Raw genomic sequence first — 71,458 nt, 5'->3', positions numbered from 1 at the left:
GGGCCCCCTCCTCACAGGGCGGCGCGGCCAGGGCAGGGCCCGCGCCGGCCTGTGAGGGGGGCCCATGGAGGCCCTCCTCGGCTCCCCCTTCTGCTCCCTTCGTCATGCTGGAAAAATAGGATTTTTCGTATAATTCCCGTCAATTGTTGATCTTCCGAAATATTGCATTCGACGGTGCTTTTTCCAGCGGAATCACGGCTCCGGTGCGCGATCCTCCAATAATCATGAAACATGCAAAATAGATGAAATAACATAAGTATCATCTCCAAATATGAAATATATCAATGAATAACGAGCAAATTATGATATAAAATAGTGATGCAAATTGGACGTATCAACTCCCCCAAGCTTAGACTTCGCTTGTCCCCAAGCGAAGCCGAACTCGGTAAACGGGACCACATGTTTATGGAGTGAAGAGTCGATAAATCAAATACGGACAAGAAGCATCATATTCATTCACACAAGACATTCTAGTAAACAACTTCCTCATATAACTCAACTTGAAACAAGTATAAGGTAATCACAAATAAAGGTGCATAAGAAATCATAATTGGTGATGGCAAACTTTGTTCTTGGTCAGACAACAGTTAACAGATTATACTTATCTATTGAGCAGCGCTCTCATGTTAAAGTTTATATGGCTCATCTTACATACTCAATCATAATGATCATTGATAACTTTCAAAGCTATATTCATTCAAATAAAACTTGTACTAAACAAGGAAGAATAAAAGACATGATGAAGTAAATCACAATATAATAGTTTGATCACAACAACTCAAATGCTTGCTTGAGATGGAGGGGAATAGGTTTACTGACTCAACATAAAGTAAAAGACAGGCCCTTCGCAGAGGGAAGCAGGGATTAAATCATATAAACCTAATAAAAGTAATATTTTAAGAGGTGTTTGTTGTTGTCAACGAATGGTAGCGGGTACTCTAACCCCCTTGCCAAACAGACCTCCAAAGAGCGGCTCCCATGAAGGACGTTATCTCTACCAGCAAGGTAGATCATCCCTCTTCTCTTTTGTTTACACATGTACTTTAGTTTATTTAAGGATAACACTCCCCCCAACCTTTGCTTACACAAGCCATGGCTAACCGAATTCTCGGGTGCCTTCCAACAATCTCATACCATGGAGGAGTGTCTATTGCAAAATTAAGTTGCTTACTGATGAATCAGAGCAAAACATGTGAAGAGAATTATTAATGAAAGTTGATTAATTGGGGCTGGGAACCCCGTTGCCGGCTCTTTTTGCAAAATTATAGGATAAGTGGATGAAGCCACTAGTCCATTAGTGGAGGCTGCCTAACAAGACTGAAAGATAAAACACCACATACTTCCTCATGAGCTATAAAACATTGACACAAATAAGAAGTAGTAAATTTTGAATTGTTTAAAGGTAGCACATGAAGTATTTACTTGGAATGGCAGGGAAATACCATGTAGTAGGTAGCTATGGTGGACACAAATGGCATAGGTTTGGGTTGAGGTTTGGATGCACGAGAAGCATTCCCTCTCAGTACAGGTCTTTGGCTAGCAAGGTTAATTAGCAAGCACAAAAGTTGAGGGAAACAAACGAATATAAATGTGATAGAAACAATCATGCATCTTTCTTGTAAGCACAAACAATTTTAACTTCAGAATAATAAGCTATGAGCTAACAAGAAAGGAAGACAATGAAACAACTATATGTATTTCTCTTTTCTACTTAAACCTCAAGGTGTTGTTGCTATTGACCAATGCTAAGTTTGCCAAAACTAAATAGATTTACTCAATGCTCCCAAAGTGGTACCAATACTAAAATCAAGATCAATCATATAATAGAGATTGCAAACTAAAATAAGGTGTGCAATATGTAAATGATAAGACTTCTCATTAATATTTCATAACGATAACTCACACCAAGGGATACATGGACAATCAACTAAAGGAGAGATACTTCCATACTGCAACCCATCTTATATGATAACTTCCCTACTCATGATATGACACTACTTGATAGTAAAAAGTAAAAAGGTAGTGATGATGTGATACCGCGGCACTCCCCAAGCTTGGAACAAACCAAGGGGATGCCAATACCGATGATGAATTACTCCTTTGGCGATGGTGGTGATGAATTCCTCCCGCGCTTCTTACAGATCTCCTTCAGCTTCAGTTTCTCAGCTTGGCAATTCTGCACTAAGACTCGAAGAGATTCATTGTTATCTGAAGTTGGCGGTGGCGACCTTGCGATGGATATCGAGTAATATTCCAGCATTCTACGAGTCGGTAATTCTCCTCCTGGAGTATCTCCACTTCTCTTCTTAGAGCCCGGTATTGACCACAAAACTCATCGGTAGTCCGTAGAGCTTCTTCCGGACACGGGGAAAGAGTCGAGGCCAAGAGCGAGGTGGTAAGGGTCCCTGCAAGTTATGAGAGAAAGAACGTCGAGTGTCAACAGATCACACCAAGATTTCCTTACTCCCAACAGCTTGTTGCTCTTGTTTTGACGACACCCTTTTCACTTCTTCCTTCGAAAGCTCTTTGCCCTTGTTGTTGAAGGCCATGGTGCTCCTAGATTGAAAATAGATCCTGGCAGAAACAACTCGAAACAAAACACGTCGAGAAAACGATATACGGACCTCCAGGGGTCCGGGGGATTATATAGCAAAAAATTTCACAACAAACGGAAAGTACCAGGTCGAACCAGAGTCGGAGAGGGGCGACGAGGCGGCCAGCTCATAGGGCGGCGCGGCCAGGCTGGGCCCCGCGCCGGCCTATGGGGGGCACGCCCTCGTGCATCTCCTCCACTCCGTTTCGATCTCGTAATTTTTCATATTTTCCAAAAACAGCAAAAACATTGTTCGGAAAGTAAATCGCGAACTTTTTATTACTTGTACTGTTACTTATTCAAAGTCGAGTTCTGGCGGACTTTCAATTTGACCTTTGATGAAAGCCTCCGGTGTTTCCACTCGAATAACATCAACATCAACATTATAAGAATCACCTGAGATATAATGCTTGAGTCTTTGTCCATTCACCACTTGCGTGGCATTGCCTTGGAGAGAACTAATTTTAATTGCTCCCGAACGATACACCTCCTCAACAACATATGGTCCTTCCCATTTCGAGAGTAATTTCCCCGCAAAGAATGCGAGACGAGACCGATACAATAGGACTTTATCCCCAATATTAAACTCTCTTTTGATAATCCTTCTATCGTGCCATTTCTTAACTTTCTCTTTAAAGAGTTTAGAATTTTCATAAGCTTCACTTCTCCATTCATCTAAAGAACTTAATTGCAGCAACCTCTTATTACCGGCTAGTTTAGGATCTTTATTTAATTCTCTAACAGCCCAATAAGCATTGTGCTCTAGTTCTAAAGGTAAATGACAAGCTTTTCCATAAACCATTTTATAAGGTGACATTCCCATGGGGATTTTATAAGCAGTTCTATAAGCCCATAGTGCTTCCTTCAATTTACTAGCCCAATTCTTTCTAGTTTTATTAACAGTCTTTTGCAAGATAGATTTAATTTCTCTATTTTATAGTTCTACTTGCCCACTAGTTTGAGGATGATAAGCGGAAGCAATTCTATGATTAATACCATATTTAGCAAGAGTTTTTCTAAAACCACCATGAATAAAATGAGAACCTCCATCTGTCATAATATATCTAGGCACTCCAAATCTAGGAAAAATAATGTCTAAAAGCATTCTTAAAGAGGTCTCACCATCAGCACTTTTTGTAGGTATGGCTTCCACCCATTTAGTAACATAATCAACAGCAACAAGTATATGAGTGTTACCTTCCGAAGAGGGAAAAGGTCCCATGAAGTCAAATCCCCAACAATCAAACGGTTCAATAACAAGAGTAAAATTCATAGGCATTTCATTGCGTCTGGAGATATTACCAACCCTTTGACATTCATCACAAGATAAAATAAACTTCCTTGCATCTTTGAAGAGAGTTGGCCAATAAAAACCTGATTGTAGAACCTTTTGCACGGTTCTATCTCCGGCGTGATGTCCTCCATAAGCACTACCATGACATTTACTCAATATCTCTTGTTGCTCATATTCGGGAACACATCTTCGCAGAATACCATCCACTCCTTCTTTATATAAGTGTGGGTCATCCCAAAAATAATGCCTCAAGTCATAAAAGAATTTCCTCCTTTCCTGAGCTGAAAAGGTTGGAGGCAAGTACTTGGAAACAATAAAGTTGGCATAATCAGCATACCAAGGACTGTCTCGCGAGCTCACCTTTATTACAGCCAATTGTTCATTTGGAAAACTATCATTAACAGGAACAGGATCATAAGCAATATTTTCCAATCTAGACAAATTATCAGCAACGGGATTATCAGCACCTTTCCTATCTACAATATGTAAATCAAATTCTTGCAAAAGAAGTACCCATCTAATAAGCCTTGGCTTAGCATCTTTCTTTGTCATAAGGTATCTAATTGCAGCATGATCAGTATGAATCGTAACTTTTGAATCAACAATATAAGATCCCAATTTATCACAAGCAAAGACTACAACTAACAATTCTTTTTCAGTAGTAGCATAATTTCTTTGAGAAACATCAAGAGTTTTACTAGCATAATAAATAACATTCAGTTTTTTATCTACCCGCTGTCCAAGAACAGCGCCTACAGCAAAATCACTAGCATCACACATAATTTCAAATGGTAAGTTCCAATCAGGAGGTTCAACTATAGGGGCAGTTGTTAAGGCTCTCTTTAGAGTTTCAAAAGCTTCCTTACAATCATCATCAAAAACAAAAGGTACATCTTTTTGAAGAAGATTAGTAAGAGGCTTTGAAATCTTAGAGAAGTCTTTAATAAACCTCCTATAAAACCCTGCATGACCAAGAACACTACGAATACCTTTAACATCCCTAGGATAGGGCATCTTCTCAATGGCTTCAACTTTAGCTCTATCAACTTCAATACCTCTCTCGGAAATTTTATGTCCCAATACAATTCCTTCATTAACCATAAAGTGGCATTTCTCCCAATTAAGAACTAGGTTAGTTTCTTCACATCTCTGCAAAACTTTATCAAGGTTCCGCAAGCAACTATCAAAAGAATTCCCATAGACAGAAAAATCATCCATGAATACCTCTGCAATACTCTCACAAAAGCCATGAAAAATAGCAGACATGCATCTTTGAAAAGTAGCAGGAGCATTACATAAACCAAAAGGCATACGCCTATAAGCATAAGTTCCATAGGGACAAGTGAAAGTGGTTTTCTCTTGATCTTTAGTTTTAACAACAATTTGTGAAAACCCAGAATAACCGTCAAGAAAGCAAAAATGAGTATTTTTAGATAACCTTTCTAACATTTGATCAATAAATGGTAAAGGGTAATGATCTTTCTTAGTAACCTTATTAACTTTTCGATAATCAATGCACATTCTATACCCTACAACTACTCTTTGAGGGATGAGCTCATCATTATCATTAGGCACAACAGTCATTCCTCCTTTCTTAGGAACACAATGCACAGGACTAACCCATCTACTATCAGCAATAGGATATATAATTTCAGCTTCAAGGAGTCTTAATACCTCATTTCTTACCACATCCTTCATCTTAGGAATTAGACGACGCTGAGGTTCAACAACGAGCTTCGCATCATCTTCCATATTAATGGCGTGTTGGCAAATAGAGGGAGAAATCCCCTTCAAGTCATCAAGAGTGTAGCCAATAGCACCTCGGTGTTTCTTCAATATTTCCAATAACCTTTCTTCTTCAAACTCGAAAGCTTAGAACTAATAATAACATGATATATTTTCTTATCATCAATATGAGCATATTTAAGATTATCGGGCAATGGTTTTAAATCAAAGACAGGATCTTCCTTTGGTGGTGGTGTTGTACCCGGATCTTCCACTAGGTAAATCATGCTTAAGAATAGGTTGACGAAGGAAAATTTCATCAAGCTCATCTCTTTCTTCCCTAAAAACTTCACTCTCACTATTCTCCAAATGTTGCTGCAAAGGATTACTAGGAGCAAGAGCAATAGATGCACACTTGTTCAACCTTAAAATCACTATTAGGCGAATCAATTTTATAAGGGGTTTTGGTAAATTTAGAGAAGTTAAACTCATAAGATTCACCAGCAAATTTAGTCAAAATTTTCTCTTTCTTGCAATCTATAATAGCTCCACAAGTATTTAGAAAAGGTCTACCAAAAATGATAGGACAATATTTACTAGCGACGAGAACCAAGTACCAAAAAGTCGGCGGGATATTTAATCTTACCACATAGAACTTCCACATCTCGAACAATACCAATTGGAGAGATAGTTTCTCTATTAGCCAGCCGAATAACCACATCAATATCTTCAAGTTCACAAGAACCAATTTCGTGCATAATCTCCGTGTAAAGCTCATAAGGAATAGCACTAATACTTGCACCAATATCACATAAACCATAATAACAATGATCACCAATTCTAACAGATAGCATAGGAACACTAGCTTGCTTGGACTTATTAGGATGCGAAACAATATTAGAGGCATCTTCACAGAAAATAATATGACCATCCTCTACATTTTCAGTCACAAGATCTTTAACAATTGCAACAGCAGGTTCAACTTTTATTTGTTCTTCAGGTTCTATAGGTTCCTTTTCACTTTTATGAACCGCACTATTTATAACGAGTACTCCTTCATTTTAGCAGGGAAAGGAGTTTTTTCAATATAAGCTTCGGGAATAACATGATCAACGGTTTCAACTACAACACATTTATTTATAGATGAATCAATTTTATCTTTATACGGTTCATGATACTTATCAAAGTTCTTCTTAGGCAATTCATAATGAGAAGCAAAAGCTTTATAAAGATTTGCAGCAACTTGAGAATCAAGACCATAAGTAGCACTCATGTTACGAAATTTATCAGTATCCATAAAAGCTTCAATGCATTTATAATCATAATTTATACCTGATTCTCTATCCTTGTCGTTCTCCCATCCTTCAGTATTTTCTTGGATCCGATTAAGAAGATCCCTTTTAAACTCTTCCTTGTTGCGTGTAAATGATCCAGAACAAGAAGTATCCAGCAAGGTCTTGTCTTGAAAAGAAAGTCTTGCATAGAAATTATCAATAATAATATTACCAGGAAGCTCATGAATGGGGCATTTGAGCATTAAAGACTTCAACCTCCCCCACGCTTGGGCAATACTTTCTCCTTCATGAGGCCAAAAATTATATATGCGATTCCGATCTTTGTGAATCTCACTTGGAGGATAGAACTTACAATAAAACCGGGGCACAATATCATTCCATTCAAGAGAATCCCCATTATCCAGTAATTTATACCAATGCGCCGCTTTACCAGACAACGATACAGAGAATAGTTTCTTCCTCACTTCATCCATAGCAATACCTGCACACTTGAATAAACCGCATAATTCATGTAAGAACAGTAAATGATCTCCGGGGTGGACGGTTTCATCCCCTGTATAACGGTTACCCACTACACGTTCAATAATCTTCATAGGTATTTTGTATGGTATTTCTTCCTTACCGGCGCCTCATCCACTACCTTTGCGGTAGTAGTAGATTTCCCAAATAAACACTCAAAAGAAGATCTCTCCATAATGAGTTATAGCAGCGAGGCAAAAATAAAATCAGCACAAACGAGTAGAAATTTCCCTTACCAATTCCACTTACCAATAGCGCTTCACTCCCAGGCAACGGCGCCGGAAAATAGTCTTGATGACCCACAAGTATAGGGGGTGTATCGTAGTATCTTCGATAAGTAAGAATGTCGATCCCAACGAGGAGCGAGAAGGTGTTGACAAGCGGTTTCGATGAAGGATTCACTGTAAATGCTCACGAGACAAGTATTCAGGGGGTTTTGATGTAACAGATGAATAAAGTACGAGTAAGTAAAGTGCGAGAGTAATAATTGCAGCGAGTGGCCCAATCCTTTTTAGCACAAAGGACAAGCCGGTTTGTTTACTTATAATGACCAAACATTCTCGAGGACACACGGGATTTTAGTCTAGTGCTTTCGCTACATACGGCTAATTAATCTTCATTGTTTTGATAAGTGTTGTGTGGGTGAACCTATGCTAATGTACCGCCCTTCCTAGGACTAATACATACTTGTGATTATACCCCTTGCAAGCATCCGCAACTACAAGAAAGTAATTAAGATAAATCTAACCACAGCCTTAAACTCTGAGATCCTGCTATCCCTCCTGCCAGGGGCGGCGCCTCATGGAGGCCATCCTGGGTTGTGGCCCAGTCTTTCCAAATCATTTTTCCTTTTAAACAGTACATTAGGACTACAAAAAATAAAGATATGTGTACATATTGAAATGTTGGCCCGTCCTATCTCGTAGGCTGATGAAATTGGCCATGTCTAAACTGACGGTCACGCTCCGCCACTGCCTCCTGCATCGATATACCAACGGGGGCTCAGGTTTCTGTCACTCCGGCAACCCCGCAATTGGCAAACGAGTACAAGATGCATTCCCCTAGGCCCATAAAGGTGAAGTGTCGTGTAGTCGACGTTCACACGACACCACTAGAAGAATAACACCACAACTTAAATATCATAACATTGAATATTACTCAACCATACTTCACTACTAACATTTAGACTTCACCCATGTCCTCAAGAACTAAACGAACTACTCACAAGACATCATATGGAACATGATCGAGAGGTGATATGATAATGAATAACAATCTGAACATAAACCTTGGTTCAACGGTTTCACTCAATAGCATCAATAACAAGTAGAAATCAACACCGGGAGAGTTTCCCTTATCAAACAATCAAGATCAAACCCAAATTGCTACGGCGGTGACGAGGTGCAGCGGTGGAGATGGCGGTGATGATGATGAAGATGATGGTGATGGTGATGGAGATGATGTCCAGCTCGATGACGGTGACGATGGCGTCGATTTCCCCCTCCGGGAGGGAATTTCCCCGGCAGATCTCAGCCTGCCGGAGAGCTCTTCTCTCTGGTGTTCTCCGCCCCGCAGAGGCGGTTGTGGCTCTTCGCGACGTACCCCTGGAGCTTAGGTTTTCGGGACGAAGGCGTACGCGAAGAAAAGGAGGCGAGAGGGGGCTGTGGGCCCCCTCCTCACAGGGTGGCGCGGCCAGGGCAGGGCCCGCGCCGGCCTGTGAGGGGGGCCCATTTACAAGGTATCAACTTGTCAATGCCTATGGATTGTAGGCTAGGGTTTAGTTGGAAGTAGAGGGCAAGTAGATCTCGAAGGTTTCAGCCGAAAAGTACTCGACGATTATGAAAACTAGGGTTTGTGAACAATGATTCGATGATCTCTTCGTCCTTCGACTCCCCCTTTATATAGGAGGCGGAGCCGAGGGTTTCGCTTTGTACAAGTTACAGAGTCCGGGACGGTTTCTAACTCATCCCGCCAGTTTACAAATAACACTTCCTATTACAACTCTAACTTTCCTTAATATATCTTGGGCTCCCGAATCTTCTTATTCTTCGGGTAGTGGGCCTTCGATAAACCCCGGGTACTATCTTCGGCAGGCCCATTTGGGATGCCTATGTCAGTAGCCCCCGAGATTTTGCTTGAATCGTAGAGTCAGGGAAAATCTCCACTGTTTATTTTTATTCGAGAACTTTAACTTTTTTTATATTTCTTCATATAAAATTCTATATTGTACAGGGATAATGGTAATTGGGGCTAGTTCATCTGACGGATCAGGTACTAGTTAACTGCTCTAGTGGCAATCCGCAAAAACCTACTTCAAGATCACGTCCCCGGACATGATCTCGGGATACTGGTGTAAACTTCGACGAGTGCCGCTTAAGGTCTTACCATTCCGTCGAGTCCCGAGTCAATTTTATCGAGTACCTAACGCGTCCGTTAGGATTTTTCTTTGTATCCGTTGATACGGATAAAAGTAGCGAGCGCGAGTCTTCGGCGATGCCACGCCCGGCAGAACGGATCCGGGGTCTTACCTTCGCAAATTTGCGGCATTCAGAAATTGATCGCAACTTTGGCGTTACGAGAATATATTGTCAAGTGCTTTTCCGGCTGTTGGAATGGCACATTTTATCGAGTCAAATATGACTTATATTGCTCTCCCGATGGGAGTATATGTAGAGTTAATTATAACTCGAAATATACTCTCTTGCTTTTCTATCTTTTTTCTTTTTTAATTTCATCGGGCACGCGAACAGCGTTCCCGATGGGAGTAGCCCCGAGGCTACAGCCAAGAACTTGTGCTTGGTTGTAGGCTCAACATTTTAGTCCACCTTGTCGCTATATTGTCATTATTTCCCGATATGATCTTCTTTTCATCTCTCGGGTGCGCGAACAGCGCTCCCGATGGGAGTAGCCCCCGAGGCTACAACCAAGAACTTGTGCTTGGTTGTAGGCTCCCACAATTTCTATATTGCCATACTCGAAATTTTACTTTTATCGAAGTAGCCCCCGAGCATTTGGGCAAAAACTTGTATGTGACCAAAGGCTCCCGAAGTATTCAAATAACTTCTCCCGTCGCAAATCTTCTTTTTTATCTTTCTTGTCGGCACGCTTCCCTTAGTCAAATTCACTTTATCTCTATTAATAGTCGGGATTTTTCTGCCTTGTGGGTCCATTGTTTCCACCACGTTGACACGTCGTACAAGTGGGGGACACACGTCCTCCGCTTTTCCTGGCGCACGTACGGTAACGCTCTGTTCCATTCCATCTCAGTAAAAATACCTTTTTACCCTTTTATCTACAAGATCCTTTTTCACCACACGATTTCTTCATCCAACGGTGCATTGCTTTGCCCGATTCCTATATAAACCTTTCTTCAACCTCGGTTCACTCCTTCGCTTGCGCCGCACATCTGTTCCTCTTTGCAAAAATTTCCCCTGCGCCCAACTCTCTTTGATCTTCCGCACGCACGAACGTTGCTTTTCCAGTGCCGTTGATGCCACCGCGCACGCGACTCACTCGTCACAGTACTCCAGAGTCCAAGATGGCCGCTGAAGATCTTGAGTGGGAGAGATCTAAAATCTCCAACCAAGACGTCAACATGCTGAAGAGGCTTGGCCTGATGAAGAAAGAGGACGCCATCCGCTTTCCCGGCGAAGAAAGCTACCCAAACCCTCCAATGGAGTACCGGGTTAGTTTCGTTGATCACCTCATCCGCGGCCTTTCTGCCCCAATTCACGATTTCCTCCGCGGCCTTCTTTTTGTTTATGGGATTCAACCGCACCGCGTTGACTCCCAATTCCATCCTCCATATTTCCATTTTTATCACGTCGTGCGAATGCTTCCTTGGAATCCCTCCTAAGCTGGGCTCGTGGAAACGCATTTTCCGCCTCCGCCGCAATGGCTCCCACAACGCCACCTATAACATAGGCGGCGTTGTTATCTGTGTTCGAACTGACGTTGATTACTTCGACGTCAAATTTCCTGATTCTGTCCAAGGATGGCGCAAAAGGTGGCTCTACATACACGAAGAAAGTGCCAATTCTGTAGAACACAACATAATCCCTTTCGACGGAAGTGCCAAAATTCAACGCCGCCGCTCCTGGGATGCGGAAGCTTCCGAAGAAGAGAAAAAGGCGACATAAGCACTTATGTCTCGTATTCACCAGCTTCAAAATACTCGAGGCAAAGAGCTGTCTGGTGTTCAAATCACTGCCTACTTTCTTAGGATTAGAGTGCAGCCTCTTCAGGCTCGCAAAAATCCCCTTTGGACATATGCTGGTGAAAATGATGCCAATAGGCTCTCCAATGATCTTTCTTTGAAGGACTTGGAGAAGCTGATTCGAAGAATTTCCTCGCTGAACAAGACGGATCCTATTCCCTCCTCTTGTCGCGTGGAACCATACAGCTCCGCCAATCCTCTCCCCGAGGTATTTTGTCTTCTCGAATTTTTATCTTGTTCCGAACTTTCCCTGCATCTCATTGTATTGATATCTCTCTAATTTTTCTTTTGTCGCTATTTTCCTGCAGAACCATCCTACTATGGCTTCCCTTCCTCCTCTTCCTGAGGATGGAGAAGTCGAAGAAAGGGGCATTGTCACTGATGACAATCAAGAAGCTCCGTCTTTTGTGAATGATCCCGTGGATTCTCGAAAGTCTGCGGGATCTTCCGAGGACACTACGTCGGTCCAATCTCCTCCTCCCGCTGTTTCTCCAAAAAGGAAAAGGAAGAGGAGTAACGCCGAAGATTCCGGCACTTCCAAAGCCGAAGAAGTTGATCCTCCACAGCAAAAGGCAACTTATGATCCATATTTCGCATCCCTCGTCAGCTCGTGAGTCACCTTGATTTCCCCTTATTTACGTAGTCGAAGTTTTTTATCTTGTCTTGCTTTTTATGCTATTGATCCTCAATCGCAGGTGATGACGAGGAAGAAGTACCAACTCGTGACGTGGCTCCTCGGACGAGCACGTCACACACTTTGCTTGTATCGGAGACGGTAGTTGAAGGAGAAGAATCTTCGCCTCCTCAACAAAACGTCGTCACCACCACTTCTCCTTCAAGCCCCCTTGCTTCTTCACCAAAAAGGACAAGGGTTGAAACGATCATCGAGCCTGCCCCTCAATTGGGCAGCTCTTCGACCTCGCTCTTGGATGATGTAAGTTTGTCGATATCTATATTTCCTCTATTTTGCTTTTTCATGCTTTCACTCTTTTTTCATGCCGATGTTTCTCTTGCTTTGTTCTTCTTTGACAGCCCATGATCAAAGATCTTATCCGCATCGGATCCCAATTCATTGGGTACCGTGAGCATGCTAACAGAACTGAAGGTAACAACCTTTATACTTGCCGTTTTTTCTGACTTTTTGCTCTTGTTGTTTGTCGCAATTTTTTGATCTTTCCTCCTCCTTTTTTTTATCTCGACAGAGAAACTTGCAGAGGCCAACAATCGTGCCGACGCACTTGCTCAAAAACTGGAGCAAAGTGAGGCGGCTCGCAAGAAAGCCGAACTTGTTGCTAGCGAAGCTAAAGCCGAGGCTGATGAAGCCAAAGCAAAAGCTGCTAGTGTCGAGGAACTGCGAAAAGACTTAAGGATGCTGAATCCGCTTTAAACGAGCGAAAGCTGCACAAGCTGCTCGTGAGCAGGGGATCCTCAAGCGTCTGAAGTCACAAAGTCGACGTACTTTGAGTAATATTATCGATCCCTTCTATTTCTTAGTGGACTTCTTGTTTCTTGTTTTTTGATTAATGTTTTGTTTCCTGTGGCAGCCCAAACAAACCAAGATTTTGATCTGGAAAATCCCGACAATGACCCTCTCCTTGACGCACTTTCTTATCTGGAGCTTCATGGGTGCGGTGACCCAGCATACCACTGCATGTTGTAGTATACAAGTCGTTGATATGATCTTTGTGAAGGGACTTCCTCACAAATTGCCATATCCCTCAGAGTGGTACAACAGAAACATTGCAGGTCATAACACTCCATACTTTATTACAAACATTGTCTTACAAGTTGGTATTCTCACAGGTCCTATGAGAACACCCTAAGAGACTACTAAAGTACCATTACAACTTATACTAAAGATGAAAAGAGCTCAACAACTTATTTAGGTAAGTTCTACGTTGCTCGGCTCTATGATACTAAGGTATGTCACTACTCCTCCACCTCCGTGTCATCCGGTCCGTAGACTATCCCATAGTCTACGCCTTCCACTCCGCCGGTAAGATCGGGTTCTTCGTAGACCAGCTCGTAGCTTCCTTACGGTGCTCCATCGTTGATAGCCTCCACTTCGGGATCACGGTCTAGCAAGGGTGTCGAAAGAAAGTGAGTACGAGAGGTACTCGGCAAGTTCTAAAAGAATAAAAGGTGTTTGATGCACTAGCTACGACCATTGATCGGGAAATCGCCGGTCAATGCATGTTTTGAAAACATTTCTTCAAAAGGTTGCTTTTATTATGAAAACTATGCCCGTCGGTCTTCACGGGTTGACCAGAACTTCGTGGAGTTCCTTTCCTGCCGCGTTCGCGGTTCCTTCCCGGAACAAGGAGTGACGGCCACAATTTGATACACTCTGCGGAGGTGCGTTACTTTTCCCACAAGAGATCTCACCCTTTTTGCCATCCGCGAGGACTTGCCCCCGTTCACACTTCCTTTGGTGTGAGGCCAGGTATAAAGATCCAAGCCCACACCGCCTTCTCCGCGACTGCAAACCCACCCTTTTGTCCGACCGTATACCTCCAGTAGACTTCCCCGATAATACGGCTTTACTCATGGTATACTCCGGACAATCCTTCATAGATCGGAAGAGATTAACATCACCAATGGATGGGGATTTAAAAGGATTTCCCAACCTATTGCGGCGGTGCCTCCGGCACCCCACCGTCTCCCCGATCCGTTGGCGTGCGAAGGGAAAAGATACGGCTGGCTTTTCAGAGCCATTATAGATCTCATGGTCAACGCGGTTTGTACGGCGCTAGAATCACTTGGACGGCATTGGTAATTTAATCCTAGGGTGATATAACCCATTGCAATGGAACCTCCACCATATCAACACATACCATGGTTCCATTGCCAGCCACATAGTCATATTCATAGTTGGAAATTAACATTTCATTTGCGATGCGGGAATGATAAGTATATAGCTTTGCATTAAAAGTAGTAGAAGATAATCAAGTTGACATGAGCAAGGGTGAACTTGCACTGTGGATCTGCGAGATAGTGCGGTTCAATGCGGTTGATGGAACCTGGACCTCGGGTTACGTAAGAAGCATCATTGTCCGGTAAGGACAATGTTATAAAAATCCAAATAATGCAATTATGGATGTATTATTTTATGTTGAATCCCTTTACCCCATTGAGTTATGACAATTTAGGGTTGTATTTAAGATTTATGTCTTTGACGGTAATTTACAATTGATTTAAAAGTATTAATCATTGTAATTCACACAAAGTACAACAATTTAAAGTAACATGAGTTTACTTGGTAATTACCTTAGTCATTCCAAAATAATTTGAAATTATAGATTTACCTCTATAGTTTTTGGAATAAAAGGGAATATAGTAGTTTTATGGGAAAAATTCTCTGGTTCAAAAGAGATGACTTGGAATAATAGAATCTCATTTTGAAATGTTTGAAAATAAGTTTTTGAACTTATTTGAGATTTTTCCTTGAATTTTAAATACAAGGAAATAATAATTGAAAATTCCAATTGATTATTTAAATTCTAAAAATTCATGATTTTGAATTTGTTTCATAAATTCCATTTCATATTTTATTCTGGTTAAGATTTATTTTTCATTCATAAATCCAATTTTTATTGGATTTTTAGAGTGGTTTATGATTTATTAAAATTTGTGAAAGTTTTGGTCTTTTATTAAATGTACAAAGACCAAAATACCCCTCTGGACCCATATTGGGCCCAGCCCAATAACTTAGGCCCATGGGACAGCCCACTAAAGCTTGCCCCATAGCGGCTTGGTGGAGCCGAACGGCCCACCGCACTCTCACTCACTCGGCCCTCTCACTCGCTCGACCTAACCCTAATCTCTCTCGCGACGCCACGGCGATGGCGTCGCCGCCATGGCCGCCGCCCTGCTCCGGCCATCACCGGCCTCCTCCGCCGTGGTCACCTACCGATCTAGAACCGCCTCGAGCGAGATCTATCGATGCTGTCAGAGCCGTTTCTCTCCTCTCGTCCTCTCTGGCGAATCGCCTCGGTGCGGATCTCTGGAGAATCGCCATGGGCGATCCGGTGGTCTCAGACAAGCTCTCGCCTTCGCCGTCGACGTGTGCGCCTCCGAGACCGACCTGGCGCGGGTGCTTGCTCGCGGCGCTGTGCCGTCGTCTCCATGCTTTGTCTTCTTGTGGTGGTGTTCGTCGGCGTAACGCCGGCGACTTCCACGGCTTTGCGGCTGCTATGGCCGCGCGGGCACTTGCCTCGCCATGCCATAGTTTACGCCTCCGGGCGCGGGTAAGGTCTTTTGCTCCTCCTCCTTCTCTTACGTGCGCCTCCCTTGTCCTTGTTCTTCTTCCTCCTCATGATCTGTTGCTCTCTGGTGGTCTTGTGATCATCTAGAGTTATGCTCTTGCTTGCGCAATCTTGCTTGTAGCTTCGGTTTCTTGCAAGCTCATGGCTCAATTACCGTTTCTGAGTGCTGGCACATGCTTCTTTGCTTGCTTGTTCATGCTATGCTTGCCTCTCTTCTACCCCTAGCTTGCTTATGGCTTGATATACCCTGTTGTTCATGCTTATGGGCTTGCTATGCTTCTTGGACTATTATGCTTGCTTGTCTAGGTGCACTTGTGATGCATCTGTGACACTTGTGTGTGTGCCAGAGGTGCCTGTGATATAATTCAGTACTACTACTGCAATCCAATGATCCATTGGATCATTTCTTGCTTGTTGGCAAATCCCTTTGTGTAGCTTGGCTTGCTATGATTGATCAATTTGATCAATTGTTTGTCAGTGATTGCTTACTGGCTAACACTGTGGTTATATGGTTCACTTATTTGGTGATGCTGATGCTCAAGCATCACTTTGTCTTTGTACTTACTTGCTCTAGTGGCTATGAATTAAGTTGTATTGCTTAACGGTATCTTTGTTGTCATGCTTAGCATGGATCTGTGATAAATTCATGCTTAGATTACTTAATTATGATGAGCTGCTTATGCGGTGATGATTTAAATGTCTTGCTTGTATATGAGTTTCTTGTTCATGATTCTTTTACAAGCAATCAAACTCCGAATCCATTTACGGATAGTGATGTGGTCTATTTGGCTTGCTCTTATTTGGTGCTAAGTGTGATGTGACCTCGGTAGCCTTGCTGCGATTGGTTGCTCACTTAGTTAGTTGGATCTTGTGGCTACTCATCTTTGCTTGCATATTAGGGGATCATAGTAAGTATGAATGCCAATATGCTTGCTGTGAAGAAATCTAGGGTTTTACTGATGGTTATGTGCCTAGGATTTTACTGTGTAGTCTATACTAGCTGCTATTTATTGCAACACATCTCTGGTGCTATACGTGCATCGAGATCTTGCTTACGTGCACAAGATGCGTATCCGGGTGGTTTCTATTTTGGTGGCTTTTTAGACTAGCGGTGATCCTTGGTGAAAACCAAGTGATGATTCACCACTGTTGAGCATCTGCTCAACCCCATGACTATGTCATGCATATGATGGATTAGATCCATTGGATCTTCTCCGGGATCTTGGTATACCTTGTTCCGGCTCCTAGTATGAGATTTTGTGTTGATGCGGACTTGGGGTTTACGTTCACTGACCCTTCACCTCCAGATTCCGGTTGATCTTCTCGGGTCACCATGATTCCTGGTGGCTAAGTTGGTTGTGTTGGTTTCTGTTCTTGCTCAAGAAGCTGGATGAGCTGAGCTTGTTCTTGCTTCACCCTTACACTGGTGAATCCTATCACGGTCGGTTGGTTCTAGTTTCTAGGGTTTGTGCTCCTTTTATATGATCCCTACTTCTATTCCTGCATTGACACACAAGCCTGGCATGCTTGGTGACTATGCTTTTGCATGGCCTTGCTTTGTTGCTGCCTGACACACTTGAGCTGTGTGCTCTCATATGCTTGAAACTTGAGCCCCTACATGTTGCTCGGTTTTAGTCTGCTTGATCCTATCTTGTCTTGTCCCTGGTTTTGGACAAGCACAAGTGTCTTGTGACTTGGTTACTGCCCAAGCTGAAGATTGTGTCACTTGCTAGCTGTCTAAAGCTGAATCTTGAGCTAACACTTATATTACGGCTAGTGTTTGTGATTTGTTTTGCGAGGTTTTAAAGTTGAATATGACCAGAATATATTCTTCAAGCATTTAGTTTAGGTTTTAGTTTAGGAATAAACTTGTAATCTTCCTTTTTATTTCAGTTTATTATTCATTGATTCTTGTATCAAGAATATTGTAAAGACTTTGTAATCTGTGTTGATATCAATAAAGCCCAAGGTTTTTGTTTATGAGCTTTTTGATTATGTGACATTTATATTCTGAAATAATCATTGTATTTGTGATTCACTTTGAAATTCAAAGTGATTTGAATTAATAAGTTGTTTGAATTATGAATTCCATTTATATTGTTCAATGTTTATTGTTTAATGTAATGACACTTGTCAAATGAAATCAATTCCCCAAATCAACAAGATACAAAAGAGATCATGTCGAAATTTCCCTAACTCACATTGCCTAACCCTAAATGCAAGATGAGAGAGAATCTCGATCCCTCTTAGGTTTAGTTGCAATAAGGCGCGAAAATTTCCCCGTTTTGCGATGAAATGCACATCCCATTTCTAAATCTACCCTTCGTTGTTCCTAGGTTACGGGTTATTACGGCCTCTCCCCCTTAACGAAACTTCGTCCCGAAGTTAAGATTGGTACTCGAACATCTCGGGGTAAGACTTCTGAGTTCTTCTTCGTTTCCCAAGTAGCTTCTCGCTCGGGATGATGTTGCCATTGCACTTTGCGGTATTTGATTGCTCTGTTTCTTAATTTCTTCCATTGTACTTCTAAGATCTTTTCGAGGCCTTTCCACATAAGTTAGGTCAGATTGCAATTCTATTTCTTCATATGTGATAGGATCATCCGGTGCCTTCAAACATTTTACGAGTTGTGAAACATGAAATACATTATGAACTTGACTTAGTTGTGCCGGTAACTCCAACTCAAAAGTCTGTTCCTCGATTCAGCTGATTATCTTAAATGGTCCAATATATCGAGGGCTTAACTTTCCTTTCACTCCGAACCTTTTAAGTCCTTTCATTGGGCTAACCTTCGGATAAACCATGTCTCCCACTTTCGGTTCCCAATCTCTTCTCTTTAAGTCGGCGTAACTCTTCTGACGACTCTGAGCTATCTTGAGTCTATCCCGGATCACCTCGATGACGTCTTGTCTCTCTTTGATGTAGTCCGGTGTAAACTCCTTGTTTTCTCCGGTTTCAAACCAACAAATTGGTGATCGACACTTCCTTCCGTACAATGCTTCGTACGGTGCCATCTGAATACTACTCGATAACTATTGTTATATGAGAACTCCGCTAAAGGTAAATGATCCTCCCATGAGCCTCCAAAGTTCAGAGCACAAGCTCTAAGCATGTCCTCAAGTATCTGATTGGTTCTTTCGGTTTGTCCTCCGGTTTGTGGATGATATCTTGTCTTGAAATCCAACTTGGATCCCAAAGATTCTTGTAGTTGTTTCCAGAATGCTGATGTGAAAATCGAACCTCTATACGAGACTATCTTCTTTGGTACTCCATGTTTACTCACAATTTCCTTCACATAAATATCCACAAACTTTTATGCGGTATCTTTTGTGTTTACGGCTATGAAATGAGCGCTCTTGGTAAGTCTATCCACTATTACCCATATCATATCCTTCCTCTTATTAGTCATTGGTAAACCGAGTAACAAAATCCATTCCGATTTCATCCCATTTCCATTCCGGTATCTCTAGTGGTTTGAGTAATCCCGCGGGACTACGATGTTACTGCCTTCACTCGTTGACATGTATGACATTCGAGACATATTGTGCTATTTCTCTTTTCATGTTGTTCCACCGAACATCTCCTTCAAATCCATATACATCTTGGTACTTCCTGGATGTATGGAATAAGGGGTTTCATGTGCTTCTTTTAATATGATTGTCTTCACTCCTGGATCATCGGTACACGAGATCCTTTTATGGAAATATAATGAATCAAAATCCCCTAGATGGAATTCCGATGGTCTTCCTTCGCCAATCCTCTTGATTTCCTCTTGAATGAACAAATCATCCGCTTGCTTTCGGATAATCTCATATTTCAAGTCTGAGTACATCTCATCCATAATCCTCATGGTTGCTATACTTCCTTTGATATCACCTTGAATAAACAAGATCCGAGCATCTTCTAACTCCTTCGAAGTTCCTTTGGAATCTCCCATTCCGTAGGTTGATTCTCGGTACTTTTCCTACTTAGGGCATCTGCTACTACATTAGCCTTGCACTGGTGTATAGTTGATCTTAAGGTCGTAATCCTTAATCAACTCCAACCATCTCTTACGTCTCATGTTTAATTCTTTACGGGTGAAGAAATACTTCAAACTTTTGTGATCGGTGTATAACTCACACTTGGATCCATATAGAAATTGTCTCCAACTCTTCAAAGCATACACAAGCTGCCGCTAACTCGAGATCATGTCTTGGGTAGTTGTGTTCATGTGGTTTCAAGCTTGTCTTGATCCATAAGCTATTACCTTCCGATCTTGCATAAGAACACATCCAAGTCCATTCTTGGAAGCATCACAATACACCGTGTAATCCTTTCCAGATTCGGGAGCTGCTAATACCGGTCTTTGTGGTTAACTTATCCTTGAGTGTTTGGAAGGCGGCTTCACACTCATCGATCCACACAAATGGAGTATTTTTCTTGAGTAACTTGGTCATTGGTCCTGCAATCTTCGAAAATCCCTCTATGAATCTCCGATAATAGCTCTGCCATACCAAGAAATCCTCGTATTTCCTTAGCATTTTTAGGTGATTTCCATTCCAATACGGACTGAACCTTGCTTGGATTCACCGCTATGCCTTCTTTGGTTATGACATGTCCAAGAAATTCAACACTATCCAACCAAAATTTGCACTTGCTTGAACTTTGCATATAGCTGATGTTCTCTCAAAGTTTGCGAGAACTATCTTCAAATGTTTGGCATGTTCTTCTTTATCTTTGGAATAGATTAAAATATCATCTATGAACACTATCACAAACTTGTCCAAGTACTTCATGAATATCTTGTTCATCAAATTCATGAAAATTGCTGGTGCATTGGTTAGTCCAAATGGTACAACCAAGTATTCATGGTGTCCATACCTTGATACGAATGTTGTTTTTGGTACATCTTCCTTCTTGATCTTGATTTGATGGTATCCTGACCTTAAATCTATCTTCGAGAAGACTCCTGCTCCTTGAACTTGATCAAAAAGATCTTGAATTCTAGGTAAAGGATACTTGTTCTTGATCGTTACATTGTTCAAATTTCTATAATCTCCACACATTCTCTTTCCTCCATCTCTTTTATCCACAAAAATCACTGGTGTACCCCATGGTGACACACTTTCTTGAATAAATCCCTTCTGTTCCAGTTCATCTATCTGAGCTTTCAGTTCCACTAACTCCTTTGGCCCCATCTTATATGGTGGTTGTGCTATTGGTCTTGTGCACGGAATCGAGTCGATTGTGAATTCGATCTCTCTATCGGGTGGCATTCCTGGTAGTTCCTTAGGAAATACATCCTTAAACTCATTCACTACGGGAATATCTTCAATTCTCACTTCTTTCGGGCTGTTGAGTTCCAATCCAATCTCTAATTCATCTGTACTTATCTCCTTGGAACACTATTCTACCTCCGATGGAGTCGCGAAGTGATCTTGTTTTGTCTCCACGAGTTAATCACCGCTCCATTTTACGTCAACCAATCCATCCCTAGGATGAGCGATATGTCTTTCATGGGTATGATTAATAAGTCCGCGAAATACACACGAGTCACATATGGTTAGGACTTGTGCTTCTTTCACGTGGGTCACTAAGATCGTTCCCCCGCGGATAGGACGGTTATAGGGGTTTCTAACTTAGAACATCTAAGCCCGAATTTTTCCACAAATTCCAATGCAAGAAATGATGTGGTTGCTCCGGTATCAAATAATACTTTGCCGGGATGAGTAAGAATGCTTAGCGTACCTAAGACTGTTTGATCCGACTCTTCCGCTTGTTCCAAAGATGTGCAATTCAGCTTTCCATAAGGCTTTCCCTTCTTGTTGTTGTAGTTATTGTAGTTGCGGTTGGTGTTGTTGTTACTGTTGTTGCGGTTGTTGTTGTTGTTGTTTCCACCTCGTCCTCCGGAGCTCGTCCGTTCCCGGACGCCTTGTTTGGACAATCCGGCTTGATGTGTCCTTCCTTCCCACAACCATAACGAGATGATTACGGGTTTACGGCAATCCTTACGCAAATGACCTCTCGAGGCCACAATTGTTGCGAGATGATGCGGTTAATTGGGTTCGACTCGACCTCCCCGATTGTATTGATTACCGGTGGTAGGTCGATATCGAGGTTTGAAACTCCGATCGGGTAGTGGTTTACTAATTGGGTACTTCCTTGGCTCTATACGAGCCCTCTTCCCCTGTCCTCCTGGACTTGCCTGTAGTCATCCTCGAAAGTGATTGCCGAGTCAATCAGTTCCTGGAATTCGGCAGTTCTTGCCAACCTCAGTTGCATCTTCATGTATGGATTCATGCCTTTCATAAACCGCTTCTTCCGCTTTTCCTCTGTATCCACATCCTCAGGTGCATATCTGGATAACCTATTGAAATCCCGAACATACTTGCATGATTGGTGCGGTATTGCATCTCGGTTCTTCAAATTCCCTCTTCTTCGGCTCCACCACGGCTGTCCGGAACATGAGCATCCCGAAACTTCTTCTTGAACTCCTCCCGGGTGAATACCTTATCCGGAGGGTGTCTTGCTACAAGGTTCTCCCACCATGATGCTTGCTGGTCACGACAACGGATAAGTGGTATATCGATCTTCTCCTCATCGTTGCAACCAACGGTCTTCAATTTCCGTTCGGTATCCATAAGCCAATCTTCGGCGTCCATTGGTTACGGAGCTGATGTGAATGGTAGTGGTCTTGCATTTTGGAAGTCCGATAGTGTTACTCCCTTGCCTTCATTACCCCTCTCATTGATGACATGGGTAAAGAAATCCTGCATATTCTTGCTCGACTTTCCTGGTAACGCCTTCGTCTTCCTCCATTGACCTCATATACTTGTTGGAAGTCCGGGTGCAACATTGGGTGTGGTGGTGGTGGTGCGTTTTACTGCTCTAGCTGCTGCATCTGCCTCCTCTTTTTCTCTTTCTTCCCGCTCTCTGCGAGCCTCTTCGGTTTCTACTAACGCCATTTCCCCCTAGTCCTGTAACAAAGAGCGATTACTCATAATTACACCATGCGAATGTTTTCTGAGCTCAACTCATTGCCCAGTACTAGTCACACAATTAAATCAAGAAGCAAATCCAAAACAAACATTTATTATGTATATACACCGTATAATACATAACACACTCACAAACTTATATTACATGTGGTATATATAAACCACTTATTTGGCTCCAAGCCCAAGCCAACGGGAATTTAAAATACGTTCTATTACAATACCACCTAGATTACTTTATTCTTCCTTGGAGCTCTACTCCTCATCGTCTTCATTCGCCTCCGCGTACATCCCTGGGGTCCAACCGGTACGGCGACTAGTCTTCCGAACACCGTCCGGAACAAAGGTCCTTCCGAGTAGGTATGTAATCTGAATCGGACGAAGTGCCGAGACAGAGATCTGTCATTCCAAAGTAACTAGATAAAGACTCATACATATCCCCAGTGGAATACAGTGCCTCTTCTCCAGTCATCCATGGAGGATTCCTATTCACTTGACCCCTCATCTTCTTCTTCTTCTTTTTCTTGGTTCCAGAACTCTCACCTACTTCGTCCTGCGATGGTTTAGATATGCCCATCTCCAAATCTAAAGAAATGGAATCAGTACCTTTCTCTTCCTGCTCGTAGTGTTGGTTAACATTTGGGTTAACCGCATCACTCTCATCTCCTGTATCACATGGAATTGGCTCCTCCTCATCACCGAAAGGTTCCCGAAACGCCAACCCGTCGAGTTTTCAATCGGTGACTCCGAGCAATTTATGTTCCATGAGTGGTCTCCCCCATATCCAGTATCACATGATGCTGATACGTGTGGGTAGTGCGGAACAAAGTTAGGTGTAAGTGGATCTCTTGTAGGTAGATTTCTCTTGAACCACTGGTCACTCAAATCTACATCACTATCTGGGTTAAAGAAGGGTGTAGTATGTTGTGGTTGTGCCCTCAAGTCATGCATCCGAGTTTGGACTTTATCAGGGTCCGTGAACTCAGCTAGCATGTGGTCAATCTCACCTCTCATCTTCATGTGTAAAAGATACATCGTGGTCAATAAAGACTTACGGCTATCCATGTCTTTGTCTTTGCAGCTTCGAGGACTTACGTGGGCTAACACCAAATGATTAAGAGTGGGATCCTCATCTTCCTCGGCATGAGGTATATGAGAAAATTCCGAACATAGGAGTTCTCTCGACTTGTGCTTGCCTTATCTCAAGGATTGCCTTGAATAGGCCCATATGGTAGGCTGTGGTGATAGTTTTGGCTTCTCCGTATGGCATTATACGACTCATCGGCGTTTTTCCGGTAGTTGGACCGATACTCTGCACTTGGCTAGGATTTCCCCATCATAGTAAATATACTTGATAACAGGTATCCGTGGATCGCAATGAAGTTCCTTCAGCATCCCACACAGGAGAGCTGTTATTGGTCCATCATAATCACCGAGCCAACCCTCAACTTTCCTCAAAGTCCTCTTGGGAAAAGTGTTCGCCATTATGGCTGTATACAAAAGCAGAATATTAGTAGTGATAATGCATCATAATAGCTATAATAAAGAATTATCGCACTAAAATATATGGTTTTGCTATTCTCAAGTGAATAACCACCATATTTCTAGAGAATCCTTTACTATTTCTACTAGGCTCCTACAGGTTTCTTCCCTCTACTAGGTTTTTCCAACCTAAGGTCGCAACATTTGCTACGATACCAGCTGCGGTGACCCGACATACCACTTGCATGTTGTAGTATACAAGTCGTTGATATGATCTTTGTGAAGGGACTTCCTCACAAATTGCCATATCCCTCGAGTGGTACAACGAAACATTGCAGGTCATAACACTCCATACTTTATTACAAACATTGTCTTACAAGTTGGTATTCTCACGAGTCCTATGAGAACACCCTAAGAGACTACTAAAGTACCATTACAACTTATACTAAAGATGAAAAGAGCTCAACAACTTATTTAGGTAAGTTCTACGTTGCTCGGCTCTATGATACTAAGGTATGTCACTACTCCTCCACCTCCGTGTCATCCGGTCCGTAGACTATCCCATAGTCTACGCCTTCCCTCCGCCGGTAAGATCGGGTTCTTCGTAGACCAGCTCGTAGCTTCCTTCGGTGCTCCATCGTTGATAGCCTCCACTTCGGGATCACGGTCTAGCAAGGGTGTCGAAAGAAAGTGAGTACGGAGGTACTCGGCAAGTTCTAAAAGAATAAAAGGTGTTTGATGCACTAGCTACGACCATTGATCGAGGAAATCGCCGGTCAATGCATGTTTTGAAAACATTTCTTCAAAAGGTTGCTTTTATTATGAAAACTATGCCCGTCGGTCTTCACGGAGTTGACCGGAACTTCGTGGAGTTCCTTTCTGCCGCGTTCGCGGTTCCTTCCCGGAACAAGGAGTGACGACCACAATTTGATACACTCTGCGAGAGGTGCGTTACTTTTCCCACAAGAGATCTCACCCTTTTTGCCATCCGCGAGGACTTGCCCCCGTTCACACTTCCTTTGGTGTGAGGCCGGGTATAAAGATCCAAGCCCACACCGCCTTCTCCGCGACTGCAAACCCACCCTTTTGTCCGACCGTATACCTCCGGTAGACTTCCCCGATAATACGGCTTTACTCATGGTATACTCCGGACAATCCTTCATAGATCGGAAGAGATTAACATCACCAATGGATGGGGATTTAAAAGGATTTCCCAACCTATTGCGGCGGTGCCTCCGGCACCCCACCGTCTCCCCGATCCGTTGGCGTGCGAAGGGAAAAGATACGGCTGGCTTTTCCGAGCCATTATAGATCTCATGGTCAACGCGGTTTGTACGGCGCTAGAATCCACTGGACGGCATTGGTAATTTAATCCTAGGGTGATATAACCCATTGCAATGGAACCTCCACCATATCAACACATACCATGGTTCCATTGCCAGCCACATAGTCATATTCATAGTTGGAAATTAACATTTCATTTGCGATGCGGGAATGATAAGTATATAGCTTTGCATTAAAAGTAGTAGAAGATAATCAAGTTGACATGAGCAAGGGTGAACTTGCACGTGGACTGCGAGATAGTGCGGTTCAATGCGGTTGATGGAACCTGGACCTCGGGTTACGTAAGAAGCATCATTGTCCGGTAAGGACAATGTTATAAAAATCCAAATAATGCAATTATGGATGTATTATTTTATGTTGAATCCCTTTACCCCATTGAGTTATGACAATTTAGGGTTGTATTTAAGATTTATGTCTTTGACGGTAATTTACAATTGATTTAAAAGTATTAATCATTGTAATTCACACAAAGTACAACAATTTAAAGTAACATGAGTTTACTTGGTAATTACCTTAGTCATTCCAAAATAATTTGAAATTATAGATTTACCTCTATAGTTTTTGGAATAAAAGGGAATATAGTAGTTTTACGGGAAAAATTCTCCGGTTCAAAAGAGATGACTTGGAATAATAGAATCTCATTTTGAAATGTTTGAAAATAAGTTTTTGAACTTATTTGAGATTTTTCCTTGAATTTTAAATACAAGGAAATAATAATTGAAAATTCCAATTGATTATTTAAATTCTAAAAATTCATGATTTTGAATTTGTTTCATAAATTCCATTTCATATTTTATTCTGGTTAAGATTTATTTTTCATTCATAAATCCAATTTTTATTGGATTTTTAGAGTGGTTTATGATTTATTAAAATTTGTGAAAGTTTTGGTCTTTTATTAAATGTACAAAGACCAAAATACCCCTCTGGACCCATATTGGGCCCAGCCCAATAACTTAGGCCCATGGGACAGCCCACTAAAGCTTGCCCCATAGCGGCTTGGTGGAGCCGAACGGCCCACCGCACTCTCACTCACTCGGCCCTCTCACTCGCTCGACCTAACCCTAATCTCTCTCGCGACGCCCTGGCGATGGCGTCGCCGCCATGGCCGCCGCCCTGCTCCGGCCATCACCGGCCTCCTCCGCCGTGGTCACCTACCGATCTAGAACCGCCTCGAGCGAGATCTATCGATCCGTCCAGAGCCGTTTCTCTCCTCTCGTCCTCTCCTGGCGAATCGCCTCGGTCTGGATCTCCTGGAGAATCGCCATGGGCGATCTGGTGGTCTCCGACAAGCTCTCGCCTTCGCCGTCGACGTGTGCGCCTCCGAGACCGACCTGGCGCGGGTGCTGCTCGCGCGCGCTGTGCCGTCGTCTCCATGCTTTGTCTTCTTGTGGTGGTGTTCGTCGGCGTAACGCCGGCGACTTCCCCGGCTTTGCGGCTGCTATGGCCGCGCGGGCCTTGCCTCGCCATGCCATAGTTTACGCCTCCGGGCGCGGGTAAGGTCTTTTGCTCCTCCTCCTTCTCTTACGTGCGCCTCCCTTGTCACTTGTTCTTCTTCCTCCTCATGATCTGTTGCTCTCCGGTGGTCTTGTGATCATCTAGAGTTATGCTCTTGCTTGCGCAATCTTACTGTAGCTTCGGTTTCTTGCAAGCTCATGGCTCAATTACCGTTTCTGAGTGCTGGCACATGCTTCTTTGCTTGCTGTTCATGCTATGCTTGCCTCTCTTCTACCCCTAGCTTGCTTATGGCTTGATATACTCTGTTGTTCATGCTTATGGGCTTGCTATGCTTACTGGACTATTATGCTTGCTTGTCTAGGTGCACTTGTGATGCATCTGTGACACTTGTGTGTGTGCCAGAGGTGCCTGTGATATAATTCAGTACTACTCTCGCAATCCAATGATCCATTGGATCATTTCTTGCTTGTTGGCAAATCCCTTTGTGTAGCTTGGCTTGCTATGATTGATCAATTTGATCAATTGTTTGTCGATGATTGCTTACTTGGCTAACACTCGTGGTTATATGGTTCACTTATTTGGTGATGCTGATGCTCAAGCATCATCTGTCTTGATTGCTTACTTGCTCTAGTGGCTATGAATTAAGTTGTATTGCTTAACGGTATCGTTGTTGTCATGCTTAGCATGGATCCGTGATAAATTCATGCTTAGATTACTTAATTATGATGAGCTGCTTATGCGGTGATGATTTAAATGTCTTGCTTGTATATGAGTTTGCTTGTTCATGATTCTTTTACAAGCAATCAAACTCGAATCCATTTACGGATAGTGATGTGGTCTATTTGGCTTGCTCTTATTTGGTGCTAAGTGTGATGTGACCTCGGTAGCCTTGCTGCGATTGGTTGCTCACTTAGTTAGTTGGATCTTGTGGCTACTCATCTTTGCTTGCATATTAGGGGATCATAGTAAGTATGAATGCCAATATGCTTGCACGTGAAGAAATCTAGGGTTTTACTGATGGTTATGTGCCTAGGATTTTACGTGTAGTCTATACTAGCTGCTATTTATTGCAACACATCTCTCGGTGCTATACGTGCATCGGATCTTGCTTACGTGCACAAGATGCGTATCCGGGTGGTTTCTATTTTGGTGGCTTTTTAGACTAGCGGTGATCCTTGGTGAAAACCAAGTGATGATTCACCACTGTTGAGCATCTGCTCAACCCCATGACTATGTCATGCATATGATGGATTAGATCCATTGGATCTTCTCCAGGATCTTGGTATACCTTGTTCCGGCTCCTAGTATGAGATTTTGTGTTGATGCGGACTTGGGGTTTCGTTCACGACCCTTCACCTCCAGATTCCGGTTGATCTTCTCGGGTCACCATGATTCCTGGTGGCTAAGTTGGTTGTGTTGGTTTCGTTCTTGCTCAAGAAGCTGGATGAAGCTGAGCTTGTTCTTGCTTCACCCTTACCCGGTGAATCCTATCCGGTCGATTGGTTCTAGTTTCTAGGGTTTGTGCTCCTTTTATATGATCCCTACTTCTATTCCTGCATTGACACACAAGCCTGGCATGCTTGGTGACTATGCTTTTGCATGGCCTTCTTTGTTGCTTGCCCGAGCACACTTGAGCTGTGTGCTCTCATATGCTTGAAACTTGAGCCTACTGCAGTTGCTCGGTTTTGGTGCACTTTGATCCTATCTTGTCTTGTCCCTGGTTTTGGACAAGCACAAGTGTCTTGTGACTTGGTTACTGCCCAAGCGAAGATTGTGTCACTTGCTAAGCTGTCTAAACTGAATCTTGAGCTAACACTTATATTCGGCTAGTGTTTGTGATTTGTTTTGCGAGGTTTTAAAGTTGAATATGACCAGAATATATTCTTCAAGCATTTAGTTTAGGTTTTAGTTTAGGAATAAACTTGTAATCTTCCTTTTTATTTCGTTTATTATTCATTGATTCTTGTATCAAGAATATTGTAAAGACTTTGTAATCTGTGTTGATATCAATAAAGCCCAAGGTTTTTGTTTATGAGCTTTTTGATTATGTGACATTTATATTCTGAAATAATCATTGTATTTGTGATTCACTTTGAAATTCAAAGTGATTTGAATTAATAAGTTGTTTGAATTATGAATTCCATTTATATTGTTCAATGTTTATTGTTTAATGTAATGACACTTGTCAAATGAAATCAATTCCCCAAATCAACAAGATACAAAAGAGATCATGTCGAAATTTCCCTAACTCACATTGCCTAACCCTAAATGCAAGATGAGAGAGAATCTCGATCCCTCTTAGGTTTAGTTGCAATAAGGCGCGAAAATTTCCCCCGTTTTGCGATGAAATGCACATCCCATTTCTAAATCTACCCTTCGTTGTTCCTAGGTTCTGGGTTATTACAATGGGTCCGAAATTCGTGAAGGCGTGGCAAATGCTAGTGCAGGATTGTCGACGCTGTTCCCCTACTTCTTCCCGAAGAAAGAGGAGCCCCCGACTTTCCTTGCCCTTGCCAAGAGCTTCAATTCATCAGAAGACCTTGGACTGAAGATGCGTCAGGAAAACATGAAGATTGATGTCGAAAACACTGTTGCCCTGGTTGCTGACAGCCAACAGACTGTTGATTGGATGAAAGTTGGCGACACCGATCAAATAGAGCAATCGAGATGGAGGTCGCTGATTAAGGCAGCCAAGCCCAACACGAAGAAAATCTTGGCATATCTCGGGATCAAGCCAGCTTCGACTCCTAGCTCATCGAGGCCGGAGGTCTAGTTGCATGCCTCCTTGTTTTTTCTTTCCCTGTTTCTTTTGCTCTTGTCGCCAAAGTAGTTATTTGGCGATACGTACTTCTTTAGCTCCACTGTAAGGTCTTTGTAATTATCCCGAAAGATTAATGAAAACTCTATCTTTGCTTGTTGATTGATATTGTCTTGTTTTATTAAATTTCAGTTGGTATTTGATAACTATACTCCATCTTCCGCTCCTTCCAATATTTCACCTTCTTCTTCTCGCTCAAGGAGAGCTCTTGCCGATACTACCCCCGTCGAAGATTCCTTGCCGCAAGAATTGGATGAACTTCGGCAGCAACTTCGGTATGCGAAGAAGCAAACACTTGTGATGTTGGAAAAGTCTCGTAAGTCATCCGAAGCCGAAAAAATTGCACTTCGGCAAGCTCGCGAGGCCGTGGTCTGCTAGGGAAATTGTCTGCTTCCGAGGCTGAAAAGGCGACTACTCGAGAAAATTTCATGCTCGAGTTAATGAATGAAGCCGATGCGGATATGTCGGGTATGCTTGTTTCATCCTCAATATCTTCCGTCTTCATGCTACGTCTCTTAAAATTTTCTCGCTCCTTTGTGTTAATAGGTTCCTTTATCGATGTCTGTTCCCGAAGAGGAGAGGGTAAATACTAGGACAAACCTCCTTGTTAACCTTTCCCTTGATCATGGTTCTCTCGTTTTGGGCTACCCCGGAGAGGACCCGCCGGATTGTCGGATTTCGGGATCGCGCCTCTCAAACTCGCGACTTCCTTGACTTCGTACCAAGACCCTGTCTATGGTTTATAACTCCATGTTTCCTCGTAACGTTCAACCAAAAACTCTTCCCGAGTTAATGGAGAAATTTAAGGATGCCCACAGGATCCATGACTTTGTCAAAGCTCAACCGGTAGCCGGCGCCGATTTGCCCTTATCATGCTTCAGATCCGCCACTCAAAGCTTGACCTGACCCAAGTTGTTGCGAAAGTTCACGAGAAGGTACGGCGCCGAAGAGTTGGTGTCGATCGTATTAACACGAAGGTTTCGCCTATAGCTGAAGAAATGATTGAAGACCTTCTTCGGATGGATGCCGACTTTTTTGCGAGATGGTCATTATGCTGATTTTCTTGGCGCTCGCTCCCGAAGAAAACAGGATTACCCTTGATGATATATTGAATCATGACTAATTATTTTCCTTTGGTAGATAATTCTTCCTTGTAAATCATGATTGTGATTATATTGTGAAGCAAACATCATATTTCTATATTTGTCTAGCCCCGAGTGTTTTCGGTGGCTATTCATCGTATTTGTATAATGCGAGGTTTTGAACCAAGGCATTTATTCAATATGTAGTTTTGGCGAATATCAGCCCCCGAGCTTCTTTATTGAGTACTATTTTGTATTTTTATCAACTCACGAGGTATTTTAATACCAAGGCAAGGCTTTTCTTTTTTCGAGGAACTATATTGAAATTCGTCGGGTCGGGGATTTTGAGCATGTTGATAAAGAAAAGTTATATTGACACCATCTTTATTATATTGCAACACCGCGAGCCCGCCTCATTAAAAACCTTTCCCGGCCCCACTCGGTGCCCCGAAAAAGGAAAAGAGTGCGTCTGAAAACTCGCGGGCGTTTCAGTACATTGAAGTTTTACAAGGACTATGTTTTAGCTCTAGGCGTAGAACCGCCTGAGTTGCGCCACGTTCCAGGGGTTTTGCTCCTCCACCCCTGTCTTCTTGTCCTTTATCCCGTATGCTCCTCCTCCGATTACTTCCGTGACAATGTAAGGGCCAAGCCATGGTGACTCGAGTTTTTCATGACTTTTTTGCGTGAGCCGAAGAACTAGGTCTCCCACCCGAAAAGATCTTGGCCGCAAACGTCGATCGTGGTAATTCTTCAAGTCCTCGTTGGTATTTGGTTACCCTTGATAATACTTCGTCTCGAGCTTCGTCGAGTGCGTCTACGTCGTCTTCCAATGCTATCTTGGAAGTTTCTTCATTATACTCGGTGACTCTGGGGGAGTCGTGCTCTATTTCTATTGGTAGTACTGCCTCTGCTCCATGGACCAGGAAAAACGGGGTCTCCTGTGTCGCTGTATTTGGTGTTGTTCGGATGCTCCACAACACTCTTGGTAGTTCTTCTGGCAAGGTATGTTGAGCTTTTTCCAGTGGTCCTAACAGGCGTTTCTTGATGCCATTGCAGATGATGCCATTGGCTTTCTCGACTTGCCCGTTGGTTTGAGGATGTGCAACTGACGCAAAGTGCAACTTGATACCCACTTCTTCGCAATAGTCTTTGAATTCGTGGGATGTGAAGTTACTGCCATTGTCCGTGACGATGCTTGTGGGGCACTCCAAATCTGAAGACGAGGCCTTTTATGAATTTTACTCGCGGATGCTCCGTCCGGTGAGTTTATCGGCTTCGCTTCTATCCACTTTGTAAATTTGTCGACGACTACTAGCATGTATTCCTTTCCTCCCGGCCATGATTTGTGTAACTTGCCCACCATATCGAGTCCCCATTGTGCAAAGGGCCACGACAATGGTATTGGTGTTAGTTCTGCTCGCTGGAGAGTGAGGTTTTGCGGCAAACCTTTGACACGCATCACAAGTCCTTACTATTTCTTTGGCGTCCTCGATTGTCTGTCAACCGGTAGAATCCTGCCCGAAAAACCTTGGCCGCAATGGCTCGACTACTCGCGTGGTGGCCGCATATTCCTTCGTGTACATCCTTCAGAATTATTCTTCCTTCTTCGGGTGTGACACACCTTTGCAGGACGCCTGAAATACTCCGCTTGTACAATTCTCCTTTGATCACCGTGAAAGCTTTAGAGCGTCGAATTACTCGCCTTGCCTCAACTGGATCATCGGGTATTTCTTTCCCGAGGATGTATGATATATATGCTTGCATCCAAGGAACCTGTACCATCCTCACAAGCTCTTGTTCCTCTTCATCCTCCGTGGTTTCGTGAGGGGTGTCGAAGTTTTCTCTTCTTTTGCTTTTTTCTCGCACCTTTTTTGGCTTCGTAGATCTCTCTCGCTATTTCTTCCCAAAATACTCCTGGCGGGATTGGGAGGCATTGCGACCCGATGTTTGCGAGGACGTCGGCTTCATCGTTGCTCAATCTATCGATGTGATTTACCTCGCATCCATCAAATAGCTTCTCGAGTTCACTATACACCTCCTTGTATGCTACCATGCTATCATTGACCGCATCACATTGGTTCATAACTTGCTGAGCCACCAATTGTGAGTCGCCAAAGATTTTTAGTCGAGTTGCACCGCAAGCTTTCGCCATCTTCATCCCGTGTATGAGGGCTTCATATTCTGCTTCATTGTTAGATGCGTTAGGGAACGTCATCCGAAGGATGTACTTCAACTTCTCGCCTTCAGGTGATATAAGTACTACTCCTGCGCCAGCTCCTTCTACTCTCTTGGACCCGTCGAAATTCATGGTCCAGGTTCTCGACAAGTCCGGGGGTCCTGTGTTTTGCAGCTCCATCCATTCTGCGATGAAGTCTGGCAGAACTTGCGACTTGATTGCTTTTCTTTTTTCATACGTGATGTTCCGAGGGGAAAGTTCTATTCCCCAAAGGGAGACACGACCCGTAGCTTCTGGATTGTTTAGTATATTTGACAAGGGAGCTTCATTGACCACTATGATTGGGTGTGCCGAAAAATAGTGGCGCAATTTTCGTGCTGTTGTGAACACTCCGTATGCTAGCTTTTGGTACTGAGGGTACCTTTGTTTTGATGGCGATAAAACTTCGCTGACGAAGTATACTGGCCTCTGTACTCCGTGGAGTTTTCCTTCTTCTTCTCTTTCGACAACTAGCACCATGCTCACCACTTGGGGCGTGGCTGCGATATATAGCAGGAGAGGTTCCTTTTCCTTCGGCGCCACCAAAATTGGTGGTGTCGAGATTGTGCGCTTCAAATCTTCGAAAGCTCTGTCGGCCTCTTCGTTCCACTGGAATTTGTCTCCTTGCTTTATCAGAGCGTAGAATGGTAATGCTTTTTCTCCCAGCCTGGCGACGAATCTGCTCAAAGCTGCGACTCGCCCAGTTAGCTGTTGTATTTCTTTCAACTTTGTTGGCTTTCTCATTGTTACGATAGCTTGTATTTTATCGGGATTTGCTTCAATCCCTCTTGCTGAGACTAGAAACCCCGAAGTTCTCCTGCTGGGACGCCAAAGGAACACTTCGTCGGGTTCAACTTCAGGCAGAATTTGTCGAGGTTGTCAAAAGTTTCCTTGAGATCCTCGATCAGTGTTGTCCCCTTTTTTGACGTTATGACGACATCGTCGATATATACTTGCACGTTTTTCCCAATCCGTGTCGCCAAACACTTCGCATCATCCTCTCGATATGTTGCTCCCGCATTTTTTAGACCAAAGGGCATTGTTCTGTAGCAAAACACGCCGTAAGGTGTAATAAACGCGGTTTTTACTTCATCTTCTTCTTTCAATCTGATCTGGTTATAACCAGAATATGCGTCCAGGAAGGAAAGACGTTCACATCCAGCCGTGGAGTCGATAATTTGATCGATCCTCGGGAGGGGAAAGTGATCCTTTGGACAATGTTTATTGAGACACGTAAAGTCGACGCACATGCGAAGGACCTTAGTGTTTTTCTTTGGCACCAACACAGGATTTGCTACCCATGTGGCTTCTGTGAATATCTCTTTGATAAAACCAGCTTCTTGTAGTCGATTGATTTCCGACAAGCATAGCTTTGCGGTTTGGTTCCGAAAAACGCCGCAAGGGTTGTTTGATTGGTCTCGCTAATGGATCCAAGTTTAGGTGGTGCTCGGCAAGTTCCCCGGGTACTCTCGGCATGTCAGCTGGACACCATGCGAAGATTTTCCAGTTCTCACGGAGGAACTCGACGAGCGCGCTTTCCTATGCGATATCCATGTCGTTTGCGATAGATGTCGTCTTTTTCGGGTCCGTCGGGTGAATCCGCACCTCCTTAGAATTTTTCTCGGTATTGAAAGTTGATTCTTTATTTGGCCTTCCAACGTCCGGCGTACGTCGTAATCGGTCATACTTTTTGACGCCAAATACTCAGCTTGCATCCCGAAAGTTTCGATAAGCGATGAAAATCCTTGTCGCACTTATCGGCTAAGGCGAAGCTTCCTTTAACTGTGATTGGTCCCTTTGGTCCAGGCAATCTCCACAACAGGTATGTATAGTGTGGTACCGCCATAAATCTAGCATATGCTGGTCGTCCCAACAAAGCGTGATACTGCGATGGAAAATCCACGACTTCAAATTCCAGCTTCTCGATTCTATAATTTTCTCGGGTTCCAAACTGAACGTCGAGATTGATCTTCCCCAATGGATAACTTGGTTTCTCCGGTGTGATGCCGTGGAATCTTGTGTCTGTTGGTTTCAGGTTTGCTAGGGAGATGTTCATCTTCCTTAATGTATCTGCGTACATGAGGTTCAAGCTGCTGCCGCCATCTATAAATACGCGAGACACGTCAAATCCTGCGATGACCGCCGGTAGTATAAGTGCTGACCGCCCTGGTCGAGGAACTTGCTGCGGATGATCTGCTATGGTGAAGCCGATGTCTTGCCCCGACCAATTGAGGTACTCAACTCGTTGGTGGAGGCATTTTCTCCGCCATGAACACCGTCGCGAGATTACTTTTTGAGTTCCGTTGGACGGCCTTCCCTTCGAATCATCGACACCGCTCCGTTTGAGTTAGGATCGACATAAGGTGGTGGTGGAGGTGCTGCCGCTATTCCGAGCCGATGCCGATTGTCGTCCGTAATTGTGGGAGGTGGTGGCAGGTGAATCTCGCTCCCGGGCTCCCGAGGATTTCTCTGTGCTGCTCGAGCGTTAGCGTTCTCTCGCATACCCGAACATTGCTCGAAAATTTCGACGGTCTTTCTGCGAGTGCCCCGACCTGTCTTTTTCCGTTGTTGTCGAGGAAAAATGCATCCGGCACGGTCCGTTCAACATTTCTTCGGGGGACACGAAAGGCCTTGGGAACCTAGGCCCGCTATTTTGCTCGTTGCGAGAGTCGTCCCTGTTATCGCCTCGCTGCTCACTGCTTCTCTGATAATCATCTCTATTGTTTCCTCCTGTGTTTGCCCGAAAACCTGCCGAAATTTGCCATGGGGCGTCATAGTTCGGGTACTGCCGAGGGAATCGTCGCCTCGGTTGGTAATTTCGACCACGGTCCTCCTCTGGCGACCTGTGCCGTTTGTTGTGGACAGCATCTTCTCCATCTGCCCATCTGTTTGCTATCTCCATTAACGCGGATACTGTCTTTGGATTGGTCCTTCCCAAGTCCTCGACAAAATCTCCACGCCTGATTCCTGCGACAAACGCATCTATTGCTCTCTCGTCAGATATATTTTCTGCCGAGTTTTTTATGATGTTCCACCTTTGGATGTACTTTCTGATTGACTCATCTGGCTTTTGTCGACATGCTCTCAACTCTTCTAACGATGCAGGTTTTTTGCACGTGGATCTGAAGTTTTTGACGAATACGTCCTCGAAACTTTCCCAGCTGTCGATAGATCCTGGAGGAAGCTTCTTGATCCAAGATCGTGCAGCTCCACTTAAGTGCACTCGAATACTTTGCATGGCCGTTGCCCTAGTCCCTCCAGTTAACTTCACCGTCTCGAGGTAATCAACTAGCCAATCCTCCGGATCTTGCAGAGCCGTCGAATTTTTTGAAGTGATCGGGCAACTTAAATCCCGAAGGGACTCGAGTTTTTCGTACTCTCCTTGTGAAGCACGGCAAACCGCACATATCCTCGTCGTTTAGTTCCGGGGATTGTCGATGTTCCCTTCCGCCTTGCCGTGCTCGTCTACCCTTGCTTGTGCTGCCGTATCTCTTGCTCCACTTGTTCCTTCGACATTTGCTGCTGCAGCTCGCCGTAGGTCGTGGACTATTTTGCCTTGCGGCTCCTTCGGCGGTGTTGATACAAACGCCGTTCCCATGGCTTCGGCTCCCGCTATCGCCATGTTGTACAAAGCCTCCCTTGGATCTCCCGGAGGTGGCCCGGATGCAAGGATAAAGGCTTGTGTCGCCATATACCCAGCTTTCCGGTGTTTTAGGGATAATATTCCCTCTTGTGTCTATCGACATAAAAGACATGTCGAGATTTTGAACCAGGTACTCTCTTTCTCCTTCAGGTATGTGTTGCAATCTGGACCTTGCTCTGTTCCGAGCTTCTCTATGACTATCTCCCGAGGTTCTAGATTGTCGACTTAGATCCGCCCTTCGTCTGCTTGACGCGGAGGCCGCCTCCTTTCGTTTATTTAAAGCTTCGTCCGTTTTTCCAGTTCTCTTCCAGCTACGGCGAGTCTATATTGATAAGCTTGCAGTTCTTGGATCCGTAGCGAGTTGTCGTCATTGGCTCCGAACCATCTAAAAGTTTTGCAGCTCTATCCCAGGCTGTTTGTGGAAGTTGAACTCTGACGCGTGGTGTGGGCCCGACATATTTAGTGCCCATACCTCTCCTTAAATCTGAGGGATCGACATAGGGATTGCCCAAATCGTCGAAGGCCTCTGATGTTTCCTCTTGATCCTCAATGGCATAAATCTGATGATATTTTGTACTCAGATCTATGTTGGGTTTGGTGACATCATCGTTGAGATTGATGAAGACCTTGCCCACTGTGATAGATTTGTCGATGAAGTCGTAACCGTCGACATCGCTTGAGTCATCGCTTATATATGAGTCCGCAGATGACTCAAACGACATGTCGCCGAAGATCTTGGCGAGTTTCTCTCTTGCTCTGGTGCTGACGAAACGTGTTTCCGAAGTTTCTTCTTCTCCTGACTCGGTTGACGATGTATAGCTTGAAAAATCGGAATCGACCGCCGACGATCCCGACGAAATCGGAATTTCGACACGATACGATCCTTCCTTCTCGACGCGAAAGTGAAACCTTCCGAACGTCATCTCCATGGGCTCCGCCGTATACGCATATGCATCCAAACGGGAGGGTGGGTGAGGAACAAAATCGACAGGACCAGCAGCGATCTGTTTACCTCGATCCATTGCGTTGCTTGCGGTTGACGATGTCGAAGATCTTGAACGTGCCATCGAGATCAGATCCTTACGCCTCTAGTCCCCACAGATGGCGCCAATTGACAAGGTATCAACTTGTCAATGCCTATGGATTGTAGGCTAGGGTTTAGTTGGAAGTAGAGGGCAAGTAGATCTCGAAGGTTTCAGCCGAAAAGTACTCGACGATTATGAAAACTAGGGTTTGTGAACAATGATTCGATGATCTCTTCGTCCTTCGACTCCCCCTTTATATAGGAGGCGGAGCCGAGGGTTTCGTTTTGTACAAGTTACAGAGTCCGGGACGGTTTCTAACTCATCCCGCCAATTTACAAATAACACTTCCTATTACAACTCTAACTTTCCTTAATATATCTTGGGCTCCCGAATCTTCTTATTCTTCGGGTAGTGGGCCTTTAGTAAACCCCGGGTACTATCTTCGGCAGGCCCATTTGGGATGCCTATGTCACCCATGGCGGCCCTCCTCGGCTCCCCCTTCTGGCTCCCTTCGTCATCTGGAAAAATAGGATTTTTCGTATAATTCCCGTCAATTGTTGATCTTCCGAAATATTGCATTCTGACGGTGCTTTTTCCAGCAGAATCCTGGCTCCGGTGCGCGATCCTCCAATAATCATGAAACATGCAAAATAGATGAAATAACATAAGTATCATCTCCAAATATGAAATATATCAATGAATAACGGCAAAATTATGATATAAAATAGTGATGCAAATTGGACGTATCATAGATCAAATCATATGAAGTGGAGAGGGAAGACGAGAGCTCGGTAGGGTAAGTTAGGCAATGCACCACCGAGTGAAGGAGCCAAATCCATGGCGGCGGTAGTGTTTCCGATAATCTCGGAGTTCATGGTCGGTCGTGGGAGGAGGAGAGACGAAGAGTCCGACGGCGGGGGAGCCGGCGCCGATTTCTGGGCGTGGTGGGGTTGCACAAAGAGAGGGATATATGGAGATAATTTGAGTACCCGGGCGGGCCAGAAACTGGGTCACGCCTCCGCGCGCGGCAAAGAAAAATTTGAGCGAGGAGCGAAAACTTTCGGCGAGCAGAATTACAAAAAGATGTTCACGAAAAATAAATTACAAAAAGATGTTGCTCGTATTTCACTGTCGGTTATTACCTATCCCCGTCAACTATTTGTGCCTATAACCGATGGTTACAATTTGACCGTCGGCCATTTCCGTGAATAGCCGATGGTATACGTTTACCGTCAATTATAAACCATAATACCCGACCGTGAAATTTGAACCGTGGGCTATTAGTCTGCACCGTCGGGCATGAAGTTGATTAACCGAGAGTTAGTTTCTTCCCGTCGGGCAATACACTTAACCATCGGTTATTAGTGTCCATACCCGAGATGTTACAAATAACCGTCGGTCTTTAATGCTACCGTCGGCTATTAGCATATTATCCGACGGGCCGTCGGTTATTAGAATATACCGTCGGGAATAAAGGGTTTTCTAGTAGTGATAGATGCCACCGGCAATGTAATATGCCTTGTCGTATGCATTGACATTGATCGCATAGCTGACCACATGAGCATTGCCTTCTACAAATCCTCAAAATACCGTAGAGCGATTGAGCACGTTGATGTCATTGTGGGAACCGGTATGCCAAAGAAAGAGTGGCAACTCCACATATCATGTGATCCCACTGTCAGAATGACACTGCACCCCTTGGCATGTCCGCTATACTGCCTCTCCCATGCAAGCACATGCAAACCTTAATGGGGGCGAATTGGGCTCTCGCACCCCAACAAAATGGAAGTTTTACTACTACCTAGTAGTATGTACAACCCATAAGGCCTTAGGCTTTTTCCTCTTCCCAGAATTGATGCACCCTAAGGAAAAAAAAGAGCAAATTCGCTGCTGGAGAGCACATCGATGGGACGGGAGCCTACCGTCGCGACCGCCGCTCAATGCTCGTCCTCTCCCCGTCTCCCGCGACTCTGCTCGCCGAGCTCCTCCTCCAGCGGCCCTCCTCGCTGGCTCCTCCGTCGGTCCTCCTCCAACGCCCGTGGTCGCCGACCTCCTCTCTAGATGATGGTTGGGAAGCCTTTTTCCGAGACGTTGAGTTTTGTGCAAACCATTCCAGTGAAATTCCGAATTTGGAGGAAACTTATATTCTACATTGTGGTCGTGCTCGTCGCCAACCCGATTGTCTCACTAAGGAGCATTATTTCTGAGTGGAAGTATTCCGTACAATAATTGATATTCAACTCCATGAACTAGAATTCCGGATGAGAAGCTAATGGATCTTCTGTCCACTAGTGCTACTTTGATCCATGCAAATAAATTTAGGAATTTCAAGGCTGATGATATTTGTGAGATGGTAAAAAAATATTATCCAGCTAATTTCACTCAACAAGAAATTTATGCCATGAAGCAACAACTCAAACACTTCGTTGTGGATGCTTCTAATGACAAAGAGTTGAAAAATATATCAACATTAACAAAGCTATGTGGCTGCGTTGTTGAGAGTGGGCGACATTCTATCTACAATTTAATTGATGGATTGTTGTGATTGCTTGTGACTCTCCCAGTTTCTACAACAAGTGCTGAATGGGTATTTTCTGCTTTGAGATTGTTAAGACAATGTTGCGTAATAAGATGGAGGACGAGTTTCTTGCCAACAGTTTTCTAGTCAACATAGAGAGAGAGAGAAAATTGCTAAAAATTACAACTAGAGGATATTCTTGAGCATTTCACGGGCGCAAATAGACGAAGATCTGACGTGTAGCTTGTACTAATTAACTACAACACTATGTAATTCTATCATTATCTGGTATGTAGTTCTTTTGTTTTGGAGATGATTATCTAGCATCTAGTTCTTTTGTTTTGGAGAAAAGGAGTAGTTTATGCATATATTACTCTTAGAAATGTATTTTGTAGATAAATAAATCTAGTTATATAAGTTCTTGAAAATACTACTAATTCTATGTTGTTGTTGCTCGTTCAATTTGGTGTCCAAAGAAAAAATTTCATGTTAATTTGCAGCTTCATCCCCCCTCCCAAAGAGTTTCTGTAAGGTCCACCACTGCGTGCAAGTATAGTTTTTTTCACTCCCGATGCATGCAATCTATGCTTTCGATCATTTCCGAAAACCCTACTGTTTTGTTGATCGACAAACTTACATATCAAACTTTCACTCGCCTTTGCGATCTCAAGAAGATGTAATCTCCGCGTTCAGCGGCGCGCTTCACCTTGGAAAGAGCCACTCAACTTTGCCCATTCAGTATTTTGATTTCATCTTCCAAGGTCAAATGCAGGAGCAAGTCAACAAATATCAGACTCGTAAGCCCACTGTAGTTCCGGTAAAAAAAAAAAAAGCAAATAAAAGCACAGTCCACCGAGTAATCAACCATCTCTTATTTGTGAGGAGTTTGAGAGATAAAGGCACTTTGAACATTTTGGTTCAAATACGAAAGCTACAGAAACATTTGAAGAAATTACTGAAATCAAAACATAATCGTCGTGGCTATTTTTTATACGTGTTGCCGCCTGACCCGACCAGATCCAAGGTCCAAGCCAAGGCAAGCAAGCGCGTGCGCGTTTGGTTTCCCAGATCTGGTGTCCAGTCTAGTAGTAGTGTCCTGCGCTGCGAGTCGTCGTCCCCTCCGCCGCCGGCAAGCCATGGCGGAGGACAGCCACCCGTCCCGCTACGTCAAGCTCACCAGGGACCAGGACGCCCCCACCGAGGACATCCGTCCCGGCGAGCTCAACCAGCCCGTCCACGTCCCGCAGGTTCTCCTCACTCGCACTCTCATCCGCGATCGCGATTCACTCCCTCGCTCCTCGCATCTCATTACCCGATCTGCAGCTCGAAGGCAGGAAGTGCAGCGAGTGCGGCCAGGTCCTCCCGGAGACCTACGAGCCGCCCGCCGACGAGCCATGGACCACCGGGATCTTCGGATGCACCGATGACCCTGAGAGCTGTACGTATCATCTGCGACTCCCCTACACTCTACCATCCACCCATTTCGTTTATCCATGATCTAGTTAGTCAACGACACTACTTCGGTTACCATTGATCTGGGTCTCCACGTGCCAGATTCGTCGACTTGTATGTGTAATTGCCACGCTTCCATGAATGTGTGATACAGTCCTAGGTTTTTAGATCGCCATGGATCACCAACGCTTATTTGGTTCCTTGTATTGTCATTTATTTCACATGATATCCTAGGCGATGACGGAAACACATTATTCCGACACGCTGGCTGTTATCCCCATTTTGTAATCACTGCCTCGTAGCTCTGGCTCCGAGTACAGCCAACGTACATGTGCGTACACACTGCGTCTATTGAACTCTGGCTAATTGTTGAATACCAAATTGGGGTTATTCCCTTAGGTGCCGTGGTTATTGGCGCAGGAATTTATCACATGAGTCTTATACTGCGCACTTGCCATCGCGGGATTTTGTATGCACCTATTGCTTCTGTGCATGCATGCAAGGGGCACCTAGACCGCTGTAGTGATAAAAGGGCCAAGTGATGCCAAATTGGTCGAAATGTCTGCATGGTTCTACTGGTTGAGAACAATCCTTTTGTATCTCCAAATACACATCTATCTCTGGACAGCATAGAACTGAACAGACTCATTGTAGTTTTTGTATCAGATGAGGAAGGGAGCAGTTGCACATTCTGTTACAACCTTTGTTTAATATGGATACCCTTCTTGTGTTTAGTGCAGCCATTGGACTTCTACAGCTCTGCTTTGTGGATTCCTTGAGTGCCCAGAATGTGTAGGAATAAAACAACAACTGTGCTGATTTCTGATAAATCATCGAACAATGTTGGATTCCAGTATTCTCTTCTCTGACTGAAAGTATATGTCAGCAACTATAGAACAGCCCACCTCTCCCTTCACCACTATACTACTCACTCCAATCCATAATTAGTGTCTCTGGTTTAGTATTACTTTGTACTAAATCAGCGACACTTCTTATGGATCGGAGGGAGTATTTACTTTTGTTCCTCTGATTTTTGCACTATGATGTGAAGTTCAGGTTAAACTCATGTCTAATGTTGAATATATGTTGTATTCCTTTGATGCTTGGTTATTACTTGTGATAACCATTGGACTTCTACAGCTCTGTTTCGTGGATTCCTGAGTGCCCAGAATGTATAGGAATTAAACAAGAGCTGTGCTAATTTCTGATAGATCATCAAATAATGTTGGATTCCAGTATTCTCTTCTCTGACTGAAAGTATTTCTCAGCAACTGTTGGCATAAAAAGGATTTGACTGTGTTCTGTAGAGCAGGCCACCTATCCCATCACCACTAATAGTGTTTATTTTCTTTCCTCTGATTTTTGCACTATGATGCAAAGTCCAGGTTAAACTCATGTCTAATGTTGAATATATGTTGTATTCCTTCGATGCTTGGTTATTACTTGTGTACTCACACTGTTGTATGCATATTCTCATTTACAAGATAGGCTCCTATGCTAGAATATCTTACGCTAACCAATGGAGCTTGCTCTGCCAACACCTTTTAGCTATGTTCTTACCATTCGTGTGATTATTAGCTGAATATTTGCTACACCTGTGTAATATACATTGTCATGAGTAGTTCTCAGCTGTTTCATTTTCAGCCTTAATGGAACATTGAAGCTGAGCTTATCGAGCAATTGAACACAAACTTACTATATCTTGCTCTGCACTTCATTCTTCATTACATCCGTTTCGATGAAAGCCACATATAGAATATTCTGTTCAGAGAAAGCTCACTGATGTAATAATATCTAACTTAGAACTTTGTCTTGGTGTCATGTTAGGTCGCACTGGGCTGTTCTGTCCTTGCGTGCTATTCGGGCGCAATGTCGAGGCCCTCAGAGAGGACATCCCTTGGACAACGCCTTGTGTCTGCCATGCTGTGTTTGTGGAGGGAGGGATTGCACTTGCAATTCTCACCGCGATCTTTCATGGTGTTGATCCAAGAACATCGTTTCTTATTGGAGAAGGCTTGGTGTTTAGCTGGTGGCTGTGTGGAACCTACACTGGCATTTTCCGTCAAGAGCTCCAGAAGAGATATCATCTCGCTGTGAGATATACAGAATCCCTTTGCTAGTTTACTTGTCATGTCAAATAATTATGCATGAATATCCATATAGAAACACACCATTCAAAAAGTGATTATATGGCTTGTATGTAGGCAGCATTCTAGATTTCTTTGCTTAGATTTCTTTACCTGCAGTTGCCTGCTTTTCAATTAATCTTTTATCTACCTTTTTTTTTTGTTCCCAACAGAACTCCCCCTGCGACCCTTGCATGGCCCACTGCTGCCTGCACTGGTGCGCCAACTGCCAGGAGCACCGGGAGAGGAGGGGCCGGCTGGCGGCGGACAACAGCGCCGTGCCGATGACCGTCGTGAACCCACCTCCAGTGCAGGAAATGAGCGTGCCAGAGAACCATTCCGCTGCCCGAGAGGAGAACGGGGCGTCCGACAAGGCCGTGCTCGAAGTGTCTACCAAGGGCCATGATCATGATGACGTGGAGGTGATACCTCTGTAGAGAGAGAGAGAGACAGGTCAACCAAAGAAATAATAAAGCGACTGAGAATTTTGGTTTGATATATACCATGTTAGGATAGCATGAGGAAAGATTGAATGAAGCTGTCACGCTGTCACTGATCGATGTGTGATTTAGAAACCATTGTTATACTGCACAAAGAGGTTATGTCTGCTGAGGTTTTAGTGCGTGCTTACTTTAAGCAACTCTGCCTTGTGAACTGGACATGTTATCTTCATGTGAAAGAATTTGTCTGCTGAATCAACTCATGCAATGTCGAAATTCAGTTGCTCATGGAGATAAATTGATTTTCTGTGTGGACCTAAGATTTTCTGTATTTAATTAATGTGACTTGTATGCTGTATCAGAAATGGAGAAAATTGTTGATGAAGTAGATGAATGTGGAAGAATTCTTGGTTAAAGAAAGAAAGGAAATTATTATTCTCTATTTTTCGAAGTGGGCCCCTCATCTTCTTCATCTCCACGGAAGGGGAAGAAGAACAAACAAACGCGCTCCCCCTTTGCCCGGGAAAGGAAAAAAAAAACTTGGTGGGAGAGGCGAAGATGCGGAGGTTTAGGGTTCATCTCCCATGGCAGCTCCCGGCTCCCCTCCGCTCGCAGTCCAACCGCCGCCTCTACCTCGCCCGCCGCATCCACGCCTCCACCAACTCCGGCGCCCGACAAGGTATCCATCTCTCTTTCTATCCACGCCGCCGCAACCTCCCTTTCATATATATTTCGCCGCTACAGAGTACTAGGGTTCTGCCATGGCGATGTTTGCTCGACTAGAGGCCGGCGTCACGCGGATTCTGCACTGCCGCCGCTGATTCCACTTCTGTCCTCCGGGCGCCTGTTTGTCCCTTTTGGGGAAGAATCAGATGGCAGACGGCTGAGTAGGAGGAAAATTCCGTCTCAACGATTTACTAACTAATGCATTGCATAACGTCTGCAGCACAATTCAAAACTAGGCCAGATGGGGAAGGACCCCTCGCATTTTTTGATAGAAGAAGCAGGAAACTCGATCGTTTGCAGCACATTGATGCAACCACACGTGCTCTTTTGCTTATCTCAGTGCCACTTGTAAGATTGTGCTTGTTTAATTTTATTTTTTATTTTTTCTCCAGGAAAATTCCTTCTACCTGGTGCGTCCGCGGCAGCTCTTCTCATGCTCGGTGTTCTACACGCCAAGCGGATGTACGATGACAACAAGGTAATCATCCTGTTCACACACCTAGAAACAACAGATGGACCACATTGTGTGCTGGATGGATTGGGTCTACCTTATGTTTAGCCTGACGAGTAGTAGCCACGTTTCCTTGCAATTGTTTTGTAATCTTCTGTGTGAGTACTAACAGGGACATCTTGTTTCCCGAGTTAGCTTGCCGAACGCAAGGAGAAAGGACTCGAGCCAGAGTTTGAGCCAGACCTTAAGGTACCATAGTTACTGCTAAAACTAGTTGTCCTTTTTTTTTTCTTCTTCAATTTGACGCATAGCTGCAGAATGATGTCGTTGTTTTTTATGTAGGCGTCGTTTCTGAGGCTTCTACCGTTGCGTTCCATCTCGCGTTTCTGGGGATCCTTGATGGAAGTGGTACACATTCTTCTAACTATGGAAATTGTTGTCCTTGGTTTATCTACTCAATTAAAATAATTTATTTTGTTGTAGGAAGTTCCAGTGTTCATGCGTCCTGCTGTGTACAAAGGATGGGCTAGAGCATTTCACTCCAGTATGTGTTCTCTTGTTGTGATGATTTCTTATGCTGCAGTATGTGACAAACACCAGTGGCATATATCTGTTTTCTTCTCTCGTGTACTGTGTTTGAGATATTGACTATTGCCTACTGTAGATTTGCAAGAATCTGCGCTGCCCCTAGAAGAATATCCTTCTTTACAGGCGTTCTTCACCCGCAGTCTCAAAGAAGGATCAAGGCCTATTGATGCAGATCCAAATTGCCTTGTAAGTGGCAACAAGATATTACTCTGTATGGATATATGTCGAATGTGGTGATGGTTACAGAGTCGAGACTGATCTGGTCTCTGTGTGCAATTTTCTAATTAGGTGAGTCCTGTTGATGGTAAAGTCTTGCGGCTCGGGCAACTCAGAGGTCCAGGAGCCATGATCGAGCAAGTCAAAGGCTTTTCTTATCCTGTTTCTTCTCTTCTTGGTGCTAGTTCATCGCTTCATGACACCAAGGAAGAAGATGTTTCTGGAGATCAAACAGAACAAAATACACCTGAGGGGTCGAATGCAAAATCATGGTGGCGAGTATCTGTGGCTTCACCTAAACTACGGGATCAAACACGGCTGAGGTATTCAGAATTCGATTACCTGAGATAACTTTGTAAGCTGTTAAGGAAAAACAAGCATTGCAGAAACCCTTCAGTTTGTTGGTATGTGTTTGCCTGCTATTTGAAAATTTTGGGACTCCGACTGTTGCAACTACTATGCCTGCTTGAGCTCTAGTACAAGCCCTTTCTTTGTATTTGAGATTTTGTTTTACGGTCAATTCTTCCAAGTACTTTTGTGAAGTCATGTTTGATTTACTATCTTGTACGTGCATTCCAATATACCTCTTTCACTCGAAATTAGCTTCAGTACATGCATGGGCAGAGCATCTTGAATTGCCCATCTGTGTTTTGAACAGAATTCTAGCTTCGTTGTTCTCTCTAAGATTCTCACCAATAGAAACTTTTTCTTTCATTGTTCAGATTTTTGTTATAGAAAAGTTACTCCGCTTAAGTATGCTCTTTGTCTGTTGAAGTTGATGTGTTACTGTAATTGTTCAATGCCTCTGAGTAAATGTTACTAATGTATTTATATTTTGATCGGTCGTGGGTATTTAACTTCAACCTTGTCAGCCCGAAGAGAGGGATTTTTTACTGCGTCCTCTATTTACATCCTGGTGATTATCATCGAGTTCACTCTCCTGCTGATTGGAATATTTTTAAACGTCGGCATTTCTCAGGTTTGCATTTTTTATTATAGCGTAGCTTGTGAAACTTTATGGGATCTTGATTGTTACAGATGTACCATGTTTTCAGGTAATCTTTTCCCTACAAATGAACGTGCTGTGCGGACCATCAGAAACCTGTATGTCGAGAATGAAAGGGTACTTTTTCACTATCTTACCTATTTTAACATTCTGTGATAAACACTGTCAAACTATAGCAGAAATATTTATCTTCAGTTTTGCGTTGACACTAGCATTCTTTCTGAACCTTTCACTCCTAACTATAGGTAGTCCTCGAAGGTCAATGGAAGGAAGGTTTTGTTGCAATTGCAGCAGTTGGTGCTACTAATGTTGGCTCTGTCAAGGTTCTTCTGCATGTCATCTTTGTATTAGTGTTGAATTATGCATTAATTGGATTTCCAAATATATATGCTACTAAATAATTGCCCTTTCAGCTACTCATTGAACCGGAGCTGAGGACAAACAGCTCAGGCTCAGTGATACTTCCCTCTCAGCCTTACAACGAGCGTGTTTATGAACCAGAAGGCACCGGCGTGATGGTTAAAAAGGGACAAGAGGTAATTACAGCCTCGGTTTCCTTTGATTATATGCTTGGTACTACTTTTAATCTGTTACAGTTGTGCTGCATGTTCTAATGTCCGTTGCGCCATTTCTAGATAGCAGGGTTTAACATGGGGTCGACCGTGGTTGTCGTGTTTGAAGCGCCTCTATCCAAGGCGAAGGAGGATGGAACGGTCTCTTCGGAATTCGACTTCTGCGTTAGGGCTGGCGATAGGATTAGGGTAGGAGAAGCCATCGGGCGATGGAGTCAGTCGTAGGCATTGGTTTAGTTCCATCGTAGGTGTAGCCTTTTCGCAGTTTGCATTTCGTGCTGGAATTGATTTTGTTGTAGGGGCATGCTGACAGTTCAGAGGTGGAAAAAGATTTCGTGGCCTGAATTTTTAAGGGGTATTTTAGTGGTACTGCTGTGCGCTATGTTTCGGATGGTTCAGAATATTTATCTGAAAGATGAATGATTGAATGCAAGATGGTGTATTCTTGGATTATATTCCCTCCGCCAAGAGCCTTATATTAATCACAAGAAAGGTAGGCAGATGATAAAATGAGGACGTGCGCTTTATTTTTGGGTTGGCCAGATGTTAGTGTCGGCCCAAGAGGTAGTGGCCTCTGCTATTAACGTTTGACATGATTCAAGATGCAAACAGATGCATGGATGACATATTCATGTTCATCACATTTTTCTTATCAAAATTCATATATAAATTATTTTTATTTGATCTACCAATTAAAAGTTATTAACAAAATAGTTTTTCGTATTTAAAAATAGAAAACAATATTTGTTTTAAATAGAAAAGGACCTGAAAACAAATTCTTACCAAGGTTTTATCAAACTGGGGGGGGGGGTGTGGAAAAATTAGGGGCAAGGGGCGCTGCTGCATAGGCTGAAGGATGGGGCCCAAGTATACCTAGCCATGTCTCGGGCCGGGCCGGGCCAAGAAAAGGCCGATGGTAAAAAATCAGGCCCAAGCCCAGCCTGGCCCGACCAAATACCCATGAAGGCCGTCGGGCCGTGGGCGGGGCCGTAATGTTAAATGCGTTTTTCGGGCTACCTAGGCCTGGCCTGACCATCGTGCCAACATTTTCAGGCCCAGGCCCGAGTTTTTCGGGCCGGGCATCGGGCCGGGCTACCTATGGCCAGGTATAGGCCCAGGTGTGGACATGGCGCCAGCGTGGCAAACCAAGGAGGGAGTCAACTGCGGCAGCAGAGGCAGTCGACCGCACAGGCTAGGAGCCAAGAGTGAGCGACTTTGGCGTCGTGGCTTGACGGTTTTGACAGGAGCCACCCATCGTGTTTGCTCACAGTGAAAGGGGAAAGAGTGGGGAGATGAGGAGGGAGTGGTGGCGCGAGGGAGGGAGAAGGGTAGGATTTGTGAGGCATTGTTGGGGATTTGTATCCTTTGAGCGCACGTCTATAAGTAGTGATCAAATGAAGGAAATCGATCAAAATATCGCAATATCGTGAAAGAGAAACTTCCCAGATCGAGAGAAGCTTATCATAAAAAGCTTTGACAAGAGGTTTTTTTTGTCCTTTAAGCAAAAAAATAAAGATCGGGTAAATTCAAACTGCAACTACAAACATAATAACTAGTATGGCAACCCAAATCATGATCTTCACCATCTTGAATTTGGTTCTCTCGCGAAAATGGCGAGTTCAAACCCACTTTTTCCAAAATAAACAAATAATATACTCGTAGTATGAGTAATGGTTATACAGTATAGAAAAAGAGAGTAGTGCAACCAACGCAAAGCGCTCGTGTCCTGGGGGCGGAGATCCGACGGCGGAGAAGTACTGGAGCCGTGCTCATTGGTCCAGATCTAGTAGATTAAAGATCCCCACCACGTACACCACTTGTGGAGAAGGAGATTAAGAAGAAAAACAGCAGCAGCAGCGGGCAGCACATCTTCTTCTCTTCTCCTCCGAGATCCAACTGAACCCAGATCCACCCACCTGACTTCTCCCTCTCTCCCGCCGGTGGGTTTAGGGGCCCCGCCGGCCGCCGGAGAGCGGCGCCGAGATGCTGACCAAGTTCGAGACCAAGAGCAACCGCGTCAAGGGCCTCGCCTTCCACCCGCGCAGGCCATGGATCCTCGCCAGCCTCCACAGCGGGGTCGTCCAGATGTGGGACTACCGCATGGGCACACTCCTCGACCGATTCGACGAGCACGACGGCCCAGTGCGCGGCGTACACTTCCACAAGACACAGCCGCTATTCGTATCAGGAGGTATACCCAGATCTCCCCTCTCCTCTACTCTCATCCTGGATCTGGCCTCATACTCCCACGGCTACTATAGCCGACCTGCTCCGATCGCTTCGCTTCACTACTCCCGAAACACGGCGCCCGATCTCGGTGTCCGCCACTCGCCATTCACCTGATCCCGGGAACACTCTCACTAACACTACTCCTAGTTACGTACATGATGATCAAACAAAGAATTACAATAGATCTGATTGGCTACTCATGTGGTTTCGACTTTACGTGCAACTTGTTAGCTGATGATCCCAGTTCCCATTCAGTGTTGCAACTTGTTAGTGGAGTGTATTTCATGGGATCTTAACGACTTGTAACTTGTCCTAGTTACCCTGTCAGTCAACTCTCATCCTATGATATAATGATCTAAGGCTTTTGCTCTTTGTTTTGCATTACAGGTGATGATTACAAGATCAAGGTGTGGAACTACAAGACGCACCGCTGCCTCTTCACCCTCCATGGCCACCTCGACTACATCCGCACAGTCCAGTTCCATGACGAGCATCCATGGATCGTCAGCGCCAGCGATGACCAGACAATCCGTGTATGGAACTGGCAGTCACGTACCTGCGTGGCCGTGTTGACAGGGCATAATCACTATGTCATGTGCGCTTCCTTCCATCCCAAGGAGGACCTCGTCGTCTCTGCGTCTCTCGATCAGACCGTCCGGGTTTGGGATATCGGGGCGCTCAGGAAGAAGTCTTCGTCCCCGGCCGATGACATCATGCGTCTCACTCAGATGAACACTGATCTCTTTGGAGGCATTGATGCTGTTGTCAAGTATGTCTTGGAGGGTCATGACCGTGGGGTCAACTGGGCCTCCTTTCATCCCACCCTGCCACTTATTGTTTCTGGGGCAGATGACCGGCAAGTCAAACTGTGGAGAATGAACGGTATTAACACTATTGATCCTTTTCTCTACTTCATAGTTTTCATTTTCTGCATGCTACTCAATAAGCATTCCAAATGCAGCTGATAGTTACAAAACAAGCATTCTCATGCCACATTATACTGATATCTGCAACAAGTATTCAAATGTCAAAATCATAGTGATATACGCAACAAGCATTCACATGCCAAATCATAGTGATGATACACAACAAACCGTGTGCCAAATAATATGTTGCTCTTCATTTTCATTGCTTTTGTTAAAAAGTGTTCTGATTTGCTGCTTCGTGAGAATGAATGGTAGATAATTAACACTCAACAAGCATTCACATGCCAATTAATGTCACTATTAATATTTTAATACGTCTGTTAAAAGTATGTTTGTCTAGCTGCTTCCCGAGTATTAGAAAGTAGGTTTTATCTTGCTGTTTCCTGAGTCTATATGTTTATGAGCAGATACCAAGGCATGGGAAGTTGATACTCTGAGAGGTCACATGAATAATGTGTCATGTGTACTGTTCCACGCGAAGCAGGACATCATCGTATCCAACTCAGAAGACAAAAGCATCCGTGTTTGGGATGCCACAAAGAGAACTGGTATCCAGACGTTTAGGCGGGAGCATGACCGCTTCTGGGTCCTTGCTGCTCACCCTGAAATGAATCTTCTTGCAGCTGGTCATGATAGTGGCATGATTGTGTTCAAGCTAGAGAGGGAACGTCCAGCTTTCTCTGTCAGTGGTGATACCGTGTTCTATGTGAAGGACCGGTTCCTTCGTTTTTACGAGTACTCAGCACAGAAGGAGGTCCAGGTGGCTCCGATAAGAAGGCCTGGATCAGTCACCTTGAATCAGTCACCAAGGTCATTATCATATAGCCCAACTGAGAATGCTGTCTTGATCTGCTCTGATGTTGATGGGGGCTCATATGAGCTTTACATTGTTCCCAAAGATTCTGCTGGCAGGGCTGATTATTTGCAGGACGCAAAGAAGGGAGCTGGTGGTTCTGCAGTTTTCATAGCTCGGAACCGGTTTGCTGTCCTGGAGAAGAGCAGCAACCAGGTTTTGGTGAAGAGTCTTAAGAATGAGATTGTGAAGAAAAGTCCTCTTCCTATTGCAACTGATGCTATTTACTATGCTGGAACTGGTAACATATTGTGCAAAGCTGAAGACAGGGTGGCCATCTTTGATCTGCAGCAGCGGCTTGTTCTTGGTGAACTCCAGGCATCTGCTGTTAAGTATGTGGTTTGGTCGAGTGATATGGAGTCAGTTGCACTGCTCAGCAAGCATGCTGTAGTCATTGCAAACAAGAAGCTTGTCCATCGCTGCACACTTCACGAAACCATACGTGTAAAGAGTGGTGCCTGGGATGAAAATGGCGTGTTCATATATTCCACTTTGAACCATATCAAGTACTGCCTTCCTAATGGTGACAATGGCATCATTAAAACACTTGATGTTCCTATTTACATAACCAAGGTTGCAGGGAACATCATTTGCTGTCTTGATCGTGATGGAAAGAACAAGATGATAACAGTTGATGCGTCTGAATACATTTTCAAGCTGGCCCTTCTAAAGAAACGCTACGATCATGTTATGAGTATGATCAAGAACTCGCAGCTTTGTGGACAGGCGGTCATTTCTTATTTACAGCAAAAAGGATTTCCAGAAGTTGCTCTCCACTTTGTGAAAGATGAGAAGACCAGATTTAACCTGGCCCTCGAAAGTGGGAACATCCAAATTGCTGTCGCTTCAGCAAAGGAGATTGATGACAAGGATCACTGGTACAAATTGGGAATTGAGGCTCTGAGGCAGGGAAATGTTGGTATTGTTGAATATGCATACCAGAGGACAAAGAATTTTGACCGGCTTGCTTTTCTGTATCTGATAACTGGTTACTTGGACAAGGTGGGCTTTATGTCCAAGATAGCTGGGCAAAATAACAATTTGATGGGCCAGTTCCACAATGCGCTGTATCTTGGGGATGCTAGGAAAAGAGTCGAGATCTTGGAGAATGCGGGACAGCTACCTCTTGCATATGTAACTGCTGCCACTCATGGACTTCCTGAAATCGCTGATAGGCTTGCTGGTGAATTGGGAGAAAATGTGCCCTCTCTACCTGAAGGGAAAACTAGTTCACTTTTAATTCCTCCTGCACCTCTCACGGCGTGTAGTGATTGGCCATTGTTGAGGGTGATGCGTGGTATTTTTGATGGTGGACTAGATGCTACTGGGAGGCAAGAGCAGGAGGAAGACTATGAAGATGCTGGTGCTGGTGGTGATTGGGGAGATGAAGACCTAGAAATTGTTGACGTAAGCAATGTGATGGAAAATGGAGATGCTGCCCACGTCGAGGGAAGTGAAACCAATGAGGAGGATGGAGAAGAGGAAGGTGGTTGGGACCTTGAAGATTTGGAGTTGCCACCTGAGGCAGATACACCAAAAGCTACTGGTCCTGCCCGCTCCGCTTTGTTTGTGGCTCCCACACCAGGCATGCCTGTCAGCCAAATTTGGACTCAGAAGTCATCTCTTGCTGGTGAGCATGCTGCAGCTGGGAATTTTGACACTGCAATGCGGCTGCTTAGCCGCCAGTTGGGCATCAGGAACTTTGCTCCCTTGAAGGCCTTGTTTCTTGATGCACATATGGGCAGTCATACATATCTGCGTGCATTTGCAAGCGCTCCAGTGATACCTGTTGCTGTTGAGAAAGGCTGGAGTGAATCTGCTAGTCCCAATGTGAGGGGCCCACCTGCACTTGTGTTTAGCTTCTCACAGATGGACGACAAGCTCAAGGCTGCATATAAGGCCACAACCGAGGGTAAATTCCCAGAAGCGCTGAGGCAGTTCCTCAACATCCTGTACACCATCCCACTCCTCGTCGTGGACTCTCGGAGAGAAGTTGATGAAGTGAAGGAGCTAATCGAGATAGTGAGAGAATACGTTCTTGGCCTCAGGATGGAAGTCAAAAGGAAGGAGCTGAAAAACGACGCCACCCGGCAACAGGAGCTGGCCGCATACTTCACCAACTGCAAGCTACAAAAGGTCCACATGCGTCTGGTCCTCACCAGCGCCATGGGTCTGTGCTTCAAGGGCGGGAACTATGCCACCGCGGCGAACTTCGCCCGCATGCTCCTGGAGAACAGCCCCAACGAGGCCCAGGCGAAGAAGGCCCGCCAGGTGCTGCAGGCCTGTGGCGACAGGAAAGATGGCCACCAGCTGAACTATGACTTCAGGAACCCGTTTGTCGTTTGCGGGGCGACCTTCATCCCGATCTACCGCGGGCAGAAGGATGTCTCCTGCCCGTACTGCACGTCCCGGTTTGTTCCCTCCATTGAGGGCCAGCTCTGCACCATATGTGAGCTCTCGGTGGTCGGAGCGGACGCCTCAGGCCTGCTCTGCTCTCCTACACAATCGAGATAAGTGGTGATTGGCCATGGCGGCTTCACCTTCCTGTCCATGTTTGTATCTCCAGTTCCAGATTGCTGTGTCGTTATTATATTCTACCAGAGATTTTTATTACAAACTTGTGAGGAATAAGTATAGTAATTGGTTCTCTTTGATTTTTGTCCTCGGTTTTAGTCTCATACGGCTGCGGTAAGATAAACGCTGTAGGATTTTGGACAGATCCTATTTTTAGGGCAAAATGATGATGTATTTAATTGAGATTTCATTATATGTTGTACCACCATGTTTGTGTATGTTTTGACTGATGTTGATTGTTTCTCCTTTACTCAGGAGTTGCTTGGTGTGTTTGGTTGGTGTTATTGTTTGTTTCTCCTCTTGTGAGTTGATTGTTGGTCTCTTGTGCGTTGATTGTTGGTAAGTTTGGGCATAGAAGGTTGCCATGTTTGCACTTGGCAGGCATGGTATGCATCAGCGCCATTTGTGTTTGTCCAAGTCCATGTAGTGTAACTGAGATTAGCTGCCCATATTTTTGTTAATCAGACATTGCGCACTGACTGTTTGTCTGGTGAAGCCTCGTCTGACTACAGAGTCCAATTTTTCAGTACAGTTTAACTACCGTTCTCAGCATGATAACATTTGCTATTTTTCTTTTGCATGCTGCTGTGCAATCTTTGGCCAGATCACTGATACGCTCCAAACTATTATGTTGTTAACGCTGATATGACACATCATCATTCAATGTAACTACTGTATGAAAGCATCTCTGGAGGCTTTTGTGATCACGGGTCTTGTTGCATTCCCAGATTTTTCGTCTTCTATTGTGAAGGGGCAAGCATTTAACTTGGTGAGCCGTGACAAGATGAGGACGATATATAGCGTAACGGACATTTAGAAACTGGAGCACATTGGAGAATGGACTTTTGTAGCCCGGGCTACATGTAGGCTATTTTTTGAACCTATGAAAAATTCATTTCAGACATATTAAAAAATTTCGAAAAAAATACTGTGATGTAGACAATATTGTACTCTACAAGTGTGTAAATTCCCAGAATCAAATATGTTGTATTTTGGGCTCAGAAAATATTGATTTCAGCATTAGTGAACAGTAATGAACAGTACACTCAAGTCTAGATTTTATCATTTTGTGAGATTTTGTTATTTTTACTGAGAGCAAAATATAATATATTTTAAATAGTATGAAAATTTACACATTGATAGATTATAACATTCTCTACGTCTACATATTTTTATTTTAAAATTTTCTGAAACGCCAATCAAAATCAAAAGTTTTAAAGTTTGAATCAAGAAAATGAAACCAGGACATGTAGCCCGGGCTACATTTGATGTTTTCGGAGCACATTGCCTTCTTAGGCTGGTGCCAATGCATCACCTCACTATAGCCTCGCCACGTCAGCTTTTACCCTCACTCTCACCCCACTCTCACCCCACGGTGCCAGTGCACGGGCTATAGTGCCAGCTCTCACTTCTCTTTTCTCCCTACCGTCTCCCTACCGCCCCCACTAGCAGCGCTATCGCCTCCGCTCTCGCCTCCAACGCGGGCTATAGGCGGGCGGTACCGCGCCCTACCGCCGGCCGGTGGAACCACCGCCCGCCGCTACCGTCTCGCCCGCCTGTCGCCTCACTCTCGCCCCGTCGCGGGCTGTAGCGCCCCGCCTCGAGCCCGCGTTGTCACCAGCCTTAGTCCTATAGAATGGGTTTGGTAGGCTGCAGCCTTTTCTCGGTCTAATTGGGCAGCTGAGCAAATATAGGCACTGAGTCATATTCTGCCGCCCATTTGGTAGCTCTGAATCATTAGATGAGGCATTTTGTGCAGCCCGTTTATTGGACTGCATACAAACGCTTTTGACATGAGTGATGCAAATTTGTTTGTTTGGGTACATTCGGCCCATGCGTCTGCTAACCACTTCTCCTAAGTGATGACCTTAGAGCATCTCTAACAGAGCCCGTAAATTTCACCGGAACTGAATTTTTTCAGCGGATTTACGGTTTCGGGCCGAATCTGTCGCAAAACGGAGCCCGAAAAGATGGGCCGGCCAGTTCAGACGCCAGAGAAACTCCCCGGACGCCTCGTATTAAAAGGGTTCACGGAGGGGAGTTCGGTTCGCATACTCCCCTCCGCTGTTCCTCTCCCTCCGCCGCCGCAAGCACCATTTCCGGCGAGCAATCCAGCGAGCCCCAGGCAGCAATCCAACCACCGCCGGTGCGCGATGGCGTCCCGTGGCGGCTCCGACGGCCGTGGCGCCGGATTGAGCACTGACGTGGAGCAGCGCAAATGGAACCGGTCGGAGGACGCGCGCAAGTGCAGCGCCCGCCGGTAGACGAACTGGGGGCTCACGCCCCTAGGAAAGCTCGCTAGGTACAGTAATGCCGGCGAGGGCTCCTCGTCCGGCTAGTCAAGCCGCGCCCCCGTTGCGGACAACAGCGACGACGCGGACCTCGTCCCCGCGCGGTCGCCCACCATCTCCGCCGGGGACTATGTCCACGGCAGCAACGAGGAGGAGGCCGTCCTCGCCAAGACCAAGGCCGTCAGCGAGGCGGAGGCTCGCGCGCGCTTCCGCCGGGAGGAGGCGGACGCCGTCCGCCATGTCCGTGAATACGAGGCGGCCCGCCGGGAGGCCCACGTCCGCCGCGTCAAGCTCGAAATAGTTGAGCTTGACACCGACGACGCGTGAAGATCGTCCACGACAACGTCGGTGCCGTCTGCCGCCGATACGCTGCGCCACCACCAGCACCGCCGCGCGCGTAGGTCACTATATTGGCCGCATTTTGCTTTAGCTAGGTAGCGCTCGCCGGTGTACGAGTAATGTAGGTTTAATTTGTCGAACAATGTAAGTTTTGATGCTCAATCGGAGCATCAATTTCATGTCGAACTATGATCATCGCCTAATTTACACACGCCATTTCAAATTCCGCTTTTCAGTTCCATTTTTACGGTTTCTGATATGCGCCACTGCCAAAATCGAACGAACTTACGTTTTCGGAAGACCGAAAACCGCTTTTTCGGTTTGCACTTTTTCGGGCTCTACTAGAGATGCTCTTACCATCACATATAGAGGATAAAGTACTAGAATACATAGTTCACAAGAAGTTCGTCATCACGATCATAAATACTACGAATTAAGTTGTGCGTAAACATGTCATCATGGCAACCCTAGCTACTACAAATGAATTATCAGTACACAAACAGTTCATCATGAGGCGTGACCTATGTCTTTCCACATTGCCTCTATGAAAGGGCATGGAGCTACCATGTGTGATTTTGGTAATTAATGATAATCCTTATGGACTAATATTTGCATTGAGTTATATTTGTCGGATTTATTCATAGGCAATACTTGAACCATATGTTGGCTTCATGGTTGCAATAAGAAATTTATGAAGATCATATGTGATAAGTATGTCTTGAAGAAGAAGTTTGAAGCTCTCCCATAGTGAAGTATGCCTTCAAGACATCAACAAGATGAAAAAAAAAACAAATGGTGTGCGAGTTCAAGATCATGAGCCATCCCGAGGAGATCATGAGCTTGAAGCTTGCCATCCATATGGTGATCATGGATATGTGAAACTGCGCCGAAGAAGAAACTCTCCCATAGTGGAGTGCGGGGGAGCAATCCGCAAGACTATATTGCAAGCACAATCAAGAAAAGCATTCCACCTTGTTGCGGTCAAGATCGGCATCATCGAGTTCAAGTGGAATGTTGAGCTGCCATCCACGCATGAATACCCTCGTTTAAAAGAATATTTTTTTGTGTAGAAAGCCTCGAATTCAAGATCTTCCGCTGCATGGATTTCCTAGGAAACAAAGTCATAGGAGCGTAAGTTCAGAGCCACCCACTTCAGCACGAGAGTTACGATCAACAAATCCTTATTCCATGCTATTTCCATAAGATTCTTCTTTCTTATTCTTAAGGAAGCCTTTGATAGGGTTCCACATTGTTGCTGTCAAGATCGGCATCATCGAGCTCAAGTGAAATGTGCAAGGTTAATGTTTTCTCTTGATATGAGTTATTCAACTGTTTTCACCTTTCAGTTGATCCAACAAAGGGCTCTCAATGTCAGCTCCAGCGAGATGCAATTGTTGACATTAACTTTGGTTCAGTTTTGATGTGTGAGCAATGATTCTGGAGGAACAAGGTTGTGGTCTTTCGGTGCACATCTGTGATATTTAAGAGCGTAAAGGGGGTCAATTGCTGATGCTGATCATGGTGTTCCACTTATGGTCATATTGTGGACATATCCACATATTCGGTGCCAGCAAGATCCCTTCAGAGCTTCCTAGGAGGTTGTTCACCCGCTTCCTTGGCAACCCAGGTCATTACAATATTGGATAATAGGTAAGGTAATAAGGCATTTTATTCTGTTTGAAGGATCAGACTTTAGATGGATCATATGTGTGATCTCAGAATTTTTGATAGGCTTTCATTGAAACATGCATGATTAGTTTTCTGTCTGTCCATACATAGTTTTAGCTGTTGTGTCTGCTGCAATGGGTGTTGGGCTCTATTTTCTTTAACCATAGTGTGTCCTCACAGTTAGCAACTTAGCTTCTTTAATAAAAAAAAGTAGTTTGTTTAGTTATTTTATTAAAATGTATGAATTCATATTCCAATTACTAGGGTAAGACCCATCAGTAGCAGTAGGAGCATCGCTAACTTGCAATAATCTTTTTCTCATGTTGATCTTTCTTTGGCAATCGTCATACCAGCTTAGAATTTAGTTCCAAAGCTCTTGTCATTTTATATATGAGGTTAATATGGAGTCCAGACTACGTGTGATCTGGAGTTAGCTACACATTCATTTTTGGTTGATGTAGAAGATATCTATTTATTATTTTGTACCTTCCTGAATATGTCCGCATACCCGCATATTTTTATAGAATCCAGAAGTTGGAGTAACGTCGCCAGACTGTCGGTGGTTGACACTTCAGGATGCTGGCATGCTTCCTGTCAAATTCCCACAGTTCTTAACCGGTGAGGTGGCACTAGATGCTTCTTCAACTTCTTGTGAACCCAAAAATAATTATACATGTTATTATTTATTGGTTGCCCATTTTCAAAAGATTGAACTTTGCAGGTAGACATGCTACTGCTGACGGGAAACCCTACTTGGACAAAGCGCCGGAACACGAGTTGATTGCACCCTCTTCAGGTGATTACTGGTTACCACCGAATTTTATATTATTGTAGCCCAGTGATACAACATTGGAAATACTTATGCCATGCTAGTATGCTACCAACATCATTTGGCCTTCCTTTTATGGCACTTAGACTGACTATTGTCAAAATATTGAATCCTGCAAGTATATTGTCAAAAGGAGGCTGACTGCACTTTCTTCAGGTGATGATTGCTAGTTAACACTGCCATTCAGTTTCTTGCAGCCTTGTGATACAACAGAGGCGTTTTAATTTACAAGTTCTTTTTAGAAATACAAAAATTGGAACAGCCATGGTGCTATGTAGGTTTGGTTCCAATTCATCGATATGTCGACTTACTCTTATTTTTGGTTTGACATAGCAGAGATTTACCTGTACACTGCGTTGGTCAATTTTGTTGCAAAATGATCCTCATCATCTCTGCTAACATTAATATAGAGAAAATCTCTTTGACCTGGTTTACTATTAATTTTTAACCATGGCATCTGAAAATGAAATCTTTATAGATGCTACTGGGGATCAGGGTCATTATCTTCCCACTTAGGGATGAAGCTATCCTATCGATGTGTTATTTTCGTCTGCATCTTTGACCATTAGTTTTTGAGTAAATGTTCGGAACCAATGGATTAGGTGCTTCATGAAAAATATTCAGATCAAACTGTCTGTAATTCTCATGTTGACTAGATTCTGATGCTATACTGTCTGCCCCATGTGTAAATGACTCACTCTTGGAACTTACAGGCCCTAGCGGCACAGTTCTACAGGTTGGACCGCTGAAGGTAACCACAAGCTATATAGAGGCAGTAACTGCAATTAATCAGTGCAACACTTTTTGCAGATGTATTACAAATCAACGTATATTTGTGATTACCATTAACATTGATGGGTTTTTTATTCCATTGATACCTCAGTGATAATTCTATGGATTTAGCCTTTATCCCTTTTTCCATTGATTACTTGCTGCAGATTCCATTTATCGCATATAGTCCATTGGACTGTAAAGGATACGTAGCTATTTTATTGACACTGGAAATTAATGAATGAATATTGGCAATCTGCCGCTTTATCATGCGAGAATGAACTGCAATTTATTTTGTAGTCATATTACTTCTTTTATGAGAATTCCAAGTCCCATGGCCCTATACGAAACTTCTTATGTGTAGCACCATCTATGTTCATATGATTTTTTAATTGATAGATAAATAATGCTCAATACATGTTCCTGTGAAGTCATAAGTTAGTGAACAGAAGGTTGGACTATGGTGTGGTCGTCTAATTTTTTTTACTTTTTGTGAACTTCATAATCAGGATCGACGGCAATTATTTCCATGCGCATAGAGCACTTGTTTAGCCTGGATAATTTTTAATTTAACATGTGCGCAGGTTCCCTTCAGTGCTAACTCCTGCCTCTCCAGTGTGTTCGCCTGCCTGACTACTCTTGGTCCCGTCATATGCGTGGGATGCCAGCGTCCAGGTCAGTGCCGGCTCTCCCTTGTTAATCTTCCTCATGTAAATCTTCCTCATGTATGCTGGTCAGGTTGATTTTACTAGCTTCAGGTTTACAGTAACGTTGCCCACACAAAAAAGAAGATCTGCATTAGAAGCATGGTAATCAAATATCCAAATGTGCCAGATCTCAGCATCCAGGTCAGTGCCGGCTCTCCCTTGTTACTAGCTTCAGGTTTACAGTAACGTTGGTCCCGTCAGGATACATTGAGATGATGGGGTTGAGAGTGTCTCTGAGTGGTAGTGTACGCAGTATGAAATGCGGGAGTTTTACGAATTCGACATCTGCAACGAGATTTTTTCACATTTATTTATGGATGCATTGCAATGCAGCACCGCACTCCACATTCAAATATCCAAATGTGCCAGATCAACATGCTGCCAGTGCCGCTGAACTTGAAGCTGCTTGAACATCCTACTGCCACTACCCACGCAAATGTCTAGATATCTCTTTCTTACAACCTTTGTAAAGGAGGTGCATTAACTCATATTGAAATGTATCGTGCCGCTGAACCTGAAGCTGCTTGAACATCCTACTGCCACTACCCACGCAAATGTCTAGATATCTCTTTCTTACAACCTTTGTAAAGGAGGTGCATTAACTCATATTGAAATGTATCGATGTGCACTCCAAACTCGATGAACTGTCAAGTAACCCTATGTTCTATTAGTATGATGTGGACCCTTAAAGTAAAAATAGATTGACTCAATAGAATTCTGTTTAATACAAGAATATGGAGATAACATGTAAAGTTCACTTGCCAATCTAATAGTAACTTTAATTATATGTTTCATGGGTTATTCACATTTGCTTGTCCGCCGTAAGCGGGCAAGGGCGCGGCAAGCTGCGCCTTCCTACCTAGTTAACAGTAAATTATTACAGATGAGATTGGGGCACTGTACATCAGCAGTTCAGCATTAATATTACACAGGCCTACCACCTACCGTGCATCTTAATACAGATCGAATAGTCACAGCCACTTTGTCCTGAGGAAAAAAAAAAGGATTCCTGAAAAGAGTAACAAAGAGCTTTTAAAGGGGTTTCTCAATGTTCAAAAGAACAAGCTATGTAGAACCATCATGCCCACAATTTTCAAATACTGATCACCTTCCTTGTTGTATCACCAGACATAATTTCTGTTCCATTGATATCTTCAGATAATCAGATCTTTTGAACCAGGTTTAATAGATTTTCTATATCTAAAAACTCATAGGTTGACAGCGATGCGCATCTCTCCTATATCACCAGGCCCAAAACATAGAAAACCAGCTCAATTGATATGTATTATCCCAAACAACAGCCAGATACCGATGCCACTCAATTCCAACCTATCTGTGATTAGACAATATTAACCTCTACCTCACGTAAACCCTTCAGGTATCAAGTTCTATTCATTTATCTTGATTTCCGCCAACATTTTATGCAGTGAGGATGTGCCCAGAACCAAAGGTTTGTTTAGAAGAGTAGTTTCGGTTGATACATCTAAAAAAGCAGGCCGAATGCTCAAGCTACCAAAAGACAGACATACAGATAGATGGAGACTCACAACTCAACTAGTACTACTAAACCTGAGAGCAAGCACACGTGCAAATGGGATGTACTATCATCTTGTAGAAATGATCTAGCGCTACTAGCTAGAACAACACCAAACCAAATTAAGTAGCACTACTAGCTAAACAAACATCAAGTCAAGGAGACTCAGCATACCATTGGCAGTATAGGTAGGTAAGGAGATTCAGAAAACTAGCCAATCAGTAGACTAGAATCTTGATTATGCCTCACCATAGATGCATATATATGGTACAATAAACTTGGTGATATTAACCCCCACACAACACCAATGCCAATGTGATCGGGATAAGCTTTGACAACCAGCAAGTTGATTGTTTGGTGTTGCCTCCCAAGATGACGTTGAAAGATATTAATGTAGGTAAAACCCCTTTTGTGGTGCATGGTATTGAACAAGTATAAACAAGAACACATGGGATTGCATAACGCACACAGGTTTGTTGTTTCCCTTTCCTTTCCATTTCATCATCAGAAAAATTGCTCAAGTGCTCCCAAGACAGACATACAGACAGATGGAGATTCATCACAACTCAGTTACAACAACTACTACTACACCAGTGAGCGATGGCAGGCACAAATGGGTTGTGTATCATCCTGCAGACACGATATAGCGGTACCAGCACCAAACCGAAGTGAGCGCGTCAGAAGAGGCCCCTGTTCCTGGATCAGAGAAGGAAGTCGAATCAGCACATTTCCTTTTTCAGACAGAGGGAGAAGGAGGATCGCGGAAACGGAGATGGGTAGGTAGAGGCAGAGCACACCTACGTCTGCTTGGAGAAGGAGGAGGAGGAGGAGGGGGCGGCGGAGGCGATGACGGAGGAAGCGGAGGAGGAGGAGGAGGACGGGGAGCGCTTGCTGCGGAAGATCATGTAGGCGAGCGGGAGCACGACGCCGGCCATCATGATTGCCGCGCCCAGCAGGTACCTCGTAGGCGACGGCGCCTCCAGCTCCATCGGTGGCGGTGGCGGTGGCGGTGGCGGTGGGCGATCTGAAGATTTTGGATCTGGCGACGAGACGAGTATCCCAACTCCTCGCTCTGTTAGATTAGAGAAGACGGCGGGACTGCACGACCCCGGGTTGTGGTATCCGCTTTCGATGCTCTCGAGGCGTAAACAGGGACTTCGCTTTGCATCTAGGGAGGTGGAGAAAGGGTATACTTCTAGGCGTCACCACGGTGGTGTCGGACGAGCCGACATGGATTTCTTCCGACCTTAAAAAAACCACTACCCGGCCGCTATGAAACACTCCATTCAACTTGTCGCCCATCATCATGTGCCACCACAGTCTTGACGCCACCCTCGTTGTCTCCATGCGGTCATTATCGTTGAGGCCAGCACGACAGTAGACAAGGACGGCAACGCAGTCGTCGCGCGGGAGGGAACTACCCCCACCCACATCGCGGTAGCCGGCCAGGCCTCGGCGGGCCCTGTCGTTGCCTAATCGACGGTACCTCGGAGGAGGGATCCTCGCGAGGGGGAGAAGAAGTAGGGGCCATAGGGCGGAGTGCACACGGGACGGTGGTACGCGAGTTACCCAGCTTCGGAACACCTGCACGATGACAGGGCCTACCGCCGCTTGTCCGGAATTATCTGGGCGCTTTCACGGTGTTACAATGAGTTGTGCTTGTGCCTCTAGGGCTCCCAGGATCCGGCTTATAAAGGCGCACGGATCTAGGGTTTACATGGAGAGTCCTAGCCGGATTACAGGTTTGCCTAACTACGATACAATGTCTTGCCGTGTACGCCACGGATCCGCCTTCCATATATGTCGTACTGGATCCGAGTTCCTCATGGGCCTCCGCGGATCCGGGTTCCTCCTAATGTCGGTACGGATCCGGCTTACTGATCCTGGGCCGGACTTCTTCCTTCATGATCAACAACAACTGGGCCGCCCGCTGGGCCACATGCCTCATCGCCGTCTCGTGGGCCACCCGGCTTGCCGGATCTAGGCACCGTCGATGGTACACCCATGAAGTATACCCACAACAGTAGCCCCCGAGTTCTCCGAGTTTCGCCTGTCTGCTTCCGCCTTGCTAGTCCATCATGGTCTCCGACAATGTCAGTAACGCGGAGAAACTTGAAGAACTCCAACTTCACATTTTCTTCTTTTCCCAACCTCTAGTCGGAAAATGCTCCCATTCTGCGGGACTTCATCCATCGACGATTTGAATACGTTTCCGGATTCCCCCTGCTTTGAATGAGAACTTCTTATCTTTGCGTTGCTTACCCGGAATCTTAAGAGACTCAAACGGTTCCGCCAATTCTGGTGCCATTTTCGCGCGATTTGTGTGGTAACTTATCCTTAGCCATTTTTACCGTTTAGGGTTTTGGACACGTGTCACACATCCAACGGTGCGACGCTTGCGTTCCGACCACAGGATGCGGAGCACGAATCTCCTCCCTGCGGCCTATAAATATCCACCGTCAACCCTAACCTTCCCATTCACCCCCTCTTTCACCTCTCAGCAAAGCGCCGCCCACGAGCTCTTCCGCCGCCGTGCCGGAGTCTGCCGGAAAACTCGCCGGAGTTTCGCCGGAGTGATCTCACCACCGTGCGGTTCATCGAGTTCTTAACTCCGACGAGCCACCGCGCGAAATCCTCGCCGCCGGCGACTCCGACCACCGCGGAATCCATTACGGTGAGTTCTCGAGCTTCGCTCTTTCGCCGTAGTTGATAGAGATGACGCTTAGGAAGATGACATGGATCCGGCTAACATTACATTTTCCGCCACCGCTCTTCTTTTCTTCAGATGTCTTCTGCGACTCCGCCTCCATCCTCCGAGCCAATCATGGCAACGCCTATCTCCTCCGCCCCTCCCCCACTCGTCCCAGTTCAGCTGGAGTCCACAAAGGGTTCCGGCAAGAATATCGAGGGCACCTCTGCTAACCCGAAGACATCGCGGGCGCAGAACGAATGGAAAAGAAAGCGGAGGAGGCGGCCAAGAAATCCAAGGCTCGTCAGCGAGACAACGAGTCTAAGGGAAAATGGTGGCCCTGCACCACCACCGACACGGAACTCTCCAACCTCGAGGCGGAGGGCTTCATTAAACCCGGATCCTGGCGGACACTTCCGGGCGCCCCCACTCCAGCTCCCGAAGACGGAGAGATGGTGGTGACGGAGGCGCTAGTGGAGCTGAAAGGATCGTATGCCGCACCTAGAGGGGGGGGGGTGAATAGGTGCTAACCAATTTTTAGTTCTTTTTCAATTTAGGCTTGACACAAAAGGTAAATTCTCTAGATATGCAACTAAGTGAATTTACCTATATGACAAGGATATCAACTAAGCAAGGTATAGCTACGCAATAGTAGATAGAGTGGGAAAGAGGTAACCGAGAGTGGAGCACGCGATGACACGGAGATGATTCCCGTAGTTCCCTTCCTTTGCAAGAAGGTACGTCTACGTTTGGAGGAGTGTGGTTGCTACGCAAGCCAAACCAACAGCCACGAAGGCTTCACTCAGATCTCCTGTGAGCAACGCCACGAAGGCCTAGCCCACTTCCACTAAGGGATTTCCTCGAGGCGGAAACCGGGCCTTTACAAAGTTCTTGGGGCACACATCCACAACCAAATTGGAGGCTCCCAAATCTGTCACAATACAACAATCAACAACAACACATCAACAACAAATCAACCTGGGAACCAAATAGGAACACTAGCATGAGATCCCTCAAACAAGAGAGGGGGAAATGAAGAACGCTTCGGTGAGGATGTAGATCGGTGTCTTCTCCTTCGAATCTCCAAAGATCAAGAGCTTTGGTTGGGGAGGAAGGAGATCTTGCAAATCTTGTGTTTCTTGAGGTGGCTCTAATGGAGGTGGCTTGGCAGATTTCTTGTATAATGATTGAGCAAGCAACCAAGGTAGAAGAAGGGGGGTATTTATACCCCCTCTCAAAAATGAGCCGTTGCAGCTACCGGGGGGCCGGATAATCCGGCCTAAGTAAGGGCCGGATAATCCGGCCTACGGAACAAAACCGTGACAAAATCCGGCCAAAAGTCCGGCCCTATGCCAGAGAAGCTTTTCTTCCAGTCCTTAGCCAAAAACGGGGGGGCCGGATATTTCCAAAATATCCGGCCCGGATTATCCGGCCTGGCCAATCTTTTTCTGATAACTTTTGACAGACGATCAAATCCAACACACATGAATTAATATCTATGTAATCCCTGTACCACTTAATCAAACATTAGTGTATCACATATATTGACATCAAACACACAAAACATAATGTGAGAGATGTTCTTTCAATCTCCCCCTTTTTGGTGTTTGATGACAATATACGGATTTGCGAAGGAATCACAATAGAGACAAGCATGATGGCAAAACATAGAGGCACTCCCCCTACATGTGTGCATATAAGTAATTTGCATTTGAATACAAATACACAACACATAGGAGTATGGTGCCTCAACACAAGAGATATCCAACATGAGCTCTAACAAAAGACATTGACACATATGAAGTTGAGATAGGAAGCAAGAAATCATACCCATGTGTAGATATATAATGCGGAGATATAGCATCACACATAATGTAATATCCTTGATCTCAACAAATAGAAATCCGAAAACCATAACAATGTCTCACACCACATGGCACATAGTTTTGAACGGCACACAAACAAACCAAATAGTTCAACTAAAGAGGGAACACAAGCACTATAAGAATGATAAACGCATATGCTTGTGCCCAAACCATGCAAATCCCCGAGAATCCTAATAGAACACTTCCCCCCTTTGGCATCGAGACGCCAAAAAGGGGACAAGCGCGATGCTACACGTCCCATGGGAATCACTCGGAGGCATCATCATGATCGGACTCGTACGCCGCATCCTCTTCTTCCTCATCAGTGTCAGGTGCATCCGGGGAACGGCGAGAGGTGTTGGACCTTTGAAGGCAATCATCAAGATCACTCCATGGAACCTGTGCTGAGTGCCATCCATTGTAACCCTGGTGAGCTGGAGGCTGAGGCGGGGGTCCTTGATCACCACTGAGCTTGTGAAGAATAACCGCCCGAGTATGCTTAATCTCGTAACGCTCTCGGCTAGCTGCATAGTTCTCCTTATGGATCTCAATGTTCATGCAAAGGATGTGGCGCTGGAACCAACTAAGCCGGGTCACTTGCTTTCTCATAGCCGGGACATCACGATGACGAGCAGGAGCATAACCACTAGAACGAGCATCACCCATGAAAGAGTCAGGAGCAGGTGCAGCTGAAGAGACTGGCTTAACTTTGTAGGCCTTCTTGACATGGTGCTTCACCAAAGGGTACCCACTCAAGTCTTCACCAACCACAGCCACAGTGTTGTTGATGAGAAGCTGAATGTAGGGAGCATAGGGTATGGAGGTCCGGGAGACCATGGCATCATGGATCTCATGGAAGATAAAGTCCATGACATCAAGATTGAAGTTTCGTTCCTCATTCCCATCACGAGCACACTTATAGCTGAGGTGCATAAGGTTCACAAGGACTCCCCGGAGAGCATCATTGTTACCACCACTTGGGCAAATGGTTGCCCAAAAGAACCGAAGCAGCTGATTGTATATGGGAAGCAGCCCCTTAGTAAAACCAATTCTTCCTGCTGAGGTATAGAGATGCACAAGAGCATTCTTATCTGTCTGTTGTGGTCCATGGAGGCGACGACCCCCATCAACAGGAACTCCAAGAAAACCAGCAAATTGGCGCAGAGTGGCACTGCAGTGAGTGGAGCCAGTCATCCATTCCATTGTGCGTTCCTCATCTTTCTTGATTGCCAAAGTGGCAAAGAATTGCGTCACCAAAACTGGGCTATAGTCACATTGAATCTTCATGATATCATGCAAACCCAACCTTCCAGCTACCCAGATTGCATCTTCAAAGTGATTGTTTTCAGCCGAATGTCCACATCGATAGCTTGCATGGGTCTCAGATTCTTCATAGGCTCATAGATGTCCTTGTAGATGAATTCCTGCTCAATGCACCAGTATCTCCTGCCCTCAATCTCTTCATCCCTTGGGACGTCTTCATACCAGTTCTTCATGCGAATAGCGGAATAAGAGACTGGATCCATGGCCTTGTAGTTCTCCATCACTTCCTTGTTCTTCTGCCTTGAGGTGACGGACTTGCGAGGTGCATTGGGTGCAAACTCGTCACTAGATCGATCATGCCTTGAGCGTCTCCGACCACCCCGAGAAGCACCCCCGTGAGAAGCAAAGGCGGGTAGCAAAGGAAAGGTAATGCTCATAAGTCATGTAAGATACGAGAATATACTTGAGAAGCATGCTATAAGTCGGTACAAATCTAGACATGATAGATTGAAGCAAAAAGCTGCAGCGGCGATGAAGCTCCGAGCCGGATAATCCGGTGTCCCCGGGGGCGGATAATCCGGCCCGGCCGGATAATCTGGCCGGCTCGAGGGGCGGATAATCCGGCCCCGCGAGATAAGCAGCTTTCCAATCAAAAGCTTGTCTAAGACTAGATCGGCCTCATAGCATGCAAGAGGAGTACACTACAAACGATTTGGAACAACTAGACACCAATTCCACCAAGAAAATAGCACATATAAAACACAACATCTAGGGTTAGAGATTGTGAATCATACCCACATCCATTGTGGAAACCGCTTGGAGGAGAAGGTAGCTAGGGAGGAGATGCACCCGATCCACCCAAGAACTCCGAGAAGGGGCAGACGGAGCGTCTCCGGCGAGGAGGAGGAGGTCCGACGATCTTGAGAGGAGAAAGAGAGAGAGAGGCGCGTGGGGGAGAGGTGTGAACCGTTTCCCCCCCGTGGCCTCGTCCTCAACCCTTTCAAGATTTGCCCAGGCCGGATAATCCGGCCCTAGCATAGGGCGGATAATCCGGCCGGGCCGGATTATCCGGTGTCTCCTGGGCCGGATTATCCGGGTGCTCGGAAAATTCCGTAAACACCGGGAATCCGGCCCATCTTTCGTTGGTTATTTGCAAGACCCATATGTGATGCAATAATGTATCACGTCACATATAAGGTGCAAATTTACCAATAAGATGGAGCAACCTAGATCATCCGACCGAACCACCTCAAACTCCAAGTTTTTACCAAACATGACAAATGAGCAAGATGGAAATGGCTTATAGGGGAGAGTAGGCTTAGGTTTTAGAAGATACAAACTGTTGATGGTACATGGTCACTCAAGTTTGCAAGATATGAGCAAATAAGGCCAAACTAGAGTGATTTCCCATAAGAACATGGAGTTGTCAAATAAGAGGCGATAAGATCCAAATAACTCCAACTCTTCACAAAGAAGAGTGTGGTGGCCTAGGCCACCATGTATGAGTGTTGTGGCATGGCACCGCGAAGATATATCTTGGGTCCAAGCCACTACTCATCATTGAAGCTCACATATCAACATATGATATAAAGAGAATGATTTCTTAATGTTGGCATTATGGGGGGAGGGATATCTCAATAATTTAAACCGCACTCCCCCTATTTCCATGCCCACATCTAAACCAAATAAAGTTTTGAGACGAATGTGTGTTTGCAAGATGGTCAAGCTATACTCCTTGAATCAATGATATTTAGCTCATTCCTCAAATAAGAGAACCTTGCTTCATCAAGAGGCTTCGTGAATATATCGGCAAGTTGATCTTTGGTAGGAACATAGATAAGCTCAATATCACCCCGGGCAACATGATCCCTAATGAAATGATTCCGGATCTCAATATGCTTCGTTCTTGAATGTTGCACCGGATTATAGGCAATCTTGATGGCACTTTCATTGTCACATAATAGAGGCACTTTATCACAAATGACACCATATTCCTTTAAAGTTTGCCTCATCCATAACAATTGAGTGCATCCACTTGCGGCGGCAACATATTCGGCTTCGGCGGTGGAGAGAGATATACAATTTTGCTTCTTAGAAGACCAACACACCAAGGACCTACCAAGGAATTGGCAAGCCCCGGAAGTTGATTTCCTATCATCCTTGTCACCCGCCCAATCCGCATCGGTATAACCATTGAGAATAAAACTTGAGCCTTTGGGGTACCAAATACCATATCTTGGGGTATCAACCAAATATCGAAAGATTCTTTTGAGAGCCATCATGTGGCTCTCTTTAGGAGAAGCTTGATACCTTGCACACACACCAACACTCAACACTATGTCCGGTCTAGATGCACAAAGGTAAAGCAAGGATCCAATCATGGAGCGATATACCTTTTGATCCACCTCTTTACCATTGGGATCTAGTGCAAGATGACATTTGGTAACCATAGGAGTGGCCACACCCTTCATCTCGGTCATCTTGAACCTCTTGAGCATGTCTTGGAGATATTTTGCTTGGTTGATGAAGGTTCCTTCCCTCAATTGCTTGATCTCAAAACCAAGGAAGAACTTCATCTCTCCCATCATAGACATCTCAAACCTATCGGTCATAAGCTTTGAGAATTCATCATTGAAAGCTTTGTTAGTAGATCCAAATATAATATCATCAACATATAATTGGCAAACGAAAAGCTCCCCATTGACTCTCTTAGTAAAAAGAGTGGGGTCGATTAGCCCAACATCAAACCCACGGTCTACCAACAATTCCTTAAGGTGCTCGTACCAAGCTCTAGGAGCTTGTTTGAGACCATAAAGTGCTTTATCAAGCTTGTAGACATGGTTAGGAAAGTTGAGATCCTCGAACCCCGGGGTTGCT

At 44.6% G+C, this 71,458-nt stretch overlaps 4 protein-coding genes across 5 annotated transcripts; 3 read left to right on the top strand and 1 right to left on the bottom strand.

Annotated features, from left to right (window-relative positions):
• The first annotated feature begins 41,535 nt into the window (after positions 1-41,535).
• On the top strand, positions 41,536-44,743 carry LOC124701154 (cell number regulator 6). The gene is made up of 4 exons (XM_047233203.1): positions 41,536-41,713; positions 41,790-41,904; positions 43,746-44,011; positions 44,218-44,743. Exons 1-4 carry the CDS (start codon positions 41,603-41,605, stop codon positions 44,479-44,481), a joined length of 756 nt encoding a protein of 251 aa, XP_047089159.1. The 5' UTR covers positions 41,536-41,602; the 3' UTR covers positions 44,482-44,743.
• Positions 44,744-45,042: 299 nt separating this feature from the next.
• LOC124694402 (phosphatidylserine decarboxylase proenzyme 1, mitochondrial) lies at positions 45,043-48,496 on the top strand. The gene is made up of 12 exons (XM_047227391.1): positions 45,043-45,163; positions 45,603-45,688; positions 45,857-45,910; positions 46,004-46,069; positions 46,145-46,205; positions 46,326-46,435; positions 46,538-46,788; positions 47,338-47,444; positions 47,521-47,588; positions 47,717-47,794; positions 47,885-48,007; positions 48,107-48,496. The coding sequence occupies exons 1-12, from the start codon at positions 45,043-45,045 to the stop codon at positions 48,266-48,268; spliced, it is 1,287 nt and encodes a 428-aa protein (XP_047083347.1). The 3' UTR covers positions 48,269-48,496.
• Positions 48,497-49,951: 1,455 nt separating this feature from the next.
• Positions 49,952-54,843, top strand: LOC124701153 (coatomer subunit alpha-3-like). Its single transcript, XM_047233202.1, has 3 exons — positions 49,952-50,234; positions 50,660-51,154; positions 51,606-54,843. Exons 1-3 carry the CDS (start codon positions 50,027-50,029, stop codon positions 54,563-54,565), a joined length of 3,663 nt encoding a protein of 1,220 aa, XP_047089158.1. The 5' UTR covers positions 49,952-50,026; the 3' UTR covers positions 54,566-54,843.
• An 8,393-nt stretch (positions 54,844-63,236) lies between these two features.
• Positions 63,237-63,788, bottom strand: LOC124694400. Of its 2 annotated transcripts, none has more exons than XM_047227389.1 (2): positions 63,562-63,788; positions 63,237-63,460 (listed from the first exon to the last, which is right to left on the bottom strand). In XM_047227389.1, the coding sequence occupies exon 1, from the start codon at positions 63,751-63,753 to the stop codon at positions 63,562-63,564; it is 192 nt and encodes a 63-aa protein (XP_047083345.1). In that variant the 5' UTR covers positions 63,754-63,788; the 3' UTR covers positions 63,237-63,460. The 2 variants fall into 2 exon arrangements, with proteins under 2 accessions (XP_047083345.1, XP_047083344.1); XM_047227388.1 differs by having other exon boundaries at positions 63,566-63,788.
• Positions 63,789-71,458: the final 7,670 nt, after the last annotated feature.

Source organism: Lolium rigidum, chromosome 3 (genome assembly GCF_022539505.1).
Source record: "Lolium rigidum isolate FL_2022 chromosome 3, APGP_CSIRO_Lrig_0.1, whole genome shotgun sequence".
In the NCBI taxonomy this organism is placed as follows: Eukaryota; Viridiplantae; Streptophyta; class Magnoliopsida; order Poales; family Poaceae; genus Lolium; species Lolium rigidum.
This window is presented reverse-complemented; position numbering and strand designations above follow the sequence as displayed.

Excerpts from the sequence above, each read along its gene's own strand:
- LOC124701153 (XM_047233202.1), top strand. The coding sequence starts at position 50,027 with ATGCTGACCAAGTTCGAGACCAAGAGCAACCGCGTCAAGGGCCTCGCC. Across the intron at positions 50,235-50,659 it reads GCCGCTATTCGTATCAGGAG|GTGATGATTACAAGATCAAG; the intron begins GTATACCCAGAT and ends TTTGCATTACAG. Across the intron at positions 51,155-51,605 it reads CAAACTGTGGAGAATGAACG|ATACCAAGGCATGGGAAGTT; the intron begins GTATTAACACTA and ends GTTTATGAGCAG.
- LOC124694400 (XM_047227388.1), bottom strand. The coding sequence starts at position 63,753 with ATGGAGCTGGAGGCGCCGTCGCCTACGAGGTACCTGCTGGGCGCGGCA.
- LOC124694402 (XM_047227391.1), top strand. The coding sequence starts at position 45,043 with ATGCGGAGGTTTAGGGTTCATCTCCCATGGCAGCTCCCGGCTCCCCTC. Across the intron at positions 45,164-45,602 it reads CAACTCCGGCGCCCGACAAG|GAAAATTCCTTCTACCTGGT; the intron begins GTATCCATCTCT and ends TTTTTTCTCCAG. Across the intron at positions 47,795-47,884 it reads CTAATGTTGGCTCTGTCAAG|CTACTCATTGAACCGGAGCT; the intron begins GTTCTTCTGCAT and ends TTGCCCTTTCAG.
- LOC124701154 (XM_047233203.1), top strand. The coding sequence starts at position 41,603 with ATGGCGGAGGACAGCCACCCGTCCCGCTACGTCAAGCTCACCAGGGAC. Across the intron at positions 41,714-41,789 it reads AGCCCGTCCACGTCCCGCAG|CTCGAAGGCAGGAAGTGCAG; the intron begins GTTCTCCTCACT and ends CCCGATCTGCAG. Across the intron at positions 44,012-44,217 it reads AGAAGAGATATCATCTCGCT|AACTCCCCCTGCGACCCTTG; the intron begins GTGAGATATACA and ends TGTTCCCAACAG.